Source organism: Polyodon spathula, chromosome 10 (assembly GCF_017654505.1).
Source record: "Polyodon spathula isolate WHYD16114869_AA chromosome 10, ASM1765450v1, whole genome shotgun sequence".
Taxonomy (NCBI): Eukaryota; Metazoa; Chordata; class Actinopteri; order Acipenseriformes; family Polyodontidae; genus Polyodon; species Polyodon spathula.
Window position 1 is genome coordinate 4,589,960 of NC_054543.1, and position 72,089 is coordinate 4,662,048.

At 35.1% G+C, this 72,089-nt stretch overlaps 1 protein-coding gene across 1 annotated transcript; it reads left to right on the forward strand.

The window, feature by feature from the left end:
• The first annotated feature begins 7,173 nt into the window (after positions 1–7,173).
• LOC121321577 (transcription elongation regulator 1-like protein) lies at positions 7,174–55,818 on the forward strand. Its single transcript, XM_041260583.1, has 14 exons — positions 7,174–7,636; positions 9,009–9,313; positions 10,093–10,239; positions 10,436–10,616; positions 17,084–17,278; positions 42,069–42,182; positions 44,580–44,671; positions 46,496–46,584; positions 49,755–49,909; positions 51,607–51,676; positions 52,140–52,257; positions 53,612–53,701; positions 54,409–54,527; positions 54,839–55,818. Exons 2-14 carry the CDS (start codon positions 9,044–9,046, stop codon positions 54,993–54,995), a joined length of 1,797 nt encoding a protein of 598 aa, XP_041116517.1. The 5' UTR covers positions 7,174–7,636; positions 9,009–9,043; the 3' UTR covers positions 54,996–55,818.
• The last annotated feature ends 16,271 nt before the right edge of the window (positions 55,819–72,089 follow it).

Below are 72,089 nucleotides of genomic sequence, written 5' to 3' on the forward strand. Positions count from 1 at the left end.
TGTTTAAAAAAATGAACAACACCTCTAGTGTTCTGTGCAAGTTACTAAGGGGTGTTCAGACTGAACATTGCCTGTTTTAATCTAATGAGTTTAAGTTGTCTGTTAAACTACAGGGGTGGTGGTCAAAGGTTAATGAGAATCTAATGCACAATACAAGCTATTATATATCCCAGTTAAATCATGGAGGAGTTTGAATATATGCCACCCAAATCAAATATTGATTAAAGTGGCCTTTTAATATTCAGTCTAATGGAATGTAAACACAAAGATTTATGAATAAATAAACAACACATGGTAACCAAATACAAGAGAAAACGATTCTCCGCTTCATTGATATTTTACTCACAAAATATAATCAATTGCCTATACAATTTAGAATCATAAGGTCACTGGTTGACAAAGTCCTAATTATTTCACAAAACACCCCTAGGAAATTAGATGTCCAATTACAGAAACAAATCAAGAAAGACTAAGGAAAAATTACACATAAGGACACGTTAATTGTCTTCTAAATAGTGATTGTAAGGAATACAAATAACCAGGGCATATTCTTCTATTAATCTATGCCTGTGTTTATAAGTAATTTAATTTCCTCGACTCTTCCCTACACGTTTTCTTACAAGTGTATTTGATTCATGACTTAATGATTGTACATGCCTTTGTATTGCATTGTGTTACTGTGGTATGTAAGATGGAACACAATTGTTGGACACCATCACCAAGTTAACATCATTTTATTTTATGTCAAAAGCTTAAAAAAGGGTCCCTACTGACTAGGTGCCTCATGAACAGAAGCTGACACCTGCAGGGCTGGTCTTTGTCCTGCAGAGCCTCTTGTGTGGTGGTGGTGGTGGGGGGATGGGGGTGTCGGTGGATGCCCTCTGACCTTCCATTCTCCTGAGCTGTTGTGGTGAATTATTGAGGTTAAGGAGCATGGTTAGACAGTCTGACTTGGGAACAAAGTTGGGAATAAAATAATTGGGAACTAAAATGTAAAATTAAATTAAATTAAAAAAAAAAAAAAAAAATCCTTAAAAATAAGTGTTTTGTCCTTGTTTTGTTACATTTTATTTTGAATTTTACCGGTTCATAAAACATGGTGCAAACAGCATGGTGAATATGGCCCTGTGTCTTTAGGTTTAACCAAGGGTATGTTTTTTGCTGTGCTTTGCCCACAACTCCAAAAATGTGTTCTTCAATTAATTAAGTTTCATTTACTATTTCTAAATCCAAATGCATTGGATTTGAAATCCTGGTACGTATCTAATTACTAAGAATATGGTTTAAAGAAATCATACCCTGTTTAATAGCTGTTTTATCGTACTAAATGTCAAATGCCTGAACTCCTTGGAATTGAGAATCAGAAACCGATACTGTAAAATCACAAGGGAAGCAATGACTGAAGAGCTGTGTGGATAACTGGTAATTTAATGGGTTCAGGTTATTCATGCTTGACTACCCAGATAAAAATACAAACCTAGTGGACAAAGGATAGGCAATGGCAACCAGGGAATATTTGAATCATCTTTTTTAATTTTGAAACCAAATTCTGGATCATCATTGATCAGTTAGTAAAATGTCAATGGACTTACACTTGAACTGTCACTTACTGTAGCTGACAATTAGTATTTGAATTACAGAGGCATATGTTCTTATTGTATTCCATTTTCAGCCTTACCTTTCATTACAATTGATTATTGGACTGTACTGGTTGCATGCACATACTCATTAAAACCCATTAGTTGCTTAATAACTCATAAAAGACACATTATCACTGATTGATAGACAAAAATAACATTTCTTTCCCCACTACTGCCACATTAGCACTGACCGGACTATTATGCAAATTGAGAAGCAACCTACACACTATTTATGAATCATGTTCCAATTACCAGAGAACATGCAGGGTAGATCAGGTGCCCTCTCACTTTTAGCCTCTGCTTTGTCTTTGTAACTCATTATTTGTTATTTTGGAGAAATAATCTAGAACTTGGACCAGCCATATCTTGTTAACACCATACTACACCATGCTTTTTAATGGTTAAGACTTCATTTTAAACATCATCAACACTCATTTACACGGCTAAATCATTTCCATACCATGCCTAGAATATGGCAAGACAGCCAAACCATGATAATATTTCCCCTTAACACTGCACACATAAGGGCCTCACTAATACAATAGAACATGTATGCACACTTACATTTATAGACATACTGCATGTACCAATTGTTTGTCATGACTGTTATTTTTTATTGTTAACAAGCCGCAGGAACTTGATTAACTATCCTATCTTAGATTTCATATGATTGTGTCTTGCATTGTTGACAGAAATACCTTAAACAAATTGCAAATCCTTACAATTGGTACCAGTGGCAATAAAATGTCACAGAGTTTCACTATATAGGCAGGTATTTTAACTAAGCTGGTGATTTATTATTTACATATCAACAACCTATTATAAACAAAAAAACAAACAAACATTTAGAGCTGACAATTTCAACATGCATTGTAACCTCGTAACCTCCATTTTAACATGTTTATGTATCGTCCAGACGTTTAGCATTCTGTTTCAGAATATTTGAAGGCAGTCTTGCCCTTAATGTTTCTATGATCAAATACGTGCTCTAAATAGTAAGAGGTTTTTTAATTCAAACAGGCTGCTTCAGTGAAAAACAGATGTTTAAAAAGAAAGATTGTTTGCTTGTGAGCAGAGTTGGGTGTAAGCATTGAAGAAGTTAAAATAACCCAGTTTCATTCCATCATACCCTATTACTTAGCTTGTGAATTAGCTTTAAAACAGTTTTGACTCTTTGTGTTCTGTGTGGATTGACCTCCTCTCTCAGTACAGCTGCCGTACGCCTGGTGCTGTTTCCCAGCTGACTGGCACATATGTAGCTTTGGCTGAGGCGTTTATTTATCTAAAGATTCCTGTGATGCCATCATTGATTTATTCATCCAAAAAAAAAATCTGTTAAAAATTTCTAAATTCCTGCAGCTTTCACTCTGGTAAGTGATATTTACACTGTTTTTGTTTTTGAAAGCCACATATCTCCTGTAATTTATATTATGCACATTATTTAAAAGCTCTAGCATCATCCACAAAACACCTGGCAAACTCAATGACTTTCTTTTTCCCCTTTCAGTATAATCACATTCCTCATTTCTCGAGGATTTTGTTGTTTCCTTAGTGTCTCATGCACTGTAAATAATAAGATTTTGGAGGCTTAGAAAAAGTCAGCCTACAGTTTTTATCTAAGTGCTAAATTGAAGTGAAAGGGTCTGACTGGAATCATTGTAGACAAAGTGAGAGGACTTGTTAGCTGTAGCCAATTGTGTCATACACAATATTCTACCAAGCACTACAAAGCACATAACTCATCACAAAATATTAAAAAAAAAAAAAAAAAAAAAAAAAAAAAACCTGGCTTACTTTCTATCTAATACAATATTTTAAATTGAATTTACAGTTTAAGCTCTGCTGGTATGCAAAGGGTCAGTTACTGTTTTTATTACTTTGTCTAAGCATTGCAAGAATACACAAAGTAGCTGACATGTCTGGCATGAAGTCACTTGGGGTATGTACAATCCACCTGTTGCTTATGTATCCAAAGTAGAGGATTAGCAAAAACAAGCCATGGGGAACACAATGATGCAAAACAAACAAAATCCTCACAGAGGGCATTGTTGAAGCCCATATCACATGGTTAATTTACAATGTGTGTAAGCATCACAGGGAATGAATGAATGAGTTGAGGCCTCACACAGATTTATAGCTTCTCAGATTTAATTAACCTCAAGATATGCACATATGCACAGCCCTTATGTGCAATTGTTCCATCATTTTGTTTTAGTAGCAAAGATCAACACTTTGGTGTTGTCTAAAAAAGCCACTGGATGATGTGTGGATGTACTGTACTTCTTGTTCAGCAATGTATGCCAGGTCTTTGAACTTTATAATACCCCATATGTCCATTAATAATGCACAGTAATGTGTGTAAACAGTAAGCATCATCTGCCTGTTTGACAGTTCTAGGTGGCTACCTCCAATCATGTTGAGAGTGCAGCTTCTTCTCACACACTGTTTGTTGTTTTAAGCTTGCAAGCTAAACAAATAATTGTGCAATTAATGAGCACGTTATTCAGGAAGGGCATATCACTTTTGCTGAAGTGCTTTCAGGACTTTATAAAATACAGTTCACAAAAACTGCACACTAGATTATTAGAAAGGAAACCACAATTGGCATTGTTTATGTAAAGAAATGAACCATGTTTGCTTGTGGTGCAGATCTTGTTTGGGGTTAAGAGATTACTGTTATACTCATGTTTTTCATTGGCAACGCTAGCTTTAACAAAAGCTCCTAACAGAACTCCTAACAAAATTAGAGGAAGCTTTTATGTTCAATTAGAGGCTATTTTCCATCTAATGGATCAATAAAGTACAACTTGTATTTTTTTCATCATCAGTTATGTGTTCCCGCTTGAAAGTTATGTGTACGTTTTTCTTTAATAAGTATTCAGCAATTATTAAGTGGTACATTGTTAAAATATACCCAGCTGCTATGTAAGAGCAATCAGAAGGCTGTTATACTGTAGGTATGAAAGGCTTCTTAAAGGTGAAGTACCTTTAAATGTTGAAAAGGCATCTCTTCTGCCTAGATATAGGGTTGTCCATAATAATAACACTTGGGCAGAGTATAAGTTTATAGTTGTTGTAACAATAGATTTTTCTCACATTTTTTAATGTTAAGAGTTTTTAAACAGGTAGATAGATACAAAAAAAAAAACCATGATGCAAAATGACTGTTGTTCTAATAAACTTCAATGAAATCACTGAAAGACAGGATGAACACAAGGCAGGTGTTGCTGATCTGTTATAAAGGGAATACCAAAACTGAGACTGACAGAATGTATCATACAAAGCTTGTCCAGCGTGTTTAGATGAGACGCTGGGCCCTAGTCACAAAACTGGAAGACTGTCCCTTTTTGATACACTTAATAAAGTCTGCTGATTCATCAAACCTTTTAAATTCTATTAGTTTATAAAAATAAAAAAAGAACAGTACATCAAAATAACATTCCTTAAAACACTCCTTATTAAAATCATTAAAGCCTATTGAGGTAAAGCAATTCACAAAGCTAACTCACAAGTTATTTAAAGCTCCCTTAGCAACAATCTAGAACAGTTTTCTATATCAAACTGTATTTTATTAAAAAATAACAAAAAAACAAAAAACAAACCAAAAAAAAACCAACAACATTTAAATAACTAATTATTTAAAGCTATTTAAACAGTATCTTTTTTTTTTTTTTTAGCTTTCAAAGACAAGTGTTATGTGATCTCAGCTTAACACATTTTGAGCTGTGGAGAAAACCAGGATATAGTCACAAAGTTGTTGTTTTAAATGCAAAACGCAGTTTCTAAAATGTATTTCCAATAAATCTGATAGAGGGGCTCATTCACTAAGAGGCGGTAGGGTTTTGGCCAAGTGATAAACTGTCCTAACATGTAGTGAAATACTGCATGTTAACTGGTGGTAGGATGTACCAATGAGGTATTTTAGTGCGTGATTTTTCTTCCCAGAAAAATCTTTGATGAATACAGCAATATAATGAATAAAAGAGACCTGCTAACTTTTATGAATATGGGTCATTATCTTCAGCAAAATGTCTTTTGCTCATTAAAAATTTAATTTTCTGAACCGCTCTTCCTTGTATGCTTAGTGGGTGTCTACATACTATTGAAATATGCTAAACAGACAAAAACTATTAACCGCTGAAGTCATTTAGCAGGAATTCAAATATTCATTAAAAGTCTCTTTTGTTACAGTGTTTTGATGACAATTTCTTTCTCTCTCTGTCTTCAATGCTTCAGCCCAAGAGTATGTTGTTCTGATAAATTGTCCCTGGTGGTTGGAGGATGAATAGACATGTATAATAACATTGTGTTCAAAAGTGACAAAGAGTGCTGGGTCAGTAGTCAGTTGTACAATTTGAGAAAACGTCTCAAAGATAGAGCAACAAAAAGGTTGCCTTTTCAGTTTGATTGCTTTTTGTTCATCTTGGACTTCAAATGGTGGTATTGGAATTATGTTTAAAACTGCTATACGGCTTTCATTGTATCTCTTGGTTCTGGTGAACACTGTAAAATAGAGAGGTACTTTTTCTAAAGATGTAAATAGGTAAACATACGTAAATAAATACACTAATAAATATAAATTCCAGAATATTTGATATGTGTGTGCAAATTCTGCTTTTTGCATTGATAGTTTCAGAGTTTACACCCATTGTGTTTAATTTTTGACTCTCTAGTGGGGAAATGTTTCACTTTTTGTCACTAGGAATGCTGCATATTCAATACAAATCCTGGAGGTAAGTCTTTAGGCCCATTTCTGAAAAAAAGTCGGTTCCATTGCTCATGTCGTGAATGGGATTTCCAGATTTAGCCCTAACGTTCCCCCTGGTGGTCAACTGCAGTGCCAGATAATGGCATATCTAGAAACGAGGCTTCTTGAAAAGCTTCTATCTCGATTTTGTTATCACAAAATACGTGACTAGTGACTTTGAACTTGAGTACTGCACACCGCTGTAGTCCATTGTAATGTACTTTTCAATGCGCAAAGTGACACCGACATAATAAACACACACACACACACACACACACACACACACACACACACACACACAAACAGAATAGCTGCTTAATTTCCGGGTATTTGCAGATTGTATTCTGCCTTCATTTGGACAGTTTTCGTTTGATCAATATTTTGCTATTCAACTTCAATAACTTCAATGTAAAATACTGTTATATCTGTCCTTTTTATTTTTTTTTTAAGTCTATCAATGGATTGACTAATGTGTGCAGTTACTGCAAATCGTTCACTTATTGCACAGCAAGAATATAACCTTTCCTGCACAGTCTGAGGCTCCTGCGCATTCAGATGCAGGACACTGTCGAGTAAAGACGCAATACTTACTGTAGCTTACTTCAAACAGACTATATCTCATGTACCTGTATAATTAGAGTCTGGATCGTACCTAAAACATTATTATTATTATTATTATTATTATTATTATTATTATTATTATTATAATAATAATAATAATAATAATAATAATAATAATAATAATAATAATAATAATAATTAGACTTTCAACTAATACAAATACGTCCTCGATGAAATAGCGGTACACAAATTGCAAAATCTGCATCAGCTTCTTGTTCTTTCCTTGCTGACGCTGGATGTGAAGAGCGGTACAGTTTCAGAGGTGGCACACTTTTAAGGCAGAAGTGGGAAGTGAGAGTCGCCTGTTTATCATCACTGAATCAGGGACGGAGAGTGAACAGCTACTTTGGCTGATAACTGTAGCCACATTTCCCAAAATAACAGCAGATTCTACCACGGACCTGATAAGGATGTTTATGGGAGGCGTGTATTTTTTTGGTTTTCTACATCAGTAGCATCTGATTGTTCTATCATTGCTGAGTGAGTGGGGAATCGAAATCACATTAAGAAGCAGCAGACGGGTTTTGGATGTTCAGGTTTAAAATGTACCAATTTCACGGCAGAAGTTGAGCGAAAATGGAGCATATGCGAGGATAGTTGCCTGGGCAGTTGATGACGCACATTTAAGGTAAGTTATAGTTTCTTTCTTTCTTTTATTTTTTTTAAATACAAAGTTGCATTTTGCATTATTGTATTTTATTTTATACATGTTTTATGTTTTTATGATATTTAGTTATTTTCAGATCTAATATATACCAGCCCAATGTGCATACGTACACATAATATATATATATATATATATATATATATATATATATATATATATATATATATATATATATATATATATATATATATATTCAAACGTTAAACGTTGCTGAGATGTATGTATGTATGTATGTATGTATGTATGTATGTATGTATTTATTTTGGCAGAACGGTGGTGGAAATGACCGCATGTTTTATTTTAAAACATTTTATTGCATGTTTTATTAAACTGGTAGCTAGACGTTTAACACTTCAAATAAAATATATAATTAAGCCTGTGGAATGCATTACTCAGAAATTATTTGCAAGGTTATTATCAATTTGACACAAACACATATGTGGACTACTGCACTGACAAAATCGCGTTTGAACTTCCAAACAGTCACACTACGTTACCTGTAAATCCAGACTTGGAAAACATTGACTCTACTACTTTGAGTTCACGCATACAATACTGTAGCCTATGTTGCACTTTTGTGGACAGACTTGATCTGTGTTTCCATGCTATTAAAGTAGGGTGGCAAAGTGGCAGTGGTGGGGGACCAGCCCGTGTTGTATTGGTAGTTTACTAGGGTCTCCAGAATGTGTACAGAATAAGGGGTAAACAACTAGAATGTATGTATAGCAAATGCTGCGGGCTTACTGAGTAGGAGATGTGTTTTGCTGCATACTGTATTTTGAGAAGAAATCGCATTGTATGAACTAAATACAACAGTTATCCTTACATGCTCAAACATGTTGCAGTTTGAATTCCTATTACTTATTATTATTAGTGGTTATTGATTATTATTTCTTCTTCCTCTTCTTCTTCCCAAATGTTATGAACAAAATTTGATCATTTTCTAGGTATGTATACTGAACATTGGACTTATATATATATATATATATATATATATATATATATATATATATATATATATATATATATATATATATACACACACACACACACACATATATATATATATATATATATATATATATATATATATATACACACACACACACATATATATATATATATATATATATATATATATATATATATATATATATGATATATATATATATTAAGCAATTGCAAGGCACCATTATGTTTTACATTTTGTGGGTTCTGTAGTAATAAATATAAAATGAACTGTTACAATATGTGATCTGGTCTGGTCCCTTCTGTGTGCACATTTACAACTTTTTTTTTTTTTTTTTTTTTTTTTTGGTAATGTTCCTCAAAGGCAACCCACTGAGTCCATTGGGTGTAGGATGTAGAATGATTCCTATTCTGAGATTAAAAGGACAGCCGCAGCTCTGGCAGATGAACGGAGAACCCCCTCCCTGGATTTGGAGGATCCCAGCTGCATCTGGGCTGTACAGGATCGGTGGGGTGCCCCCTCCTTTGTTAGTCTCTTCTCATCACCCCACTCCTCTACTGCAAGCTGTTGGTGGTTGGCAATTTCCTTGTGATCCCTTTCTGCCTTTGATGCCAATGCCCTCTGCCCCAGAAGCTGCTGTTCATCAGTTCCCTTTGCGTAATGTTCAGGTACGCTAATGCATGGCAATGCTCGTCTACTGAAATTCTCCCTTTCTTTTGCATTCAATTAAGAAACACAGCTTTTTAATCAGTGAGTCATACTCTACCTTACATTTCCACTTACAATAATTTACAAAACTCATGTGCAGTTTTGTTTTAGAAACTTTGCATGCTTCCTTGCTCATCCAGATGCAAAGCAAATAACGATACGTACATAAGTAATTCTACACTGTTTTTTTGACTCGCTCAATCACTATAGAGTGATAATCGAGTAATGCAGCTTGTTGCTTATTGCTTGTTATAAAACAGTGCTATGTGCTGCAAATTACTTGTCATGTCACCGATTAACCACTAGAGGTGATCAAATTCTCCCTGTGGTCTGTCACCAAATGCAGCAATATTTCAAGGGGAGGTTGTAAAATAGTAGCTGAGCTGCAGTCTGAGATGATCTAATTGCATCATAAATACTACCTGTTGTGTACTTCCAATAACCTACAAAGTTTACATATCACCACTGAACAACATTTAAGTCTGGCATGTCAGCTGAGAACCTAGAAAGGCATCCAATATCGTTTAAAACATGGTTGTTTTTAAAACTAACTGTATGTGCAGTATTATGTCATGTGGTTAAAATTCAATATCAGCAATTACCACTGGCATAAAGACAACCATGAAAATATATATATATATATATATATATATATATATATATATATATATATATATATATATATATATATATATTAGCATTTCAGTTTAATAGATGCTGTGTTAACATACATTTTTAGTGGGAACTGACTTCTCGACCACCTGTTGTGGGATTCCAACGTTCTGCAAACATGGATTTACATCCCATATTCCCCCAAGTTTACACTTCAGTCCTACCACCCCATTTTGGGAAGGGATGGATAGAGAAAAGGATACCAGAATACAAGGTAAACTAGAGAAAGAATTGCTTATGTTTGAAATCATATTGTATGACATGAACATACAGTAGATATTACATTAATGTTAGGGCTAATTTTGTTTATTGCTGTTAACAGATGTTATGGTTTAGGTATACATAACTCAACTTATAATATTGAAGCTTAATGGACATTTACCACTGCTAATTCTTTAAATGTGTTTCAGATGTACCTAAATAATTCACTTGCAATGGACACAACATGGATACATCCTGAAGAAGTAAGACTTTTCCAGAGGCATGAAAAACCACTTCTGATAACAAATCAAGTAGCAATGAGTAGATCTCGACCAGCCACTGCCTCACCGAATCTCCACACACTTTTGGTAACACCTCAGTCTCTATCAGGTTAGTATTCAATCAAAGTGCATTTAACATGTCTACCAGCTTAGACCTGGTAAAGTTCTCTCTTTATTGTGGAATTTAGTGATATTTAACATTACACATGTTAATGTTAAAATCCCTTCTTTAAAGTAACATGCATACAATATATGTTGGCTGACATACGTAATTTATTTTGAAACGCAAATACATTGGGCCGTTCATCTATATTAACAAATGGAAATGGAATGTTGAACCTTCCGTCCGTGCTACTGTAAACATTCTATGCTTCATGATTTTGCTGCAATTGATAAATCAGTTACCAATAATAATATGGTGTATGAAATAGCAGCTTTTATATCCTGCACCTGTTTTAAAAAAATAGCAGGCTGAAATGAAATGGCAGGTTATTTATTTATTTATTTTATTTTTTACTATTGGTTTGAATTGGATTTGTTTTGGATCGTGTGCCTAATGTTTGGAGAATATACTGTGCAGTTTTATTCTGCTAGCCTCCTTGTACAGTACTGTGCTGTCATCCATGACCCTTACTGTTTTACAAGAACAAAGATGCATAAGATCCTTACAGAGTAATCAGATCCATTGATGTTTGTACTGTCGTTTAGACCCTTGTTGATTTGATATTAGGCGGTGTAAAGCAGAGCAATCCTGCAGAAAACTAACATAAACAAATAACCCAGGCTTGTAGGTTTCCTGTCAAACACTGTTGTCTGTGTTGTCTTTTTTAGCAGAAAGTCTGTATAGTCTCCCAGTAGCAAGTATTGTGTTTGCCAGAAGGGGTGCTAATGTCATAGTTAACAAATAATTTGCTCAGATGAGGAACAGCCTTTTCTTTACCTATTTGTATAGCGGTGTACTCTTAAAAAAGCCTATCCATGTGCTCCCCAGTTATCCTTTTGCTCCCCAGCACTCAGCATTGTGCATTGCCAGCTGCTTCATGAAAATGACAAATCCTTTCAGATGAAGGCACTGAGTCACATGTAAGGCAGAACTGACTTTGAATCAGTAACCTTCAAATTGCTCTGTGGTCGGACTGTACTGATCTGTCTCACATCAATACCGTGGTCTGCTTTTAAGAAGAAGACAGCTTAAGCCCATAAAATCATATTGCCAGAAATGGATTGAAGCTCTCATACCAGTACATGTATGTTTTATAAAATAAGCAATATAATTAAGTTTATTGTTTTAAGGATTAAATTAATGGAAGATAGTAATGTTTTTTTTTTATAAAGATTTTTTTTTACAAATATAAAGAATATATAATCCATTTAAAAAAAAGGTTCTTAGAAGCACATAAAAAGGTCTCCCCACAGTGGCAAAGCAACGTTCTAATGAGAGCCTTTACTTCCTACAGTGTAGACATTAGTAAAGGAACAGTATTCCGAGGCGCATGGAAGAAAAAGTCTCATATACAATAAGGGCTCATCCTCCTTATTTCAGTAATGCCTTCAGAATGTATTTTTTGTAATATGGCATTCTGGTATTTAACAATACTGGTTCAGCCAGTATTGTTAAATTCGAGTTGGAAAGAAAATGGTAAAAAAACAAGTACAGAGAGACAGATGACACAGTTAGTTTGTACCTAGAGCAAGTATAGTTTTTTGACCATATATACCATACAGATATGCTTTAAAATCATACATAGAGTAAGAAATATGAACAAACATAAGAAATAGAAGAGTTGTAACTGCATAAGACTGTAAGAAGTTATAAGTAGTAGTTAAACTGAAGACTGTTCGTATGCAGCTGTATTGTTGCTGTACATATTGCAGTACAACAATGGAAGGATTATCCACCCGTTTGACTGCCATGGATGTAAGTAAATAAAACGTATTGTTTCTGAAGTTTGAAAAGTTTATACGCCTGGAATTATTCTGTACAAAATAAGAAGTTGAACTGATATGCAAAGCACAGTAACTGCGTCGTAATGTATAAGCAACCTACGACAAACTCTGAAGTGGTATATTTGTTTATTAAGAAGCCACTGCACATACCATATTTTATTCCTTTGTCCTGGTGAGGAATTTTGAGCTTGTAACACATCTTCATGTGTTACAAGTACTGCTTGTACCAAAATCTCCAATTCCATATTGGTAAATTTCAGTTTTCACTTCCGAGCATCCTCATCACCATGGCTAGCACCAGGCTGAGGTCTTTGTGTGCCATTCATTTTCTTTTGGAATGTGTAGCCTACCCACACACAGGGTTGACCCAAACCCGCTATTTATTGTGAGAGGTGTGCAATTTTCCACAGCTAATTGCGGTGAGGGGTATTTCAATTGGTTGATTGCATAATCGCCTGATTTACCTAATTAGTCTTATAAAATAACTTGTTATTTTGACGATGAGTGCGGCTGTACTGAGCACGCACATCACGTGGCTTTTTGCTGTCTATTTTCCACATTTTAAATTGTAGTGGGGGGGGGGGGGGGGGGGTAGTGCTGTCCATGGTCCTGAAAGTCTTGCCTCTACAGACAGCACATTGTTTGGATAAAAACCTATGGAAGATTGGAATAGTGGTTATATCGGCACAGAGTAAAGAGTAAAGAGCTGGATCACAAGCTGATTTACAGCAGTGGCCATGAATATTACATGTCAGTGCAGGTCAGGTCAGCCCATTGATATTTGTGTGCTGCAACAAGGCTAGTTTTCTAACTCTGTTGGAACCAGGGCATTTAGTTATAATGCCTCTCGTCTATGGAATTGCAGGAATGCTAGAACAATTGAATATTTTAAATCCTGCTTGAAAATGTCTTTGTTGCTGGATTATGTACTTGACACAGGCTTTTTTGTTTTCTTTTGTAAAACACCCTGGAAATCTTGCATGGAGTGCTATACAAGTGAAATTATTATTATTATTATTATTATTATTATATTATTATTATTATTATTATTATTATTATTATTCAAAAAACAACCCAGCGTATTTATGGATTAACACTGTTGCCCCTTTATAGTTTTATATTTATTTACACATAATTATACAGAAAAACTCCAGCATTTTCTGTTAAATTGTCTGAACCAACTGCTAAATCACAATGGAGTCAGTTTATTACCTTAATAAATTTCAAATTCTACTGTATATGTTCTTATGAGTTTTCTTTAAAAGAGTATAATTTACAGATGTTTTTCATTATCATTTAAAAAATAGTAGTCTCTTTTATTCATAACTTAAAATTGTCTAAATAAAACAAAACCTTCTTTGAGTAACGGTTATAGTCTCCTGAATTGTATATACTGGTTATATTATCATACCTAGCTTGATTCATGGTCTCGAGTGATCCTGAATTTCAAAAATTGTACTCTGGTAGATTTAATTTGTGTTGTTGCTAGAAAGTGTATTTTGAGAAGTGAAATGTGTGTTTAGCACACAGGTGGCGCTTCAAATTAGATATAGCCTACATCTGTGATACTGAAAGTTTCAATTTCAAAGTAGATACGTCAGAAAGTTTTCCCATTCAGAACAAGTCCTTCACTTTCAGTACTTTGCTGCATAATGCAGTAATATGCCTAACTTTCTATGCAAATGCAGACTGCACTCACTGCGTTGCATGCACTCGAGTATAGTAAAATACTGACACAGGGAATGAGACGAGTATGCTAAGAGGGTCAAGATAGTGGAGTGAACTGTGATTAATTGACAGCCCTATATATATATATATATATATATATATATATATATATATATATATATATATATATATATATATATATATATATATATATATTATTTGTTGTCAGGCAGCAATTGCATGAATCTGAGCCAAGTCACAAGAGATACAAAACCATGTTTTTAGTAGGAACTTAATAAATGAATATACATTTATCACATACATTTGTGCAAGAGTGATAGTAATGACAACATATTTAATCCTAAATGCAATAGAAGTACAATGGAAAGAAGTCTAGGATGGTGGTATTATGAGCAGTCATTGTTTGTTGTTTGTGTAAAGTACACTTGGTTGTAAAGCAAAGCATGGCCAATTATGATACTTGTCATACTCTGTATTGATTCTCACTGTCTCTAATGTAAACTTGCCCTGTCAGTCTGTTATCAAGAGCTCCACTTTGCAGTAAGCTGCCAAAACAGGCTATGTGTTATACAGTCCCATAGACCAGGAACCTGTTTTCTCATTGGGTCATAAAACTAACGAATGTTGCGTAACTAAATATGCTGGGGTTTTTTTGCCTTTTCTCTTTTAGTATATGTTATAGCCATGTCTATAAAAAGGAAAATTAAAAAGTGAAAGCAGAATTACTGCCAGTATGCATACATGTTTAGAGTACACTAATAGTATTTACATTTGCCATTTCTATGAATCTATTTTAATGATCTAACTAGTGGCAGTGAAACCATTGAAAAGTTGAGTTATTCAATGGACTGTTTAAATTTATTATTTTATAATAATAAATATAAGTTTGACTGTGGTAAGGAAATCATTCACTGTTTTCTTCCATCAGTGAATTTTCCAAGAAATTGTATTTTTAATATATAGTACTCTATTACTGCAGCAGATATAACACCAAATCAGACACATTAAGATACCATCTTTCATATATTTCAACATATTTAGGGTTGTGTTTAAAGGTAAAGCAGAGTTTTCTTAACACAGTGTGGAAGATTCTTGCTCCTATTTGTTTATCAGTCAACATAAGTATATTTGACAGGTACTCATATTATGCCCACTATGTACACATTTAAATTAAAAAGGGGTACGTTATAGTTGACAGTCACAAACTTAGCCAACTCACATGGAAGCTCACACTGCTACTCCCATCAACACTTTTCTGTGGAATAATAGAGGAATTCAGTCTCCAGGGTTGCCAGTCTTTAGACAGTAATATATGTTTCCTTGGTTCAGCTATCTGGCATTTTGAAATTTGATGTTACATTATCAGTCTCACAGATTGTTTCCCTGTGTGCCTTTATATTCCTGTGCAGTAATGTGTGTGCTCATTTTTGTCCCTGCTGGAGAGTTTGTAATGGGAGACATTTAAAATGTCATTGGCCTGGGACTCTTTGCCCAAAAAACTCAGCAGGAATCAATGAACGAATAGTATTATGTTTAGTCTTACATTGGATGTAATCCTGTCCCATGCGTTATGCACACCAGGCAAGATCGGGGCAACGTTTCCTGGCAACTAATGAAGCAACATGTAGGTGACATTTTAAATCAGTTTCCAAAATTTGAATAGTTCAGTATCTACACAATCTTGATTTGAGCAAATTTGTTTGCTAAGTTGCTTGAAAACATTAGAGAGGAGCCAAGTAAATAGAATGTTTTATTACTTTCTCAGTACGCTGTTTCTTGCATTATCGATGGTGAGCATGTATTTGAATACATTCACTTATCTTGTGTATTATAATAGCCTGCTAATAAGAAAGTGTCAGTTTGTAATTACTTTATTGCTCCTACTCCTTAATCATTTAATTTTACATGTACCTTGCTATCAAGTTTTTAGTTGCTTGAAAGGTAGGCATGTTCTTAGAGTATTATGAATACATTCCCGTAAGGTAGGCAGGTTGTTCTAGAATGGCATATATAACCATATATACTATATATATATATATATATATATATATATATATATATATATATATATATATATATATATATATATAGAGAGAGAGAGAGAGAGAGAGAGAGAGAGAGAGAGAGAGAGAGAGAGAGAGAGGAGAGAGAGAGGACACAACTATTATACATATATAATATACATAAGAAGAAATGAGCACACTCATTTATAATGCTGCAGAACTGCTGCTTTGCAAGAATGTGCTAAGACAAGCAACTCTCCTGACAAGGAGTTTTATCTGTAGGCTTTGTATTACTCCAGGGGCTCCAGCCTGTGATATAATTTAAATGGGTGTGATCTATTGACGCTTGTATGTGCAAGTTTATAAATTCTAAGAACAAACCAAAGTCTGCTTTTTAATGAGGTGGAGCAAAGATTTGTATCTCTTGGCCCTGTGCAAAATATTGTAGCAATGAAATCACAAAACGTAAAGATAAAAAAGGTAATTACTGAAAATGTCTGCTTTATTAATGCTAGTCTTCAATAGTACTGACATTCTAGTCTTTACAATCAGATGACCTTGTTTATTACAAAGTCTGCTTTGCTTGATATAGTGTGTAAGTGTAATAGCGTGAGTCTTTTTTTATATATAATTCGCGAATTATATATAATAGTATTATTAATATATTATAATAATATATATATAATTATATAATAAATTATATATATTATATATATATATATATATATATATATATATATATATATATATATATATATATATATATATATATATATATATATATATATTGAAAGGTAATAAATGACATGTTGTGCCATTGGTGCAAAACTTTCTGTATTATACTGGCATTGAATATTTTAATGAAATTTGCTACATGTGTGTGCAGTACAGTGTATGAGGAATATGTTTAGATGTTTGACTGAAAACTCTTTTGCAGGGGGCTGTCCAGTTGCTATCAGACAGGTTGGAACTAACAAGAGGTTTGATTTAGCTGCAGCAGCAGCCACAGCGGCCATGGTGGCAGTCGAATCAGAAGCATCTCAGGGCCCATCTTCTGCCAGTACCCAGCCTTATCATGTACTAACACTGGCTCCAATCAAGATACCACTTCTGTCTACCCCTGTAACGTCAGGTAATGTCTTGCACCTTCAAGTGCTAAATAGGCTAATAGTGCTTCTTGTGCGTCTACAAACTTGATATAGGTTGCTGTATTTTAACAAGAACTTTATTAATTACTGTTAATTTCTGTAAGGCTATTCAATGAATTAATACTAATTGAGTCATTTGAAATGTTACATCCTGTTTTATGTGTACCACAGCCAGCTAATGAGATTTCCCAAGTCACTATGTATTTTCAATTAAGAATGACAGGTATGTTAAAATGTAGCTCATTAATGCCAGTGTCCTCAGCCTGCTGCAAAACTAGAACACCTCTAATAAATGACAGCAACATGTCATACCACAGCGTGCCTTGCTGAATCTCTAATGATATAGGATGTGCGTTTTTTCACTCGCTTATGACCACAGGAAAATTTTCCCTTAAAATATAACAGATGGAATTGTCACGTGACAGCAGAAAATTAAATTCTCTTTCCAGCCTCAGTGTTTTGCTTAATCATGAGGTGATGAGATCATTAAGTGCTAACTTATTTTAGAATATCTCAATAATTCACATATACATTAAGAAACTACAACAGGAGGGGGGGGGGGGGGGGGGGGGGCTTTTTCTAATATAATTTTTTGTACTTTGGTACACAGTCAAGGCTGTGCTGCAGACATATTCTGCAGTAATTTATTGAGTAGACAGGTCAGAAAACAAGTCATTTGCATTTTCATAAGCATATTAATTTTAAATTATAAATTTCAGAGATAAACAATCCTGCTCATATTCGCTGCTATCTTTCACTTTCAATATTATGCCCACTTTGTTTGGTTGGTTCTTTCTAAATAAATTAATTGCACCTTCATCCTTGATGTTCTTCTCATTCAAATTACAAAGTACCTCAACTTTTAGCTTTATCCTTGCTTAGACAAAAAAAAAAAAAAAAACACATTTGCAAATATAATCAAAAGCCTGCAGCTTTCTCATGCAGCTAAGGAATAGGATCAGTTAATCTTATCTTGTCAATTAGTGGGTTGGAGAATCCAATATCCTTTGATGTTAAGGTATCATTTAGTTTGCTGAAACACCTAGAGATTCTGCCATGAGGCTGTGCTATTAAGAGTGAAAACAGGGTTTTAATCTACAGATTTTTTGTCGCTGTAGTATGCAGGCTGTTTAACAACATGTTTCTCTGTTTTACTTTAAAGTTTTTTGTAATGTGTGAACTTTACTCAGCATGGCTTCTTCGTCCTGCTATTGTGTGTGTGTGTGTGTGTGTGTGTGTGTGTGTGTATGTGTGTGCTTGCTTGCGTGCATGTGTGTGTATTTGTATACAGTGCCGAGAAAAAGTTTGTGAACCCCTTATGATTTTCACATATTTCACATATTTCAAACCTAAAATGTTATTAGATCTTAATCTAAGTCCTAATAATAGATAAAGATAACCTGATTAAACAAGTGACACAAAAACATGATACTTTTTCAACATTTATTTATCCACAAATGATTCAACATTCAATATCCATGTGTGAAAAAGTATGTGAACCTTTAGATTCAGTAACTGGTGGCACCCCCTTGAGCAGCAATGACTTCAACTAAGTGTTTCCTGTAACTGTTGGTCAGTCTCTCACATCGGTTTTGAGGAATTTTGGCCCATTCCTCCTTACAGAACTGCTTCAACTCTGTTTGACATTTGAGGGCTTCCTTGCATGGACAGCTTGCTTCAGGTCCTGCCACAACATTTCTATGGGATTTAGGTGCGGACTTTGACTAGGCCATTTGAAAACCCGGAATTTCTTCTTCTGCAGCCATTCTTTTGTAGATCTGCTTGTATGTTTAGGATCATTGTCTTGCTGCAGGACCCACTTTCGGTTCAGCTTCAGCTCATGGACAGATGGCCTGACAATCTCTTCTAGAATCTTCTGATACAATGCAGAATTCATGGTTGTGTCAATGATGGCAAGCCGTCCACGTCCTGAGGCAGCAAAGCAGCCCCAAACCATCACACTCCCACCACCATGCTTGACAGTTGGGATGAGGTTCTTCTGTTCGAATGCAGTGTTTAGTTTTCGCCAAACATAAAGTTTCTTATTGATCCTGATTTTGTGTTGTCTCTGATTCTCTGTTATAAGCACATTGTTTTGAATATCCAGCATGATATGTGAGGTGCATGAACACTGAAGCCTAATGGTACAGCAGCTGCAAATGCAAATGCATAGCGTGCAATGGAGATGCATTAGTGATTAGTGAACAGGGCAAATGTCAAACATAAACCTGGATTCCCTGTTCATTAAACAGGAGCAGCACTGTTGTTTCAAAATGGTCTGCTGACATCATGGAAAGGGCATATGTTTATTTTTGGAAAGCAGGATGACAGTGAAGCTGATGATTCCTTCAATTACTGTTCATAATATGGCTTTCAATTAGTTGTAAAGAATGCAGCACATCTGTTTTTATGAGGCCCATTTACCCTAATTAGTTAGGGGACTTTTCACAGTCTGGTACTGGTAGTGTGGCATGCCAACCTTGTCACATATTTTAGGCTGATTGAGCTCAGTGCACTGAGGCAATTAGTTTTAAAGGTTAAGCTGAATATTGACTCAGATCAATTCTTTTGGGTAAGGTCATCTGTTATTCTACTTATACCATCACTAAACAAAGAGGCAGATACAAATGTATTTATAATATTAGTAAAATGCAGTATATGTACCCCAACGTGGGTGGTATTGGGACACCTAGAAATGAGCCTGGATGATCATGGGTCCATCATTTAGTATTTCCATATATTATTAAAGTAATACAATATTTGATTTACCTTACTTTAAATTATTGGTTTGTTTCATTGCATTAATATAGGCCGGTGATTCTGACTTGGGAAGAAAACAGCTGGTTTTTATTGGACTGAAATTTGAGAAATGTAGTTATGCTACAGCATTTCATTAACATGTTAAGGTAAAAAATATCCTGTGAAACTGATAAAAAAAAACAGCATATTTCTGAGGAGTTTAATGTTAACATTTTCTATTACAGTTATTTTAATAGAACCTACATTTCACATTGTGTGGTTACATTGTTCGGAACCGTTTATCATGCACAACTTTAATAAGGTAACCTAGGGTTCATTCGCACCCCACGGTGCTTTAGTATCAGTTATTATGTACATCTAGTGACTTGATTTTTGTTTCCTTTTAGGTAGTTGTCAGGCACTCATCCTGTTACACTATGCAAAGGATAATTCTAGTCCAAGTAGCCTGGTTGAATTTTCCAAATTGTTTTAGATTTGGGGTCCGTATGGACCCCGGGTGTAGAGTATGGGCAAGCCCGACCTTCCCGCGTGAATATCTCAGATACCATAATAGCTAGCTCAAGGCTTGTTTGAAAGTACAGAATTGGAGCTTTCCAATGATATATCTTATGATTCGAACATGCATTCATAAGCGAAAATACAACAAACCAAAACTAAAGCTTGAGTCACTCCTAAGTTTTTTTCTTTTATTGCCTATTACTCACTCACCTCAACAGATAGTGTTCTGTGCCATTAGCTTGAAAACAGAAAGAGCTAGGAACATGCTAAAGAACTAATGAAATAGGAGGCTTGGGGCTTTCCAGTGACATCTCACGTGCTCGTGACATGTTCCTGGAATAAACTACAGCCTCCGGAATAGAGTGGTGCCTTCACTTGCTAGGAGACAGCTGTGTCTTACCTATTCTGCATAGCATAAACAACACATTACACCAAATGATGGTGAGAAGTAAAGGAAAAGCAAAAGAAAGTGTTCATATACACATTTTAATTGGTTCATTTACTCTAGTTGTTAGTTATATGTTGGTTTATTGCTGGGGTCCGGTTGGACCCCAGGTTACCAGGAAAGTCAGTTTTCTGACATGTCCTTATGAGGGTTAATCACTGAGTCATGAATTCTGCAATAATAAAACTATAAAAACAAAATCAATTCACAAAACTTTCTGCAAATGCCACATGCCTAATCACTTTGTTCTCAATATATTCTCCAGGGACTTTCTTCACAGTAGATTCAATGTATTGTACTTATAATGTGTACCTTACTACTATGACTAAATACACTAGCTTTTATTGTTGATTACATTACTGTGTAATGTACATGTTCTCACTGCAAGTGCCATCGTGAGCAAAGCTGCTACATCATTTGCCTGCAGTTCAACAACAACAGGAAACTAAGGCGAGTGAGCTCAGGCACCTCGCTATGATTAGCTTGATAAAAAAATAACAATAGGCTGAAATGATAAATATATACAAACGACTGCTAAAAATATAAGCATCTTTGGAGGCAATAAGTAATGATACTGTAGTTAAATATGTAAATAAGTTATTTGTTAATGGCCTTAAGCAAAACTCAACTATTCTCACTTGCTGGGGACAAACCCTGTCTACCCTTAACTTATGTATTTATATATACCTTATATTATTATTATTATTATTATTATTATTATTATTATTATTATTTATTTATTTATTTATTTATTTTCTTAGCAGACCCCCTTACCCAGAACGATTTACAGTTGTATACAAAAAAAAAACATGTCAAGAATTAAAGTGCAATTAAGAGCAAGATACAAAATACACTGACTTAAGTCCCAATATATAGACAATATGCAATTAAGCAGGAACACAGTAGTCTATTTTAAATAAAATAAGAAATAAATGTTGACTTTTTACAAGTATTTCAATCTATGATATACTTAAAGATCATCATTCGACTTAATGACATCCAAATGGATACCTTTACATTCAGGAAAACTCAATGCTGACAAAACAGAAATGCTTTTGAGTTGATAACATTGACAATTTGACAAATGCTACATAGTCATGATATTGTAATCGAAACCGCCATGATCTAAATGGAATCAAGTTCTGAAAAGCTCCATGCAATCTAAGGGCTAGATTCTCAAAGCAATTTAATCCAAATCATCAGAAGCTGAGATTCAATATTAAAACTTTTGTTTTATACAGCATAGGGCCATATTTTGTACCAGGTTGTGTAATATCTTTTCATTTATCCTCTGCCTTTCAGAGATCATCCTTTACCTTGTTTCCCCTGTCTGGTGAAATACAGTGTCCTGTCTGTTTAATAAGTGGAAGCACTTGAGTTTCGAAATGTTTGCTAAAGACACACCCGTTCTCTTACTGACAGCTTTCTGCAATGGCAATTGATTGTGGTTGAGCTTTTGTAAGAGCAGTGTTGAATGCACACATGAGTGCACAAGTCTTATTATTTTGCATTCTTCCAGCCTTTTTCCAGCTGATACACACATTAGAAAAAGTGCATCATTGATGCTCACCAGCGTCCAGTGATCCTCGGGTGCAGGCGTGTAATACACATAAAATAAAACATATTTATACAAATAGTTACCATTCTCAATGCTGTTATTAAGGTAAGGGTGTATACAATAAAGCACCTTGGATTTCCATCACAAAGCAGCTGTTTTCATCAGTATGGCAAATTGTCATAATTGGTGAAAATACTGATGGAAATCAATGTTATGTTTTGCATAATGTTCAGTTTATTTCTCACAAATTATCTATAATATGTTAAATGCCACTGGAGTTAAATGCTCATGATATCTATTACACTATAAAGGTTCAAATATGGTCTGAAATCGTAAAGTTATTTCACTGATGACTCTGCAGACTAGTTGCTGCATGTATTATTTAATCTGTGTACTCAGTATCCGTTTGAGTTCAAGGAAGCCTGTCCCCATCAAGAGTCAAAGAGTAGTCTAGTTGAGGAATGTTTCAACGAAAACAAAAAAAAAAAATAATCTGTGTCAATGGAAACATCATTTTACCATTTGCAATTCATTTGGCACTTCTGGGCCCATTTTATTTACCTCTGGGTTTATAAGGCATTCATTTATTTCTGTTTTGAATACAGCATTTACAGGTATAATGGTAATCTCTGATGGATGAATTATATGCCCTGTAATCTGATAGTATTTCAAGTACTGTATTTTTCAGTATGTTCACATTGTTGCCTTATTGTAGTTTTCAGAATACTCACGTATTCTAAATACCCAACACATGAACTTTTGCACTTTGCAGTTTTTTTCCTCATTTTATAATCTTGTCATGTGAGTACCAATTTAGAATTTCTTGAGAAATGGAAATTGATTTGAATGATTCTTGTGGAAGTAATATGAATCTGCAAATACTGCTTTTGATTATGAAAATACTCCAGGAAGGTTTGCAACACATTTGATGTGAAAGCTTTGAGGCAGGCATTCCCTACAGTGTTATAGTGTCTGTGTTATATGTTTCTGAATTTCAGTGTTCTCTTGTAGAATGCATACTATAGTTACGCTTTCTCTATGAAATGAAATGGCAGATACCAATATCCATAATACTACTGATCTGTCCACGCATGCTATAAATTCAGTGTTGTGTATATACAGTTATTTCCAGTCCTGTCTGTTTCATGAACTTGGGTCGAGATTTAGCTGAGGCTTGCAATAGTAGATACAATAATTAACAATCCATTACCGAATGAAAGCTAATTACACCGTCGTTACACAGTGTCAGATACAATACATTATATTTATGAGCACCCAATAACCCTTTACTATTGACACTGTGTGAAACAGGCTTGAGAAGCCATGCCACAATGGATCAAGCCAACACAATTAGCTGTGAACTGCTCGGGTCAATGAAAGGGCATCACCATTCTTAGGAACATGGTGCAGTTTTAACAACATCGGAGGCAAGAATCCTTAATTGAAATTGGTACCCAAATAAAAGGTGGGGACAATAGACTTACACCATGCTGAGAGGTATTATTGCATCACTGGGTCAACGGAAGTTTGGCACGCAGAGAGACTACATGAAGCTCAAATAGTCATCAGGGTTAAATAATGAAACATCTTTGAAAGACTTTTCTCACCTTAGGATTATTTGTGTTATTTTAAACTCTTGAAATAGAGTGGTTAGGTGAATAGGAATACCTGTTCAGCACAGATGGATTCTATAATTTAAAAAAATAAATAAATAAATGTGTTCATAAACACTAAAGGTGCAGTATCACTCCCTTTCTAACTAGGTACCATGCTCATAAAAGTATTGCATGTGTTCCCAATTCCATACATTTTCCTGACTTGCAAGAGTTTTGGTTTTAAAAAGCAAAAAGAAAGATTCTAGAAATGTGTATTATTTTGTTTATAGGTTCAGGGTAAACATTTGAAAAGTGAAAAACGAACAGAAAAGAGATAGAAAAGCGAAAATCTGTATTTCTATCCATTTGGTTTTGTTTGGTGCTGTGGTGAATGAGAATACCTTATTTTAAGGCTTCTTAGGTTTCTGCAGTGTGCACATGCTAATTTAAAGCATCAGCTGCCAATGAGAAACAATAATGTGCAAGTGTCAGTTGGGCCAGTGAATCAGTTCCAGTAGCCTGCGGCAGGGAGCTGAAAGCCTGAATAGCACAGAGAAATAGAAACAGCTTAACCGTGTTAGCAGACATCTTGATTGTTGCCTCCTACTCTAAGTTATGTTAATAACTGGGGATGGTTTTGGATGGTACTCTGCTTCACTTGATTGCTTCCCAACATGTACAGTTGGCTAGAGCAACAATGCAACATTTGAGCCTTTCTGTATTAATTACTATTATAGCCAAGTTCATCTGGCTTCTAACTTGACCCTGGTTGTTTCTTGCTGGTTTTATAATATAAACATATTGAAAAAATGGAGGCACTGGTGCAAACAAAACAACAGAAGAATATATTCATAGCCGCCATCTTTGTGCACCTGTTCCAAATTAAACTGCATGACCGGTCTACAAGACAACATCACCTAACCCTAACCCAGTCTAGAAGTCAAAATCACCTAACCCTAACCCTAACCCAGTCTACAAGTCAAAATCACCTAACCCTAACCCTAACCCAGTCTACAAGTCAAAATCACCTAACCCTAACCCTAACCCAGTCTACAAGTCAAAATCACCTAACCCTAACCCTAACCTTAACCCTGTCTACAAGTCAACATCACTAAACCCTAACCCTAACCCACTCTACAAGTCAGCATCACCACTCAAGCAAAGCACTGCCACAGGATATACTTCAGTTTAAATTATTGTAATAAATCACTTACCTTTTAGTGGAACATATTCTTTTTGTCATTCTTCGTTGGAACTTAAAATTATTATAGTGCCTCTCATTATAAAAGAACTGTAAGTTTGAATGCCAGATCATCTCAACACCAAATGATCTGGAGGTGTGCCAACGAAATAGATGATGCTTCTCATATATGTTGTGATTAGGTGTGACCCACCAGAGGGGTGAACTTACTCTTTCATTCCTAGGTACAGGGTTTAAGTAAAGGTTTGCATATGTCTGAACTTTGCATACCATCGACTGGTAACACGTGTCTCTGGAATCCAGAGCTATTTTATATTAAGAAGATATTGTTTTTGAAGTGTATTATGAACTTCCTTTAGGCAAAGACTTGAGCTTTTAAAATGGACTGCTTACTTATTCATGTATAATATTCTTTAGTTTAATTTGCATTTCAGAAAACCACTTGAAAGGCCTTTGTAGAAATGAAAAAAATCAGTGTGTACAATTTCAATCTCATTTCAAAGAAATAGAGGATCTTAAAAAAAAATGTGTGCTACTATTCTCCATGTTAACTATCATTTTCATTTTTTGGATTGACCCTTCACGCCTTTACAGTCTGTTTTATTAGTCAGTGGAGTTTGGTTTGGCATTGATCTTTGATTGTTGAACCCAATGGCGATATGGCTTGTAATGACGCAGCCAAGGAAACTAAATGTTATGTTATATAAACTGTGGGTGTGGTAGAGATTCCATTCCAATGAGATTTCAAATTCTAGAACCAAAGACACCAATTGGAATTTGTACTGGTAGAGTAAGAAGACAAAGGACTAACACACATAGATAGCACACCATTCCACTCTCAAGCAGAGTGTGAATCACGTCTTATTCCTTAACATGAAATGCATTAGTCAAGCCATGTTCATTTTCACAGTCATTTTGAATGATTATGCCGTGTATGTTTCCACTGTGCTGAACTGCAATCTTTCTATGCTTTTATCACAATACTCTTTTAATGGTGTGAAGGACAAGCAATAACTTTAGAATCGTTCTCAACAACAACAAAACATGTTTTTCAATATAGCGTACATGAACTTACGTTCATAATGTACTTGTTTACCTTTTATCTATTCATATTCAAAAACACATTTACACTTTTTAACTGCAATACGAACCCAACACATCCTGAAAAACAAGTGACTAATTCTAGATAATGGCAAAAGAAAACTTATGTGTTCTTGAAAGTTTTTAGTAGGCTACTAGAGACCTTTGCTGTTAAATTACACTGTATAACAATTTTTTTTTTTTTTTTTTTGTTCCTGGGTAGTAAGTGTTATTTCCTAATTGCTTATGCCTCAAAAGTATAGAACATGGCTATTATTCCCCACAAACTTTGCTTTTGTGACCAGGACAGTGATATTTCAAAATATCACTATTTCCAATGGGAAAAAGGGCAAATGTGTGTCTTTTCGTTCACATAAAGTCAGAAAAAAACAACATATGAATCCAAATTAACATGTATTTATACTAAAGTAATACAAAAATGACTACAAAAGATTTAGAAGTGAGTAGTTTTTCGAGATTTACGATTATACTGTAAATACTATTAAAATACATGTTAATTTGGATTCATATTGTTTTTTTCTGACTTTATGTGAACGAAAAGACACACATTTGCCCATTTTCCCATTGGAAATAGTGATATTTTGAAATATCACTGTCCTGGTCACAAAAGCAAAGTTTGTGGGGAATAATAGCCATTTTCTATACTTTTGAGGCATAAGCAATTAGGAAATAACACTTACTACCCAGGAACAAAAATTGTGCTACATAGTGTTATTAACTTTAATGTACAAATCTTTCCAAAAGCGATTGCGTCCATAGCTGTTATGCCTAATATCTGCATCACTCAAGGTAAAGTAAATAAATGGTAATGGCTTGAAACATTTGCATTGTACACTATAGGTATCTATGCTGCTGTTTGATTTCTGTTATAGTCCACGTAGGTCACAATTTCAGAGACTTTTATTATTTGATTTACATTCGTATATCCTTTTGTATACAGATCCATACAGCCTGAAAATGCACGAAAAACATGTGGGTGGAAACGTCCATTATGAATGTTTGTAGGGAACTGCAGACTAACATTATCTTTATAGTACCTGTTTTCAGTGGTGGATTCTCAGTAAATTATACAAATCGCACTAAGGACTTATCGGGAGGCACATAGAATCAGTCTAGAATTGGTATTTTCCTCAAATATGAAAGAAAGCAAGCAGTGTATATATAGTATCCCCTTTCAATTCTAGTGTTAATGAGTGCTTTTGTAAGTGGGTATTTGGAAGATGACAGAAAAACACAAACATCGATTATACTTTTCTGTTGCTATCAGCTCTTTAAAATTGCCAAAAATAAATGATAAACATCCTTTTTTTTTGTTCAAGTGCTGATTGCTTTCTGTTATTTCTATATTTGTAACCTTTTTCTTTGCTACCAGGGATTCAGTGTCAAGAAAGCAATGGCGTATTTTTCTGATGTGGTCTGGTGTGTTATATAATAATCCAATAGGTATTTTTATGTTCACAATACAAAACTGATGTGAAATATGAGTTATAGATGGCCTAGGGAAATACAAAATGGACAAGAAACCATTCTGTACTTTGGTCACCATAGAGACAGAGCTCAGCGAAGATTATAAACTAGAGTTTGCAGCTTTGTATCAGCAGCATTTGAGGTAAGTACAATTAGGTGGTAGATTTGAAGAGAAGAGGAGACAGACCAGGAAATGTGTTAAGTATAGAAGTCTTGTATTGTGATACAAACATGTGATTATGGATAAATATAAGATTGCTTCACATATGCTAACCTGGGTTGTTTGCACTGGTAAAATCCATTCTTTAAAGAGAATGGTATTTCAATTGCTTTCATGTACAATGTTTACCATATGCTCTCCCTCTTGGGTTAGAATTATTAAAACTGAGCCACATTTGTTTGAAATCAGCTTCACCACTGTTAAACATGCACCTTAAGATTCAAAACTGTGACACATTTATGGTCAACCAGCCAAATTAGATGTCAAAGTGTGGCACTGCTGATTCTCTCTGTAGATGTCTCCATCTTGTCTCTGAATATGCTCATCCAATAGAGGACTCTATGAGGGGCAGGGACTCTCCAGGCAGAAAGGGTTTACTTTTTATTTAGTGGTAGTCATGCCAACGATTGGAAATAAGACAAATGTTGATGTTACAAAGCAAGCTGTTTTCTGAATACAGTCCCCTGTGTTTTAGACATTAGAAATACAATATTCAGCTATTGTGCCAAGAACACTGTGATATATAGATGTAGGCTTTATATTAAGTTCAGTATTAATTTACAATTTCTGCCATTTGTTATTGCCCTGTGACAGAGTTTGTAGGTGCTGTCTAAATTATATTACTGTCTGCAGAGCAAATTAACTACAGTACTAGTTTTGTTTTATTCAACAGATCTGAACAGCATGGTTAATCATATGATCAGCAGCTTTATATGTACAGTTTTATGTTTATCAAAATGTGTTTTAGGAATGTTTTAATACAGTCGGTAGCATCTAAGAGAGTGACACTATAATTATATATATATATATATATATATATATATATATATATATATAAATATATATATATTTGGAAAGAACAGCATAGACATTGTGGACAGTAGAACAACTAGAAAAAAGAGAAAAATAATTTCAAACCCACAGTTTACTTGTGTGCATGCAGATCGAGTGCTTTTGGCAGGAAAGTACTGTAATTTAATTAATGAGGTAAATTAACGCACTTCGTGTAAAAACATTTTCTCTGTTGCAAATGAAACCCACACATAATAAGTAAATAAATACAAAAAAAACTATTTACAATGAAAACACAACAAACATATTTATTATAAATGAAACAAAAAAACGACTCTGAAGCTGTAAAATGAAAGACAATCAGGAAAGATCTACCCATGTCACGCAATCAGTCTTTCCAGTGGACAGTTCAGGGACCGTTTTGCTTTTCATACCATAAGGCTTTCAAAACTTTGAAGTCTAAATCAGCCTGGGACAAATAAAGAAGGTATCTGTATACGTGTTGTTTTTTAAACCAAGATTTTGTAGGGTAAAAGTCAGTAAAACTCAAAGACAGCTTGGGTAGAGAAGAGACAAATGGCTGCAAACAATAAAGAGAAACCAGGCAGGGTGGTAATGCGTTATTCTTTTTGGCTAGGGATTCAATCCATTTGCTATAAACTCTGATTAAAAAAGAAAAATAATTGGTTGCCATGGACATTTTTAACTTCATCTAGATAAAATGTAATCATTTCCATGTTTTTTTTTTAAATAAAGTGTGTGTGTACACACACACACACACACACACACACACACACACACACACACATATGAGTTGTTTATTGCTAGTTTTGAATTGCGAGTATTTTATTTTTCATTGGAGGTGTAAACTTTCCACAGGAGGATAATTTAAGGAAAACTGGCCCTTGGAGATTAATGAGGTCAGCTCCTGGAAAATTATTACAGTAAGCAGTTCCTAATTTGTATATTGCCAATTACAACATGTCAACCATTCCAAGATTAATTCTATACTAAGGAATGCCAGGAGTAATTTAACAATGTGTTGTTAATAGGCAGTGATTGAGGGATTGCAGCTAGCTTTTATTGATATCCAAGCTGGCCAAATAAAATACACAATATATAAAAGGATTATGCTGGATCAGCGTTTCTTACAGTGTAATGAAAAGTGTATGACGTATTGATTTGTTAGTAACGGACATGTTGTATATAAAGAGGTTGTAGTACTATGTAATAAGTTGAAAGAGCAGGGATGAAAGAAAGTCATTGATTTTCTAATCCTGTTGGTGCCTGAACTTACCTGGCGTTAGAACTTATATCTGCTGTTAGGGGGACACAGTTTCAATGTTCATGCTCAGTGTTACCTTCTTATTCTCTGTGCTGTAATGCGTTTTTCTTTTTTCCCTAAGGGGTGACAGCAAAGGAGGATCTGATTAATATTTAATAAAATGCAGTTCTGTCTTCAACTTTAGATCCTTTTTATTCACAGGCCTGTCGTTGACTGGTAGTCCTTCTCAGAGAAAATAAGATCACTCAGAATAACTTTGTCCCTTTACGCAGGAGAGTGAATAATAATATTGGTTTAGAAATACATTACTGGTTTGAAATGAAAGATACTACAACATCTGTGCAGAACTTTTTTTTTTTTTCTAAAACGTTGTAAGGATTATGCAGTAATTTAGAGGTAGGAGATATTTACTACTATGCCTTGAACTGCTACAGTTCTGGCACCACATTACAAAAGCACCCTAGTTACATCTGTACCTTATCTTTAGAGATACAATCAATCATTATTTTATATAGCACCTTTCATAGTGGAACACCATCACAAAGAGCTTTTTACAAGATGCAGTAAATACAAGAAAATCCGTAATACTTTAAATACAGAGAAATGCATCATACATGATATACAGTAAAAAAAAAAAAAAGCACAGTACATTAAATACAGTGGAAAGTACATAATACATGGTAGTAGCATAATACATGAAATAGTGCACTAAATACAGTGGAAAGTACATAATACATGATAGTAGCATAATACATGAAATAGTACACAAAATATAGTGGAAAGTGTAGAATACCTGAAGTTTAGGAGAGTTGATATTACAGAAAATGCTCTCCTAACTTATTTTACTATCATCATTTAAGATAGGAAATAGCATACTGCAGAACAATCCTAACTGGGTCATTTCCTGTTTCTCTCCTAACATTTAGGACTTGTCCTATCTGTCCGTTAGAAAAAAGAAAATTGTTAGTATGTAAGATTAGAACAAACCGTGCAAAAAACAAAAAGAGCAAATAAGGCACATGTATTATTGTTGTTATGCTTTAGGTTTTAAGTTTTGTGTTGAACAAATATTTATGGGCATTAAGATCTTATTATATACAGCGCATTCCATAGCACACCATAATGATCCATTAGTTTATTTTGGGTGGTGTACCTTTAACAGGAAGCTACGTGTGTAACGTCTAGATCTAGCCCCACCTCCCGTGGGAGAAGGTGGCTCATAGTATTATGTACGGAACAGCATGGAGCTGTTGTTAGACACGAACACAAGTCACTGCCCGTGATTATGATAATTATGATTACTGATATAAACTTTACTGAGGCGTAAGATATGAAGTAGTCTGTTAATTCTGAAGTGTTATTGTATTACACAGCGAGACGCTCAATTGTACTAGAACCAGCGGCTCATATATATATGCAGCGTAACTCGTAAAGTGCTTGTTTGGACTCTTAAGGTACACAATTATATTACACACTTTCTTTAATGTATATATTTTTTTTTTGAATACTGGCATTAATTTATTGTTGTTAAGTAGATTTTATTGTAGATTTTTCTGTGATCAAAACTTTATTATCTTTCCGAGTAAAATTCAGAGCCGTGCGTTTCTTTGCCACAACTAAATCGTGTTTAGACGCTGTACCTTAAAGACATGTATGTTCTTGTGACAGTTACCTGAAGCTCGAACTGTAACCTGCTCTATTCAGGCTCAATCAGTCGTTTACGGATAAGATTGGCGTTAGATAGGATTTCCTAACTATTGTTACTATTATTGTTTACTATAAGTTAGGAAAATTCCTATCCTAGGCATGAATGATAAGATAGGAAAGCAAGTTAGGAAATTGTTCTGTAATACGGCCCCTGGTTTGGTTTGGGCAGGGTGTGTTCATCACAGAATTCAGTGTCATCATTTCAGTGTTCTGCTGCAATAATTGGACTGCTGTGCCATTCTCGTACCTCATCGAAGCTCCTGCTGAACACAGCAAGCACACACTCTGCCTGTTAAGCTTCCCATCCACGCAAGGTTAGATAACAAGGTTAATGTTATGGATCTTCATCTTGATTTAATCCAGCAGTATTTGAAATCATTGAGTTAATGTAGTTAGGGAATTCATCCAAGTAGTCAGGGATCTTTAATACCGCATGGTTGACAGAACTGCTTACAACAACTTTGTGAGGATGCCCAGTAACTGCAAACATCTCCAATAGACAGAGAGCATTCAATCTCAACTTGCTTAGCATAAGGAAATCTGGACTGCAAAGCAGAAGTTCTGGAATGTATCACACCATTTTAGTATTCTAAGTATGTGTCAGAGAGTGTCCAACTTGGTTACATGTGTATTGATTGTAGAAATAGACTTACATGTTTACTTCCTGAAATGCCCACTGTTTTCCAAGGGCCATTACAGATCAGCCAGTAACATACATCATCCTATCACAAGGAGTGAAGTTCTTTTTTCTTCCAGGGTACTTAATAATCTAGCGCTTGTTCTTTGAGTGCATAGCGGTATTCATTTTTTATTCGTGCAGTAATTTAATTTATGTTTTTTCCTTTTACATTTAATGTATTGTTATACATTATCTGTGAGATTCAAATTGTGCGCTATGCAAACCAAAAAAAAAAAAAAAAAAAAAGACTTAATTTAATCTATTAACAATAAAGGGTTATCTGTGACTGGCAACTGAATAGCCTTTTATTACTTTTAGCTGGAGGCCTTCGATTAAAATTTAATTATTTTTAAAGAAATTAGATTGTTGGATTATTTTTCATGATATTGTGTCTTGTAACACAGATCAGTAATTTTCTTTTTATGATGCCTGGAGGAATGCACTGATTAAAATAATAATAATAATAATAATAATAATAATAATAATAATAATAATAATAATAATAATAATAATAATAATAGCCATCAGTAGCCTTGTGCCTTGTTTAATGTTATTTTCAACATTATCGGTAATGGAGTTGCTTAGATATTTGAATATTGCTTGAGTTAGTGTACCTGCTGGTTCTACAGCATGACCCTGTGCGCATTGTTTCATAAAAGGCTTAGTCCAAGCTTACACTTTGTTCCCTTTCTAGACAGCAGGATACACAATGTTATATTACATTTTGTGTTATTACATTTCCCACTGTTTGGTATTATATTTGGGTTAGGGAGGTTATTACATTTTGCGTCAAGGTTTATTCAATGTTACATACTTACCTCAATCATGTTGTGCTGATTGTCACTCTTGTGCGCTTCTTTAATTCTCTGTTAGAATAAGGGGAGGCAAGCAAGAGGTCAAGTAAGATTAAATAAACTCCTATACTGCTTTGTTTGTGGCACTTGCTTACAGATTTTCACATACCCAGACAACAGTTAATGAAGAATAATCACACAGACACAGGTATTCAAAGTTTAACGAATCAGAGTATATATTTACTCCTTCGGTTTATTAACGCTAAAATGGATCAAGTGATATACTTCAATTCCTAGCTCAGACAATCCAGGCAGTCTGCAATATGGTTACATCACATGCTTTCAGGCAGTGTAAAGGCATCCATTTACACTAAATGCTTGCACAATATAACCACATCTCTAAAGTTAATAATAATCCTATCCTGTAGCATCGTGCTTCAATATAGGTGAAAAATAAATTCAAGATTATGCTTACCTTCCTGCGGAGAGGTATGTCTTAAAATATAAAACAGAGCAAAGAAAGGACAGTCGGCCAAACTCAAGACTCTGAGCACAACACCAGCAGTCAGCTTTGCAGAGAGGTCTTCAAAAGAAGGCCCAATTAAGTCTGTAATTTTGTTCCCATATTTATATGTCTTTTTCTCTCTTTCTTGCATCAGTAGGCTTAATTAAATCTAAACATCTGGTCTGTTAGACAGTATTGATCTCTAAAATTAATAATATATGTTCTGGTTTCAGGCCTTAAAACTAATAATATGCAACAATAACAGGCTTTTCCCTATTTTTTTCAAGACAAGGATATACAAGGTCATCTCTAAAATTAATAACATATCCACATACCATGGAGTTCTGTCCTTCCCCTAAGATAAGAATAAATAGCCGACCTGTATTTAAGTTAAAACTTAAAGTGAGTTCTGTCTTGGTTGCTAAAATACCCCTTTACTATGTAAATTCCAGTACTCTCACAACAAGAGTAGTGAAGCGAGACTCTCTCCTGTTCTAAGTGGCAGCTGCTGATAAAAAAACTCAGCTATATACACATTCCAAGGGAGGCCCATCAAAGTTATTAGATTATGTCACCGTATTTCATTTAGGCTAGTACAGGTTTGTAATAATATTTCTGCTTATAGCTGTCCCAGCAAACTCTAAATGAGTACATAGTTTTTACAACAATATTCTTGTCCTTAATTGCTTTTCTTCCAATGGTCTCTGGAGGACAGTATCCAGTTTGCACCCAGGATCTTAGAGTGCTCCAGGAAGACCATCTGTGTCTGGTTCTGTTCTTAAAGGGTTCCTTAAAAGCCACCACAGAGTCTGGAATCCATCGCTGAGCATCGCAAGTGTGTGTAACAGGTTCAAGTATTTGAAATGTGCATGAGACCTGAATTCTGGTAAAAGGTCTCCCATCTTTGCATTCCTGCTTTCCCAGATGAGCCCACTTTATTTGGTGAGCTGAATCACACCCCATACATTCCATTCTCTTTACATTGTCTGTTTTAACATTCAAATGAGAAAATGATAATCCTTGTGGATCATTACATTCATAGTGATTCTACAATGCTTTACCATATGAGCACATGCAGGACATGTTTTTGGTTCTGCTTGTGGCAGCCCAGTTCTACATCTCTTATGTCCACATAGTCTAGAGCAGTGGTTTTCAAACTGGGGTACACAAGCTCTCATCTTGGTATGCGCCCTGTAATGGCGGACAATTTTTTTTTTTACCACTTTGTAGTACTTAGCAAAAATGTTAAATCTCCGTTTAAGTAAAACCACAGCCTTTCTGGTGTACGTTTCCTTTCTGTTGGGCGAGGTTAACTCTAAACACCTAGCTGTCTGCTGACAATGCCTTGAGCGTTCAACGCACACATGGCTAGTTTACATATTTAAATAGCAGGGTGTTGGTTACTGCAGTCTGTGGGCTAAAAAAACAATCTTAAAGATTGTAATTGTATGATATTTCTTCTGTAAAAAATGTGTAGTATTTACTAGGTAAGTTAATTTTATGAAGTTTAAATGTTCAATGTTAACCAGTTTAGTGTTTTATCTACGTTTTTAAATAACAGTATTATTGAGTTATTATTTAGTCATTTACCAGACACTTTTAGCCAAAGTGATTTACAGAGACTTGGGTATATACTATGCATCACAACTGCTGCTGCAGTCACGTACAGTAGGACCTCGGTTTTATGTCTCATCCGAAGGACCACAAGGAGGTTAAGTGACTTGCTTAGGGTCACACAGAGTGAGACAGTGGCTGGTATTGAACCTGGAATCTCCTGGTAACAAGACCCTTTCTTATTGAGGAGCAATACTTTAGACAGTGAAATAACTCACTTGTTCTGTGCTGGAGCTGGAATGACAAGACTGTTATCTTTACTTAAATTACTTTATGTGTCTTTTCATTATTAATTAATTTGTGATAGAACTCCATTGTCGTGTGAGTGCATTACCCCACGCTTGCACACAGGTAATTATTAATAAAAGCAAACGCACAATTAAATCGTAAATCCCTAAATTTTAAAATTAAATCCTGGGATTGGGAAAAATGTCTGGAATTGGATTCCCTAGTCCAGACCTTAGTGTGTTCATATCATACAAGCTTTAATTGTCTTTCAACTGATAAACAGGAACAAACTACTGCATTAAGCACTTTAGGATGTAACCATTTCACTAAAAGTCATTTTTGACTGCCTGATATAAATACCCCCTTTCTACTTTCAACAAATTAGCTTTTGGAAATATTAGCTTACAAACAATGTGCTTATTCTGGCTGGATTCGATACTGCACAAACACATAGCATTTTACATTGTCTCAGCTAAAGTGTTCAATGAAAAAATTAGAGTTCAATAAAAAAAAAACTAAAAAAAATAACTGTATTTGTAAATTTAAAAAAAAATCTGTTTTCTCAGTACACTTCTGCGTTTGTTGGAAGAAATTCATGTATTTGCTGAGAATTGCTTTTTGATTTTGTTTTAAATTGGAACCGTAGTTTTGTTTTTCAGAAACATAACCTGTTTTTGGACTCTTAATTTGGACTTATTTCGGCACACTTATTGGGGGTCTGAATTTTAAAATAATTTTACATAGCATTTTAAGTTGGTGCATTTTATTTAGTTCATTTTTAGCAGCAGTTTTCCATTTATAGTACTTCATCTAGTAATTAGAAAATGCCATATTTTTTTCCTGTTTTCATAGTTATATTATGACCCTGTCTCAGATGGGGGTACACGGTAGACTAGGTTATTTGGAAAGTTGTACAGGGCCTAAAAAGTTTGATAACCACTGGACTAGACACATGCCTGTCTGTCCCTCTTTTCAGAGAGTGTTTCCCACAGGGAGTAATGGCTTTGGACTGATAACTGTTTTGTTCTTACAGTTTGATCACAGAGGGCTATTTTATTAGCTACCCCTTCCATCCAAAATATCTGAGTTGGCCAGAATTCACTATGTTTCATATCAGAGGGTTCCCAAGCCTCATTATATTAAGGAATGCAATATCCCACAATGTCATTGTAACTGTCCATAATAGAGATGTTATGTCCTCAAATATATTTTGCTTTTGTTATTATCTCTTTTTGAATGAGTGTAATTCTTGTCAATAGCTATTATCTAATCTAAGTCTTCTATTTCTCTGTCACATACACAGTACACACACTTACACTTAACACAGATGTCAGCCTTTACACATCTAGTCATTGTATACTTTTTTTTTTTTAACATTTTCATTGATGTGTTCTATGTGATATTCTAATCACATTTATAAAAAAAGGGCCAAAAAAAAATATGCACTTGACATTCAAAGTTTGAAAAAAATTGCCTCCAAACATATAGGAGCATTGATTGATCATTCGTAGGATCAACTTGTCACATTTGTTAGTTTTTGTCTCTCAAGCTTCTTATTACTGAAGACATCCACACTCCCACTGCTTCTCAGGTCAACAAAATGAACAAATAAAACAGTTGAAAATATTCCCATTGTAATCCCCTTTGCACATATATCATCAAAGTTCGAAATGAATGGGGTACATTTAAATAGCAGTAGATTTTAAACTGGTACGATCACAAGGCTGTCTTTGACAGAATCAGTCTGTGATGATGTACAGTAATAACCTACAGTAATAATTTATAGAAAATAACACGTAACCTGACAAAAAAATTAATAATCTGAAAGATTTCCACAATGGTGTATATAATGCCTTCACAAGAAGTCATTTTCTGTACTTGATCATCAAAATCTCTCTATAGATACTTTTTAATATTTCTCATAACTGGTAAATTTGAGAAGTGTGAAATCCCTAGCTATATATTACACCCATCTTCATTTATTTGACATGGTGATTTTTTTTTTTTTTTTTTTTTTTTTTTTAGTTCATAACATCATTGGACAGCAATTTGAAATGAAATATTTCACAGTTTTGCAGTCTAAATGTGATTATATGTCTGGAAGACCTAGGTTTTGCAGATATAACTCATATATAAAATTTTATTTCACATCCTAAATTAATATTGTTAAATCTCTTGTTGACTGGAAAGTATGTCTTAGTTCATATTCTTATTACTGGCCCTCTCTATTTTAGATTTGATTGCATTAATAATGTTAATGTAATCTGTTTCCAAATATCCACTGGCACAGACAACCCTCAAATACCCTTATTGTACCATATAATAAGAGAGAAAAATACTTATACTTAAAATACTTAAATACTTTTAAAAACAAATTACTTACTAATTGAGCAGAACTGCAGATTATATCCTCCAGTGCGCATTCAGCCTTTTAAATACTTACATAAAGTAAAACAAGAACAAAAATAAATGAACATTGACATGCATTGTGAATCCTGATAGCCCTGCAGTTCCCAATTCCTTTTTAAAAATTACATCATAAGTACAATTTCAGATTTCTTGGCAGACAGGGGATGCATTGGCTCAGAGCAAAACTGCTGAAGGATGGTGGAATTGTCCATCTAAATGTCTGGACAGTGTGCAACTCTTCAAAAGATCTTAGGGTTAGGAATGCACTGAGAAATGCACTATTATCAGAACATAATCAGAACATTTGTGGTAATCTGCTATTGGATAAACTTTTTTTTCTTCTTGATTTACTGTATATAGCTAAGTCTGTATTGCAGGAAATATCGTGGCATCTACTGTGTCAGGCAGTTTAACAGATCGGTACACAGCAGTCAAACTTGCAGTTTAAACCCAGCTTGCTTTTATTTCATTGCCATTAAATAGTTCAATGTTTGGATTTATTGCTATTGTAATATTGACCAGTTGTCTTTCAGATGTACTTCATGTACATCTCAAAGATTCTGCACGTTTCTATTTCAGATAATAGTTTCAAAAGCACAGTCCAAGGCTAAGGATCAGTGTATTTAAATTTTCAACAGTGGTACTCCAGCGACTCAATATCGGAACAGGTTGGAAATCTGAATAATATTCCCCTGTCTCCTTTTGTCAAGTCTCTTCCATTTATAGTAGGGCTCCGAAGTCCTTTTGCATTCTTAAGTAATATTTACTGTTTATTGACCCTAAGCTCTTGTGTTGGCCCTCCCTTATGATGTTTGGCTCACGACTGTAGAAAGGTTGAAAACTGCTGGCAATGATTATTTAATGGAACCTTTTTAACTTTTTTTTTTTTCGTTGCTGTTATGGATCAATCACTTGGCAAAGATGTTTGCAATCATTGTGTCTTTTGTGAAGCTTCTAAAGTGTCTATCTGTGGCACGAAAGTAGGGGTTACCACTAGGTCTCCATTGGACCTCAGTGAAAAATATCAATTAAGGCTGCTGTAAGGTTGTTGGCCATGTGTATTCTAAACAACTGAGAAACAGATGCAGTGTTAAGACTCACACTGCCAGAGCTGGATGAGATCACTCTGAAAACATTAACAACAATCTTAAATCAGCCAGAAAAAAAGGAGATGTTTCAAAGACTTAATTGAGCCCCTAGTTTTTAATCAGTGCTTTTTTTTTTGTCTCAGTACCCAAGGGTGAACTATCAGATCCAACTGAGATGACAGCTGCTTCCTACAGCTACTAAGTATGTAAAAACCTACTGTACCTGAGTGTCTTTGTTCCAGCTGGTATAACTGAGAATTAATGCGGTTCAACATGCTTGTTGCTGTTTCCAAAATGTGGTCTACAGAGAACTACAATCAACTCCCTCTAATAAAAAGGTGGACCTCACAGAATTATTATTGCAGTTATTAGTAATACCGTAACTATTTTGCTCATGTGATTTAACAATGTGTTTTGCTTCCTTTAAATAAAACATTTCTATCTCACTATATAAATTACTTTGCAATACTATTGCTTATGAGACCTAATTAAGCAAATTCATCAGAAGATGTATGCTGAATTTATAGAGAATAACAAAGCTTGAATAAATGTCAGTTTCATCATCACTCAAAAACATTGCACTTTGTGCTTAAAGACCAGTTATTATATTTATATTAGTCTAATTTGTTTAGCTATGGTAACAGCTGCTTTTAGAGGTTCATTCCTAGCCCTTTTTCCATAAAATTTTGCATTAGTGACATCCCATCATTGTACAGTCATTTAAACAAGACTGTCTGACCTAAAAAGGCTAATTAACACATTGATATTCTAAAATAGTTTAAATTGCATGATATTTACTTTAGTTCTGAAAAACTTTATTAAAACATTGTGAACTTTACTTATTAGTAATGATTCAATGTTAATCAAAAGACAACAGCATGTAAAAAAAGGTGTTAAGTTGTCTCTTAGTGAGAAAACAACAAATAAACTCACAGTGCCTTTGACATTTACCAGACTCCTTCTGGGAGTGCAACTGTAATGTCTGCCCCTTTCTGCAACTGTGGCAACTGTGAGTGAGTAAATGGAATATCTATTTCCAATATCACAACAGCAGAGAATGATTGAGATTCATGTGAAGTATGACATTTAACCAATATACATATGCAAGGCTAAGAAAAATTCATTGTCATGAAAAGTAATAAATGATTATGACAAAACATTTGACTCTTGTTTATGCTATGTGTGTAACATCGTCATTGTAATCAGGTGTATGACTTATTGCCCAGGTGTAGTAAGAAGGGAAAGTAATTGGCATCTCTGGATAGCTCAAGCACCCTTCTTCTTAACACTGTCTCATTTTTTTTCAAAGCACGCAGCACGATGTTCAGGACCTGGTGGGATTTGCAGATTAGCCAGCACTTCATTACATTTTGTTCTGCAGTCTGTTTTTCACTGCAGTTTCAGTTCCTTTAGCCATCACAGGTTATGAAAAACTGAACAACAAAACCATTCTAGCAAATAAAATTTGCTATTTGTATGATGGCTTTAAAGTTTTTAAAAAAATGCTCAAATGATGGATTCTCTGTTTAACTTTGTAGGAAACTTGACAGATCCATGGAAAGTATGCATAGACTGATTGCTAATGCAATGTATGTAAATGCTTTCTATTATGATAAACAAGTTCATTTTGTGAAGGCACAGTCAAGGGCAAGTGTGGGTACAGTCTGTTGCTCACAAGAGGTGTAGAAAAAACACAGTTCATATAATTACACAGCACAATATTTACTTTTTGTTTGAATCTTTTGAAACGTATGATAAAAAAGGCATCAGTTCATACACACTGTACAGTGACCCGTGGTGATGAATCTGTAAAGCTGGTGGCAACGTCACTCAAACTGGGTTTGGTGATTTGGTTAAAGTTGTTAAACCTTCAGTTGACAAATTGCTACAGTTTGACAAGAATAGACAACAAGAGAATATAAAGTCGCAGGTCATTTCCATGATTATAGCTGGTGTATATACAGTATAATGCAAATGGCACTTTATCAAATAAACTGTTAATTCCAAGCAGAAAACATACTGCATCTGGTGCTTTTTTATTCTACTAATGGCTACCAAGGTAAGCAGCAATTTGACATGTAGTTACAGTGGACAATACCAAAAAGATTATGTGAATCGTTCTTCTGTGTGAAAATCTGTTTCTGTTTGTTAGCATTTTCTGTGGTATTTCTCAACTGAAAAAAGATGACATGAAAAAAAATACATTTTTTTCTTTTTACTGTGGTTCTTGGATTGTGATTTTATATTAATAACAAGGGACTTGATGAAAAGTAGGTAAACATGAGGGAAAAAATTTAAATGAGGGAAACAATTTAGAAAGTTGCATATTAGGGAGTGTGAAATATGAACAAACTAAAAAAAGAAAAATGACTATTTCTAGCCCTTGATAGTGACAATAGGCAATTCTGTATGGCACGGCAGTGTAGCTAAAAGGCTGCATTTGAAACTCTGTAAAATGTATTGCGTCCTACTTCACCTATCTATGAATGCTCTGCACAGCTAGCTGCAATCCAGTCATGTCCTGTGATGTGCTACTCCAGGGGAATTCAAACAGAACCATGACAGTGCAATGCTGCTGAACAGCTAGAATGTGGATTGACATGGGGATTGATGCATTTGTACCACCTTCTTTGATCTTAGCTTGGTCTGAATAAAGTTTGTATAGAAAATAAAGTTAAATAAAAGCTGGAAGAAAAAAAAATCCGCTGATGAAGACTTTTCCACAGTATCACTTGCTCAGTGATTTTCGTGCCACATTCTATTTCATCTAAGACATTCTTTTATTAAAAAATGAATGATTGAACTTTTTCTATATTGTCTGTATGCAGCGGCTATTTCTAGGATGGATGAACAGTTGCCAGCACAAGTCGCCAGGGTAACGACAGTCTCAGCTCCAGCTGTGTCTTTCATGGCTAGTGACTGGAAAGATGAAACACCAGCAGGTATGATACTAAAAAAAAAAAAAATACATTATTAGGCATATTGACAAAATGCAGTCTCTTTGATAAAAGAAAATAGAATATGCCTGAATCATAGACCTTTGTCTACTCAGAAAGAATAAAAAGTCATAAATGCATAGTTGAGTTGGGTATTTAAAACAAAATATTTAGTAGCCTGAGGCAAAACTCACAGTGAGTTTAAATTAAAAATAAATACAATTATGCGTTTTCAATAATAAAATAATAAATAAAGAAAGAAATAATCTTGTAATACTCTGGGCATTTAATTCGTTTTCAACTACAACTGCGTTTGTATTGATTGATAGTATAATCTTTGATAATAACGTTGGTGTAGTGTTTGTGCTTGAGGATACCTGCTGAAAGGAATGCCTGTTGTTCGAAACCTTAAAGTCTGAAGTGATTTGGGGAAACGTTAGAGTTACACAAGTGATTTAAAAGTGAGATCAGCATCAACCAGTGAGCACTGCTATTGGGCCTTGTTGTAAACAAGAACGTTAATGGAACGGGTGATGAACGAGTCAATTTATTAGACAGGTGATTCATAAGGTTTTTTTTTTTTTTTTTTTTGCATTCATTTTACCATTATATTTTTCACCCTAAAACAAAATAACGTTTATCTTAAATGAAAAGGAAAAATCAACCTATTAATGACCAATATTAAAACGGTTGACACATTTTGGGACTCAATAACTTTCAACTGTCACCCTCTCCATTAGAACTAGAGTATATTAATTAACTGACACTGCAGTTGAGAGAGAAATGAAGAAGTATCTTGTTTCCATTTACTGAGCTGTTTGATATTCTTTTACCTCACTGAAGATTTTAAATGTATCCAGGTGTCAATATTTGAGCAGTTCACCATCTAATCCCCTTTCCTGTTAGATGGCTTTCTTCTTCCTTTTTTTTTATCTTCATATCCATCCAGTTGAGATCAATTAAATACTCAAGGGTTTCACAAAACCTAAAAATAAGTGCATATTTCGGTATTTCTCTTAAATACTATTTACACACAGGACATGTGCAATGCTTTTTAAAAATGCACAACATTCAGATAGTCACATCTGAACTCCATGCTGAAACAAATTAGCTCTGTATCACTTTCTTATACTCCAATTCACATGGTATGAATTATTCTAGTTATACAAGGACTTAAGAGGTTTTACTTGGATAGCCTGGCACTCACACAAAGCAGTTCCGATAGTTTATTAGGTCTGTTTCAAGCAGTTAACTGAATATGAAATACTGTTGAACTATCAATTTAATTTGTATTGGGTTTGTATAAGTAGTGGTCCTTTTTGTCTACCTTTTGTAATGATTTATGTAGCCATTGCATTATGCTCTTCGTTACAAGTCCCCTGTGGCACATGTGTACACTTAATATAATTTATTTGTGCTGCCTCTGGTTTAAGACAGCGACACATTCAAATGCCGTATTTATTATTTCCTTTTCCTCCAACCTTAAATATTAGTCAATATCTTGTTGATAACTGACATACAAAATATTTTGTTGTCAACTTGTGATTATTTTGTAGAAAAAAATCACCACCCCCCAAAGCAAGTGATTGAAATATTATGCATGACTGTTGTCTTTGCTTTCAGATCTAACATTTACTTAACAAGGCCTTTGAATTAAAAAGCAAATGCCAAACGCATAGTAAGTGAAAAAATAAACAAACAAAAAAAAAACCATACTGGCATTTAATTTAACATTGCATATTCACTTCAGGTTCAAATCCATAAGTATGATTAATCTATCAGAATAATGACTAATTCACAATGCAAATGTTGGCCAACGTTTCTGAGACCTGTATGAAATAATTCAGAAAACATTATTCTACTAGAGTATGCGAGCCTGCTTCATGAATCACCCCAGGTGTCACCAAGGACTTCAACATATATGTCAATAGCTTCATAAAAAGAACATTAAGAGAAAAAAATAAACCTTTCAGCTAAAACCAATAGTCCCATTCAGTTTAACCTTTTACCAGTCCTAAACAAAGCCTGCAGAACACCTGCAGAACTGAAATATGCATCCATCACTTGAAACAAGTTGAAACAAAGGCCTGTTGTGGTTGATTCATTTATTGATTGATAACTCAAATGATTATTTGTAGAATCATCTATCAGGTCAAATAGAATTCTGGTTTGACTCTGTGTTTAATCAAATAAATCAAAGGGTTTTAGAAAAAGTTCAAATTAAATGCAGCAACTTGTCCAGAAGTTAGGCGTTGTTCAACTTTTAATCTATGTTGTATGAACTGCTGTACTGTGACAAGCATTTCTTGATGTACCCAAGTAGTTTTGTATTGTTTTCAGGTTGTTTGTGTTTGTTTTGTCGTCTGTTTTAGTAGTTAACATTTCCTCCATTTACATTTACAGATAAGAACATTGAGGATACTAGAACTTTATGCACAGGGACACTCATTTTCCATACAGATCGGCAGAATAAATCAACTGACAGCAAAAATGAGGTGGGTGAGAGCAGCACGTATTCAAAGTTGGTGGTTGGATGGCTTAGTGGACTGGCAGAGGGATATGAAACAGTTAACCCTTTAAGTCCAGAGCATGTGAAGCTAATTCTGGTGTATTTAGCCCATTTCCAAGTGAACAGGTTTCTATGACACCAGTCTGTACCCAATTCAGACCAGTGCTGTTTCTAAAATGACATGAAAACATGCCGCTCACACCTCTGTCAGGGATGTTGAGAAAACCACCCTGTGCTGCTGCCCTTTCAGCAAACATCTGAATAAGCTAACATTTAATCATATGTGACAGAGACATCTGTGATTCAGTTAGGTTTTTTCAACACTTTATCGGACTAACACTAGAGTGACATGTTATCCCCAGGTGCTCACCATGTGGTCTCTTTGGCAAGCATTAGCAAGATTAAAAGCTCCTGCCTGGACAACGACCACCCTAAGGTATATCCTGCCATGAAACACCACGTATTTCATGCCGTGACCAGCCTGATCTCCTGACCTGTCCCCAACAAAACACATGTGGGATGTTTTGGAGATGCGCTTGAGAGAGCCATCCTGATGAATCCACTCTGTGAACTGCTTGCACTGCAGTTGAAGAGGAAGGCCATTTCTCTTCGTCAGATCCAGGACATCATCTTGGTGATGCAAAAAAACGAAATACAAAAAATGCAACAAATTTGTCAAGTTGGCCCCATATTTCCACCTTGGCCATCCTCGGGGTTTACCTTCATTTAGCAGCCTTGAGAACCTGTAAATTGTAATGTGATTGAAAAAACATTATTCCTCATCTACAGCAATAGGTCATTCAAGGAATGCATACTTTGTTGTAGTTCTGTTTTTAAAGAACCGTTGGTAAAATCAAAACAACCTCATTAGTTTTCTGATGTTTCAATAAATACAGTTAAGCAGTCGCATCTGAAAACTCCAAGGAAGAGATCGATTGTTTACATTCTGTAATTTCCTGCAGTGAAATATGTTTTTCAAAGGCTGAGACTGTTCCATTTGAAACTGGGGTCATTTGTTTAGTGTGGGATAACCTTGCTCCCGCTGCTAGCCTTCTGCCAGTTCTGCTACCTTGAATTCTGGAGAGCAGAGCAGCAGCAGACTTTTACGATTCACTAAAATGCCTAATAAATCCAGTACCTTAAAAAAAAAAAAAAATATATATATATATATATATATATATATATATATATATATATATATATATATATATATATATATATATATATAATATAGCAAGAACTTGGATGACAGAGCATGACATGGCTTGGATTTTCTTTTCACACACTCAAGGAGCCATGTAGGACATCGCCAAATATTTGAACCATGTGGCACTGCAGTCATTCTAGCTGCATTCTGATTGCTTGGTTAAATATACATAAACTGCTGGCCATTAATATTTGTTTGATTGATTTTCTTACACCTTGAGTTTAGCCCTATTGCATAACAGTAGTTTCAATGGGAACACAACAGGCAAACAGATATGGTCAAGGCAAGAAGACAGGAGGGTATACGGCAATATGTATGCATTCATTCAACTGTAAAGGACTGGAATATCAGTGATGTACTCTACTTATGGATATAACATGTCATTGCTAAATACCTGAATATATTAATTGCAGTACTAATTTACAGTGGCATGTGCATCATCACTGCATTACTCCACAGGCTTTAAAAAACTACTAAATTAGGTTTTAAGTACATTTTTGCTACTCTTTTCCCATATGTATGTTATATGCAGATGTTTACACTGCTGGTGACATTGATTCGTTGTTCAGTCCTAATTGACTTTTAAATCCCCTGACATTTTAGGAGGATTCTAGCAAGATGACTATTGAAGAAGAAATCACTCCCAAGGATAACAGACCTGTGGCATCTACTCCTGTTCCTGGATCACAATGGTACATTACTGTATCTTTCACTGACCTTGGTTTCCTTCAAAGTGCCTGTGCCATCAAGGAGAGCATTTACATACTCAGTGTTTAATTAGAATGACATTTTGTTATCAGTGTTTTTGCAAAGGTCATAATTGTCATGCATCACTTTGAAAGAAAGTCGGAGTCCCCCTTTGCGTAGTTAGAAGCTGGATGTCTCCGGACCATCTGGTCAGCTAAACATACACAGAGCCTGGTGAGTGGGTGTACTTTATTGCCGCAGGTGCCATCTCTCTGATGAGATACAACTTAACTCTTGTCTACTGAAAATGGAGACAAGGGTAGGAGATTTAGCAGAACACGGGTATTTTTTTTTTTTTTTTTTTTTTTTAATGACTGAGAACAAATCCACTTTCAAGGTCTACTGCTACAGATTATGAAACTCATGTTCAGTGTCTTCTAATTTTTTGTGATGATGGGTAATATTCACAAAGCTGTAACTTGTGACAGTTTTATCCATTCCAAAACCTTCAAATTACTCATTGGTAAAAAAAAAAAAAAGGCTTTTTTATGTGTTATTTCAGATGTAACAATTCACAAGATGGTTTGTGACAAAAAGGTCTATGGAGCATGCTTTTATGCCAACCATGAAGTTAACTAGTCAACAACTTTTAAACACACCAATGTTTAACATAGGACATTTTTTTATTTATTTTTTACAAATTGTTCTGGTTAGCAGCTTCACATAGGACTTAATGTACATATTTAAATGTTAGAACACAATATCTCACACTAAAACATGATTTTCTTTAATAGTGATAGCCAAAAATATAATTTCCTTTTTGAAAGTCTTAACAGCAGCAATCCTAATGACACTTCTGGTAAAAGGGAGCATGGTTTGATATTTTATTCAGGGCAGGCAGGAGCAACACAATTCAGTTTACACAGTAACTCAATTAAAGGAAGGGAGCAGCAGAAGATGGATCTTTATTATTAAAGTTAAACTGCAGATATTTCCAAGACAAATCAAAAAGTAAATTGCAAAATCAAACCTTGTTTTGTGTTTATATTAGGTTAAAAGCTAGCCCTGGGGTTAGGGAACGCTATAAATTTTCCTTCTGGATTTCCTTCGTGTGTGTGTGTGTGTGTGTGTGTGTGTGTGTGTGTGTGTGTGTGTGTGTGTGTGTGTGTGTGTGTGTTTTTAAAAGCAAAGTTTTTATGCATGTGTTTATAATTTGAATCTGCGTCGGCCACGCAGAACTCACCTTTCTACAGATTAAGATTAAATTAAAAGCACTTTGGAGATTATACACACACAGCACAACCTAATTGTGTGATTTAAAAGTTTAACCAGCTTTCATTTGAAATGTATCGGTTCAGTGAGACCTTAAAGGAAAATTATTCAGAACCGCTGTATTCGTCCCATCCTAATATATATATATATATATATATATATATATATATATATATATATATATATATATATATATATATATATATATACATATACACACACACACACACACACACACACACACACACACACACACACACATATATATATATATATATATATATATATATATATATATATATATATATATATATATATATATATATATTATACACACATATATGTGGTAACGTGACTGGTGGTCAAGGCTGGCCAGCAGAAGAAATAGTAACCCAGACACAATAACTGCAGTTAAGCACCTTTGAGCACTTTTAATGTTTACAAACACAATCAAAATGCACACACAGGAACAAAATAACAGTTTGAACACAACACTCCTAAGCACACACAGCACAAGTACAAGTGCAAGTACAAGTGCAACACCGAAGCACAGCTATACCGGTGTTCTCCACTTACTCACTTTTTACTCACAGCACTTTCCTACATATCCCGCATCAAACATTCATTCCTTTTTTCTTTTATGGAGCATGACCAGAGGTAATTGGCAACCAATCATTCCATTACCAGCTGGCCACAGTCCACAATCACTCAATTAAACACAGTTGCCATCACCACACACTCAAACACACGTGTACACATGTTCAGAGCCATTTTAAAGTAGTTGATTTGATTATAATACAAATTAATGTTTGATTCAGAGTCACGTATTTCATTTTTAAATTACACCTGAGGCTTCAATGATAAGTCTGTTCTGCCACCTGTGTCTGCTTGTCAAAGCTCTCCTGGTATAAAGCAGTTGGCAGTTAAAGCCAACACTAATTTACATCAGGGGACTTATACATTTTTTATTTGATACATACAAAATTTCCTGCAAGTATAAAATAGCTACACAAAAATTGCAATTAACAAACCACTGATACAGTGCATTCTTTATAATTAGATTAATTTGTCATTTTCAATGTTTGCAAAAACAGAAAAGGGGGAAAAAAAAACATATTTTTCCCCAGAGGTATAAGAGGGAGGTTATCAAGTTGTCTGACTTTATCATCTTACAAAGCTATGACAGTAAAATACTGTGATGAACATGTGGGGGATTTTACAAATGGCAAGTAGTGAGGCAGTGAACCCCCTCACTGCCAGTGGGAATGATCGTGTTTAAAGTGGAGGATTAGGGAACCTGTTGGCTGTACTAACGGTGATATTGTGGTGGGAAATGCCCCCACAGTGCCACTGTATTGAACATGTTCTGGATTCCTGGCAACCCCTTGTGTGTTGAGCAGCCTGTGGAAATGCCAGAGGAATCACTTCATAGTATGTTTTTGCAAACCGAACATGTTGCAATACTTAGTGTTGTCGGCACATAATAACTGCAGTAAATCAATGTGCAGTGCTATAAATACATGTTGACTATACAGTATAATCACTTGGCCACTGTGGAAGCCATCTGTCATGAGGTGATGAGATTTGCTGAGGAAATGTCCTTGAGGGTGCCCTATCAAGCGATCCATGGAATGATAATTAGAGGTACTGACTCCTCCCTTTGGTCCTGACTTCATATCCTCCCTATATAGTAATAGTTTTAATGTTTGTTTGTTTTTTCCAGAAGTATTTATTAATTTCTGCATTCATATACAGCATTATTTATTTAGCAAAACTTTATTTACAGCGCTGATACTAATTATTCACTGCAAAAAACCCTTGCAGGTTTAATTAAATTAGAACCCCAGAGTTTTATGCATAGAACTATATGATTTTTTAAATCTTTTCTGTATATTTTGTATAGGTGTGTAGTCTGGACTGGGGATGATCGAGTCTTCTTCTTCAATCCCACAATGCAGCTGTCTGTATGGGACAAGCCAATTGACCTTAAAAGTCGGGGAGACCTCAACAGGATTATTGAAGACCCACCACACAAGCGTAAAAAAGAAGCATCACCAAGTAAATGACATCAGAATTATTTTGTGTTAAAAAAAGCCTCAAACCAAACATAGTCATGTTGTTTATTTAATTATTCAATTGTATATGTATTTACTTTTGTAAAATGCAGTAGGTTTATCTGAATTATTAATAATAATAACAACATATTTGGCCACATTTTCCAGTAAGAAATATTATATATATATATATATATATATATATATATATATATATATATATATATATATATATATATATATATATATATATATATATATATATATATATATATATATATATATATAGGCTCATATATAATTGATAACCAATTAAAAGGATTCCTGAAGATTTTTAGGAAGTTCTCTCTATCTCAGCCAGACATGGCAGGTGATAGATATGCTTGTTTGCTTGCTGTCAGTATTGGGTATCTCTGCCCCAATCAGTCACAATGTTAAATGCAGCTGTTTGGAAAAGAAGAATAGATAGCAAAGCCTCTGCAATCTGGTTGCACAGTTAACATGTTCCATGATGTTTCAATAAAGAGCATGAGTTGTCCAAAAAATGTATTATAATACCACTTTGGGCACAATATATACATGTACTGTATCCCGTTGCTTTTACACATTGCTTTTCATAGTAAATATTGTAGCTCTCAATGCAACTTCAATGTTTGCTTTGCCTTTACTATTGATCTGTATTCCGTTGTTTGAATATTTTGTGTATTTCCATCTAATTACAGTAGCATTCAGCAAACAAGGTATTTGAAGCTATTTGCTTTTTATAATTCTATGTGGCTTAAGGAAACTAAGACAATCTAATTTATCTGAATGTAATGTGTGACTGTTTTCTCATGCTGTGGCCTTGCTGACCCCTATACACAGAATAATTGCTAATGTGACCATGGGTGATGTGTACAGTTTTGAATGTCAATGGATGTAATATCGGAAATTAATTCAGATTTTTCTTTTTTAAAAAAGGTCAAACCATTAATGGTATAAATACTGGAGCATAAGGTCTTGCAAAGCAGGCAACACTGAACATGCCTAATTGGCAATCTGTTTAATTGGTATTCCAGGTATTTTGTAATGTTTAGCTTTAGTATTATTCCAGTTACTGGGTAATTCTTTTTAGATGACCTAAAGTATTTAAACTTGACTGTTCAAACAGTCATTTTCCAAAGTGTATTTGCTGCCTTCGACATAGTATTGCCAACAAATGATCCCACAGCACAATTAATCAAGAATGAACAAGGACAGAAAGTGTGCAATGACAGTATATATTGAAAGAAGCAATAGAAACATTAGCTCCTGGGAGATGAATAGTCAGGTCTTTAGTCAATAGCAGCACTTCACAGCAGGTGCCATTTTTATTGTTTCATTGTTGAGAGTTTGTCATTTTTCCATGAGTCCTATGAGAAGCAATTCATGAATTTTAGATACATGTAATGCTACTTCACGGGATTGCAGTGTATTGTAATCAATTATAAATATGTACACTAACCGTTTAATACTTGCATGCTTTTTATATACACTGTAAACTATAAGCTTTTTGATGCCATTACCAGTTTATAATATGTATATCATGTTTATAGGGATACACATCTTACAACAAATGGATGTTAGGAAGTGTATAAATCATTGCTGTATCAGTTTACTAGATTCTATAAAAAATAAGGATGTTCTTAATAATCTAATGCATTTTATTTGCCATTCCTACAGCAAATAAAAGCTCTAATTATCATACAGAAGACATAAATGAGGAGCACACCACCAAAACAAAAAGAAACAAGTACGTACAATGTATTTGCTTTATCTTATCAGCATATCAGAAAGTGTGTAATATAATATTGCCAACACTACCTGTTACCTGGTTACTTTCACTCACACCATCTCCGTTTTACCTGCCAGATAAGTCGAGAGGTCCATTAAATGTAGGATTTGATTGGCAGCGTATGAACGCTAATTATTAAACTGTTTAACTGACATTCACAGCAATATGATATGTGCGGTTGTCACTCACGTGTTTTAAACATGGCAGATAATTACTACAGTATGAAAGTGGATTGCTTTATCTGCTGTTCATAACACTTACTTACTTGGAGTATTCAAGGAGATGCAGTATTAAACCAATTCACCATATGTGCTGCAAACATGAATATCACAGATATGTTTGTAAAAGGTATGGCTATGGCATACACAAATCCGAAGAATAATGTACCATTATCATGCTGTATTTGCTTTTTCCTTATAAGAACTGAGGAGCCGATAGAAGATACGGAAGAGAAACCCTTCAAAGTGTCCCCTCACCGAACCATCCTTCCTTTGGAAGTGCGCACCGGTCGCTTCAGAGATATGCTTCTTGAGAGAGGGGTAGGTCAAAACTAATCTTGAAAAAATCTGTAATATAATCATGTCAGGTCTGCCATGATGCATTTGCTCAGTATGTACAGCAGACCTTTGTTCAACTTTTCCTTTTAAGAGCAGGATTGACATAATAAAGCAATTGAAAGAATAAAATATCTAATGCAAATCAATACAATATGTGCATATATATATATTTGTAAAAAAGAAAAACTTTAAAAAAGGATATGGACAACAGTATGTACAATGTTGCTGCTGTGTGTTTGCACCCCAAGGTGGTTGTTCAAGAAATGCTAATGTTACCTTTTTTACATGAGCAATGATAATGTGTAATCCCTTTTCAAAATGTGATTTGTCATTGTGAAAGGACCCTGGGTCAAGCCCTCTCAAAACAGAGACTGTCCCATTGGATTGTGGACACAGTTTCAGCTGCATATACTAATGCTGGCCTACCCCCACCTGGGAGGGTGGCCGCTCACTCTATGCTTTCATTAGGCACAAGGGTCCTTGAGGTTGCACACTCACACTACAAATAGTTTGGGGGTAGCGAGACGTCCCTGTACTGCTGTCAGCTCACGCTCCCTCATGATGGCTCTGAGACACTTTGCCAAAAGTATTGTTATTGGTTGTCTCTGGATTAAAAGGGAATGATAGGTTACGGATGTAACTCTGGTTCCCTGAAAGAGTAGATGATCAACAAACCTTGCGAGGACGCATCACATGCATTCACAGGTTAGATAAAAAGAGAACGTAATCTCTGCAGAGTGACTACATAATCCCTCAGTATGCCAGACCAAGGACAGCACTCCTCGGAGAGGCCTATCAGCAACTCTGTCATAAAATACTCAGTAAATACCTGACCTGTGGCAGGCATATCCCAAAAGTATTGTTGTTGGTCGTGTTCTCTTTCAGGGAACCGGGGTTACTGATGCTTCCATTGAAATGGTGATTAAAGCAAATGTTTATTCACCCCTGCTGCAATCTGGCTCATGGTGTGTCTCAAGCAATAAAAATATGGCTGAACAGAATAAACAGAAACGGTCCTTGCAGTTGTGAAAACTTCACACAGGTGTGACTTTGTTATTTCGTCAGCTTCTGAACGGATATCATGCATTTTGTCTCACTCAACCTGGTTCAAAGCATGTCAACCCACATCCTGAGGTGGGTTGCTAGGACCCGGGTCAGCCTGGATATGACCCAGGTACGTGGTTTCACACTGCATGACATTGTGACCCGGGTAGGAGTGCCAGTGTGAAAGAGGCTTAATACATGTGTGTGTGTCAAATAGGAATGTAACACATATTTCTAAAATAAATATTTCTATTTTTGTATTTGTTTATTTATTTAACTGTTTAAATGATAGGTTTCAGCATTTTCCACTTGGGAAAAAGAGTTGCACAAAATTGTTTTTGATCCTCGCTATCTCCTGCTGAATTCAGAAGAAAGGAAGCAGGTAATACCTATTAAAGCAGCGGTCTCCAACCCTGGTCCTGGAGGACCGGTGTCCCTCCTGGTTTTGTTCTAACTGTACACTAAATTAATGAATTAGACCAATTAAGCTTCTAATAAGCACTTAATTGGTCCATTTAAGTCATTTACGGTACAGTTGGAACAAACACCAGCCGTCCAGGATCAGGATTGGATACCCCTGCTTTAAAACATTACTTCTAATTTATATCAGTGGTCTTTTTTTGTTTCAATAATATTTTATTTTAAATATAATGATTAATTTGTCATATGTGTTAAAATGTATGTTTTTTACTAAAAAATAGCTACTGTATATCCTGTAGTAATAATACTATTAGTTATAAGAAGACATGCAGATTGAGCTTGACTCTTCTAGGGCAGTAGAATTCACACTGGGTTTAAATACTCATTCACTGCCTCAATACTTAAAATTTATCAAGGACACTGAGGTAAAACAGAACACATAAACATTTCAGATTGTTTTATGGCATGTGATTACTGGTGTTTCATTTTGTTGTGTAGTGTAGATAACTCTGAATAATTTTACATGGTTGCAACCTGACTTTAGCCGTGCTCACTCATGGTGCATTTTCTGAGAAGTCTGTCACAATACCCATTCTGTGCAGGTACAGTTTGCATTTATTTATAACATACAAGCAAAAAAAGTGTTTTTTTTTTTCATTCATGCTCAAGGTATTTGAACAGTTTGTCAAGACCAGAATAAAAGAAGAATATAAGGAGAAAAAAAGCAAATTACAGCAGGCCAAAGAAGAATTCCGAAAACTTCTTGAGGAATCTAAGATAACATCCAGGTAGTATTGAATGCAGTCACATGTCTGTCCAACTATATATAAATTAACTGTTAAACATTTATAGCTCTGCTTCCTGTTGATTTTGATAAATATTTGTTTCACTGATACAGCAAGAAACTAAATAATAATACTAAGATATGTGTGAACAACCTGCCTAATCTTTAACTATGCTTTGGCAAGATTGGCTAAGTGTTTGTGATGGATTTTACTAATACAGCATATACTGTACTGCTACAGTATCTTTTTCCACTATATCCAAAGCTGATAATCAGACAACGTGTTCAAACCTTTCACTTTTTTGTTTTCCTTAGGTCAACATTCAAGGAATTTGCAGAGAAATACGGCAGAGACCAACGTTTTAAAAAAGTTCAGAAAAAGAAAGATCAGGAACATTTATTCAATCAGTTTATAAACAGTTTGAAAAAGAGAGATAAGGAAAACAGACTAAGACTGAGGAAGATGAGATGAAAAGGACATCAACTTTGCAACAGAGGATTCCAAATACTGTGACAGATAAGAATTGCAGAACACTAATTCTGATCGTATGTTCCATAAAATCCAAATCGCAATTCCAGAGACTGGTGCAACTGAGCGTAGTACTTTCAAACTTCTAGAAATTCCACTCTGTCTTCAGTTTTCTAATGGTCATATGTGATTCAGTTGTACACAGTATGAAGTAAACCAGTACTCAGAGATTTAATCTGTTTCATATTGAAGCTCTTTATAAAGTCGGTGTTATGCATTCAAATCACTATAAATTATGTATCAGTTATGCAAATCCCATTGTAATATATGAAAAAGAAATTATAAAACATTTTAGCTCCACTCTAGGTTTATAATTAGGCAGACACTATCAATGTTTTTTTAAAAAAAATAAAAATAACAATTGATCTTTGATTCTTTGCAGCATCCATAAGAATTCCTGAGAAAACAACAGCATTTTGATTTGCTGTCTACCAGTGCACTGTTAAGAGTTATCATTATGTGATCAACTCCTCTCATTGTTTTGCCTATTTTTTTTGGTATGTAGACAAGACTAAACTGTTGGTCATAATATCCACCATAAATGTTCAAACATCAACCAGTGTGTATGTAATAGAAAGGGGTTATTAACATTCTAGTAATTGTAGTGATGTTTTGAACTAGCAGTGATGTTTGTTTGTTTGATGGTTTAACTAACAGGTACGATATAAACTACTTGTGTTACTTAGTAGTGAAATACTTGTTTTTTTATTGAAATGCAAAGTTGTTGTGAATCTCACACGTGACTGATTAAAAGTAACAGATAAACTGCAAAGTGTTTTTAATACCAAAACATATTTATTAGTTTAACTCTTCCGGTATTCAGCAAACACATTGTCACCCAAACAGGTGAAAGCAAAGCAATCATATATACAATTTGTAAGAAATTGAAATTTCACAATTTATGGATTTTGGGGTGAATATTGTTCCCTTCAGAATGGTACTAACAAATAACAGATATAAAGAATACTAGATGAAGGTTCATAAATGAGTGTGACTTGCAAGCACACATTCAAGTTTGGTTGCCTTGTTTTTCTGTAACAAATACAATGCATGGAAAAAAGTGTTTAAAATGAAACGAAAAGGCTGAAATCAGAGAATGTCTTTGCTTCACAATGCAGTGTTATTTTTCCCGAAAAGAGACATCCACAAGGTTTGAAATAAACAATTCTTTATTGCATTTCACAAATGACCTTGCCCATAATGAAAGTTTAATTTGACCCATGGCCTTGTCCATTGGAGCTTGAATGATAACTAATGCCAGCAGGCAGGACAAGTGGAACTCTTGCCCACCTTCCCCCTAGACAAGGTGTGCTGCAAGGTGGAGGCAGGGGAGGTGAAGGACCAAACAAACTTCAAAAACGACAAGGAGGCCTAGGTGAGTGGGCTATTTAAAGGAACAGTTTCATTACGAATGTGATTAGTGGGTGGATTCCAACATATACCTGTGACAAAGTGCCCTCCCCTGTGTATATTATCTGTTATGTGTTGCGTGTGGTGTGTTTAAATGTTGGTGTATAGACATTGGTACACGGGATATAAACGGGTCTGTGTAACACGAGTGTTTAAAAATGTATATGTGTATTTAGGCACGAGGATTGCACAGCACTTCACGTGCAAGTAAAATGTAGTAATATGTGAGCACGGGGAATTGCACTTTATTAATTCACGTGCTGGGATTCAAGTGAATAATTAATTGGTAATTGAATCCCAGCACAACAGTATATATAGATGCACGTTGTCACATACTCGCGGTTGGGTGTTCAGTGAGTGGAGAACGGGATAGGAGACGGAGGAAATAATAAGTATAAATAATAATAATAACAACAATAATAATAACAACATAAAGTATCTGCTCACCGTATTTTTGTTTAGTACTAGTCCGTTTTTGTTTGTCTTTTTATTTTGGCATAGAGTGCCGTTTTCTGTTTGTTTAAACCCTTTTATTTACTATAAACCGGCTCAAGCAAGCGCCATCATTTCATTTCACATCATCTGTCTTTGTATATTTCATTCCTTCCTGGTTCTGACGCCGCCCACTTGGCCGTCTCTGTGACAATACCACATAGATCCCAAGGCAAATGTGATTCACCTAGTCATTCTAAAAAGAAACAGATTAATGTGAGAACCTCTACAAAATGGTGGAAAAACATGTACTACAGTGTGTCAAATGATTGGTAATTTAAAGAATAAGAAGGAGAAAAGCTATTTCCTTGATTTCTATGTGAAGGCATTTATCATCAGTGCTGTTTCAAATCAATAGCTAGAAATGACAAGGATTTTAGGTCCTGCACTTTTATACTCCGGGAGGACACATGAATAAAAGAAGGCTTGGATTCAGGTAGGTGGTGAATATATATATAGTGTATATATAAGTACACTCACAGACAGAAGAGTGGATTCTAACCAATGTAAGGTGTCTGTGCACACACTTTATTAAGCCTCCTTTTAAAATCAGTCATTCTGTATTACCTTTTCAATAAATCAACACACTGATCAGATAATGCATGATATGACTTTGAAACAAAGCGTACAGTCAACAATTTAAAATTAACAAAACCCCCATGCCTCTGTGTCTCCAAATTCATACATCATCAAAACGGGAATTCCTAGATTGATTCAGGGTGTAACAAAATATGCTAAAATAATATTTTATTTTATTATGAATAATATCATTGGCAACATGTCTGAAATGGATGGCCTCAAGTGTCTTCACTTTTAAAACTAATATATCTGAAAACAACATTAAGTTAATGTTGAAGCCTAGAGCCTCTCGTGATGCATAATAAGCTAGAATATGGCTGGAAATTATGACCATAGCTTAATGTTCTTGTTAAACACAATCAGAGCTCAAGGGACAGCTTAAGGCAGAAGGAACCCTATAAATCTGTTGTTCTCCGGTCTGTCTACTGGAGACTGCCTTATGGAAGAAACTGTCCCTTTAAAAAGTATTGGACCATCTCTGATAAATCTTCAAATCAAAGAACATTAAAGACTAGAGTGCTACCCCAGAGTTCCTTCAGCAGTGTCTGTACCTGTACCAGAGAGACTAGACTACATTTCCTGACTGTATACTACCCTGGACGTGTTCATTAGTAATGCAGCATTTCCCAGCTATAGCCCATTAAGCAAATTCAAACAATTAGATTTAGCTAGGGATATGGAGTATGCTAGCACACTTCCATGTATCTTTCTCAGTATGATTGTTTTGGTTTCCAGTAAGAGTTCTGTTTTTACCGATGATTGCAGTTGTGAGTGGGACTAAAAGTGGGCTTGAAAGGATTGTTTTCTATCATATTCATTTTACAGGTCTGTTATTTCTGAACAGGTTTATATTCCTCCTTAAGTGCACAAGCTGTTGTGCAGAGAACAAACTGGTTTTATACGTTTTTCTTGTATGGATTTCTGAATGCTTGCTTGTTTGTTAATATGTGACTGTTCAGAACACTTTGTTGGATTGATCTGAAAATGTGCACACACAATAGTGGGCAACAAAATACAGTTATTAACTGTTATATCTATCCCCCACCCCCCCCCCCCCCCAAAAAAAAAGAAAAATCATAAAAACCTACGCATTGACATTTAACAAATCCATGTACCTTATCATCTGTTATGCACCTTTTTGTTTTTTAAAGAAAATGTCACAGGTGCAGTAAGTTAGCACACGACTTGCTTTAAATTTTCCTTCCTCTCCCTTTGATCAGCCTTTTCTGTGACTAACAATAGAGGAGTGCTTTGAAACCTGAAGGTTTACTACTCCCACCAGTGCCACTGACTACGAATGAATACATTGAAATTCAGGTTGACATTCTTACCCTGAGTAGAGAAGTATGAGAATGGAGATATGAAGGAAGATAGTTGGCATCATGGAAGCTAGTGATTGAACATTATATAGGAGACTTAGGTGCTATTGATTGTATATTACATGAAACTAAGCTTTGGTTTCAATGCAAAAGCTATAAGGTAGTTAAAATGCTGTGCAACACCAAGAATATAACAATGGGGGAGGGATTACATGCATTGGTAGTTCAAAGGTACGAGACATGGCAATCAACAGGACAGATCCTAAAAGGAAAGAGGATTTAGCAGTGCTAGTGAGAAAATAAAACAGAACTAAAATCTCTGACGGTGTAGACAGAATTGCAATGTTGATACTGAATGAAGCCCAGTGTAGTTACAGTAAAGGGATTATTGCAAATGAAGAACAGCTGCTAGGTAGGCAGATGTAAAGTTTCAGCTGTTTTACATATGGTTTGCTATAATAGAAGATGGAGAGGATTGAGACATACTCAACGTATATTTGGAGACGGTGGAGACCCACTTACCATCAGCCCGATGCTACTATACATTTTATTTGAATTGATTCTGCTCCCAGCAGTCCCTCTATACAGGTAATGTTCTTCTAACTCCACCCATCCTCAACCTTATCTTCATTATATGTCTACCAGGCACCAAGTAGAAATCTTTATTGACTATTGAGGACATTCTTCAGTGCCAAGTAATCCACTGCGGAACTGGCTAGGGAATCAAACCACAATTAATTTTATGAGATCCAATACTTGTAGAAGGTTTGTTTTCAATTAAACTCACATCTTACTGGCTCTATTTAAAGATACATGCATGTTCGCAGAAGAGGTGTCATGTGAAAGACTATCACTTGTATCTTTGCTCTTTGGGAATCTTTTTTTTTTTTTTTTATGTGAATAACACGATTATGAAATACAAGTGTATTAAATCAAAATAGTGGAATGATTTATGGCTTTCCAAATGTATAATGATTTCCTGTCACGCAACATCACAATTTATTGCTAAAGGTGGAAAAGAATTATAACACACTCACACACACACACACACACACACACACATATATATAGATTTTTTTTATATATATAAGCTTTTACTTATAAGTGAATTCTGAGCCTCTGTCAAGTAATTTGATATTGTCTACTAAATTGATAGATCATATCTTTAGATCAGAGTACATAACCCATGAAATATATGACCAGATTTATGAGCATTTCTTTTTAGCATTTTATGGAAATATTATATCATTCTAAAAGGAAGAGGTACATATTTATCCAAAAAATGGCAGGAAGATGATGACCAATTTTACTTGAAAGATAAAATAAATCCAATAACAGTTAAATTTAAGTTAACATATGCTGTCAACATCATGGATAAACCCAAACATTTCTAACAGAAGAGGACCAGTGATAATACTGCTAATGTTGAAAGAAAATGAATTATAACGGAGTGCTAACCAAGACTGGCAATATCGTACAAGGAAAGAAGATGGATTTAAAAACCTCAGCACTCCTTTAAACCCCTGGTTAGCACTCCTAAAACATCTCTTTCTGCAATCATACATTTAACATGGACATGCATTTAACATAACAATTTGAACTTGGAATATGTTGAACTTCTGCAATCATCTTACCGCTTTAATGACTTATTTACAAAATAGAAGATGATAATACTATCATAAGGAAACCACTCAGTTAATTGGTGCAATGGCACTGGGACTGTGCATTTGTGTTAAACAGTCTCCTTTACCTGATACTTGACTTTCCCATGCTGTAACTTTTAATCCAGAGAAACTATTAAGATTGAAGTCACCATCCATGCTTCATTAATATTCCAATCAATATGACTGAAGTTTACACAGAAAATAGATTTGTATGCACTGTTAACACATGTTTGCCAAATACTGAGAGTGCCATCCTATATTTTGTGAGGACAGTTCTATAACACCTTAAATATTAAAATACTGATCTGAGGAGGAAAGATCACACAAAAGTCAAAATACAAACTAAATAAGGTGCTCCACATAGGCCCAAATCTCAAAATAAGACAGGGGTTATGTTAAGGTAGCACTTTAAATGAGTAATATTCTGATAATAATAATAATAATAATAATAATAATAATAATAAATAATAATAATAATAATAATAATAATAATAATAATAATGTGATTTGTAGTGTGCCATGAATCAGGCCATTCCAGAGGAAAGCACCAGTTCTGACAAAGTCAAGTTGCAGGGAGTGATTGTGGCTTCACTCCCACGCCACCTTTCATTCCACTGACCTCCTGCTGCTTGTTGTTTTTTTGTCTAAGTGTCGCACTGAAGGTACAGTGGTAGGGCTTTCAGTCATTGTGCTCATATGATCTGGAATTCTCGGATGTCCAGGGGCCTGGGAACTAGGGGTGTTTGGGGGTGTTGCAGCACTCCCTGGCTTGAAGTGTTGTGCACCTGCTGAAGCAGTGATAAATCGTGCCAGTTTCGTAAATCTTATGAGCTGTGTGTACAACGCATTGCTCCATTTTAAATTGCTTTGGAACACAAATGATAATAGACCATTCAGAACTAACTGTCACAACTCACAAGAGGGCCAGGATATTTTATAAATGGCACAGTACAATCTCACGAGAGTCAGTTAGTGCTTAGAACACATTAGAAGCTTGTATACAGTAGACCGGTTATTGAAAATGTTCCAAAAAATGAATGTGGGATGAGTCACTGAATTGTATACAGCTGAAACCAACATGTAGTATGCCAAACGCATTGAGTAAGGGAGGCTTCAGCTCCAAATTTCTTTTCATTAACATAGTTTCTGTATGTATTAAGGAAGATGTGCTTGAATTCATAGCTAAAGTACCCTTTAGTGTGATTAGAATTTAGTCTCACTAGAAGAGTTAAGCAGTTGGCATAGACAGCTGATAACACACAATTCGAAACAGAGCTGAGATGGCAGATATGCACAGGTGTGTTTTGTGACCAGTCACTGTGTACTATTGTGTTGATGGAAAGAAGAGACAATTGTCCGCTTATGTAAAATCTATGGCACCAGAGTAACCAAAATGTCAACATTGTAGGCATTTTGCCTACTGTAAAGGTTTGGGAATTTGCATTGGTTTGCTTTGCTAGCATGTATTTTTCTTAAATGTTTATGTAATCCATATTGTCATGCTGCAGTGTGCAAGCCACTGCCTTTAAAATGATTAAATACTCCTCTGACCTAGCAGGTTTATCCTGAAGACCATTATTTACAACAGTCACAGCGAGTATACTCTGAGTTAGTTTTCTTCTGATGACTAAATTGATTTCTGAGCTATTTGTTTTTAATTTATTCTCCGCCCAAAAAAGGCTTATTTGTATTAATTGAGGTCTATTCTTTTTTTACTCTTTTTTTTTTTAAATGTTTAAAATGTAAAAGATGAATAGTGCAAGGGTGATATCGTATTATTTCACTTGATGGGTAAAAAGACCTGACATCAGAATGTGATTAGATTCGGAGTGAGAATTCCTAATAAGCAAATATTTAGGTCTGCACACCAAGATCACTGATAGAGCAAACAAGGAACTGAGCTGACCATTCAGTTGGTTATTTCACTGAGCTTCTTTGTGTGGCTTAGTTACTTATCACACCCACTGACATTTCTGCTGTTGCTGTGACTCACAATGGGTAATTTACAGCATTCAATTTAAATCCTGGTCTATGATGTACAGAAATGTTATATTTTCTGTGTTGAGACCTTTTAAATACCCTGTTTGTTTAAGTCATTTCAGTCAATTAGATAGGAAATTACAGATTTAATTATTGCTTGAACATTCTAGTTAAATTTGAATAGATTTAAAATGTAATTTACAGCTAATCTGAGAGCCATCTCCCAGTTATATGAATGTTCTACTTTCTCAGTTTCTAAAGCTTGCATTACCAGTAAAGTAATGCTTATAATGACACTTAGATACAGATTAAACTGGACCGACTAATTCATAATTATTAATTTAGCTACATGTTAAATGTAATTAATGGAACCAGAGATTTAGAGTTTAAGATATACATGCAGTTGCATACTACTTTATTATAACACTACTATTGAGCACCTAATTGTTTTAATTATACCCACAAGCAACATCTTCATTTTATCCCTTTAGAAAAACTAAATGGATAGTTCTTGTTTGGGAAAAGAACAAAAACAAAACAAAACAGAGCAGAATCAGAAGTCCCCCTAACATGATTGTTAAGCATTCAATGCCACATTGATAAAACAAGACTGCTATATAATGAGGATCTGAAATGTAAATAACATTCATGCAGGTCACAAATGCATTTCAAGGCTGGTCAAATTGGATACAGAGTAAAACGGGCTTGTATAAAAGTGGATCCCAATTGAGGAACACATTGTTAATTGTCTGCTACATTCCTATATTGAACTAAAGTCCAGATGCTAAATCATCATCTTGCCAATCCAGTTCAGATAACAGTGTCTTCCCTCAGGAGTTGTGAGCGAATGGTATGAATGAGCAATATGTCTCAAGGCATGTGTGAATCCAAAACTAGGCATTGCACCTCCAGGCTTGAGTTAACTGAAGATGGTGCACCTCAGGGATTTGTGATAAAGGGCATCTGGAAGTTGAGTGGCCTCTGTTGCCTCACTTGGGTGTCCAAGGTAAGTCTGTCTGCAGGCTTTACCCTTAACGGGAGTTGCAAAGAAGAGCTTCCTTACTGCTACTGGTGTAGAGGGGATGCCTTCTGTGAACTTATCCTTCCAAAAGGCCTAGTCATCTGAAGCAGCCATTGTGCAGTTCAAGATAGAATGATTGCCAATATTAATGGCCAAAATTGACCTTATAAGTCTGACCTCATCCAGTTTTCTACTGTTCAAACTGGGCATTGCTGGAGAATAGAATATGACAGTAAATTATGCCTCTGTCTGCAGTCAGTCATTAACAGACCTGTAAAAGACTTGTAAGGTCAGGCATTAGTGCCTAATAGGCATGTCCATGTTTGAATAATACATCATACAGAACAATGGTTTGCAGAAGTATTCACCCCCTACCAATAACACTATGTAACACAATTTTTGTTCCTGGGTAGTAAATGTTATTTCCTAATTGCTTATGCCTCAAAAGTATAGAAAATGGCTATTATTCCCCACAAACTTTGCTTTAGTGACCAGGACAGTGATATTTCAAAATATCACTATTTCCAATGGGAAAACAGGCAAATGTGTGTCTCTTCGTTCACATAAAGTCAGAAATAAACAACATATGAATCCAAATTAACATGTATTTATACTGTATTTACAGTATAATCGTAAATCTCGAGAAACTACTCACTTCTAAATCTTTTGTAGTCATTTTTGTATTACTTTAGTATAAATACATGTTAATGTGGATTCATATGTTGTTTTTTTCTGACTTTATGTGAACAAAAAGACACACATTTGCCTGTTTTCCCATTGGAAATAATGATATTTTGAAATATCACTGTCCTGGTCACAAAAGCAAAGTTTGTGGGAAATAATAGCCATTTTCTATACTTTTGAGGCATAAGCAATTAGGAAATAACACTTACTACCCAGGAACAAAAAAAAAAAAAAAAAAGTGTTACACGGTATAATGTCATCATTTGTTGAATTGCAAATAATGTGTGCACAGTTTTTCAAACAAACTTGTTTTATTCAAAGCTGTAGTGGTTAAATTGAACACTTTTATATGAGGAGGAGGTTCAATGTCAGCAAAGCTTTCAAAGAAAATATACAAATTCACTGGTTGCATAAATATTCAGCCCATTAAGTCAGTACTTGGTAGAAGCACCTACTGCAGCAATTACTGCTGTGAGTCTTTTTGGATGGGTTTCTACTAGCTTTGCACAGTAGGATGGTGAAATTTTTGCCTATTCTTCATAGGAAAATTGCTCCACTTCTGATAAGTTTGTTGGGGTCATCGATGGACTGCAATCTTCAAGTCTTGGCATACATTTTCAATTGCATTCAAGTCAGGACTTTGGCTACGCCACTCAAGGACATTAATTCTCTTTTTGTTCAACCACTCCAGTGTGGCTTTGGCTTTCAGCTTCGGGTCATTGTCCTGTTGAAATGTGAATTTCCTCCCCTATTTCAGAGTCTTGGCTGACTCAAACAGGTTTTCCTCAAAGAATACGCTGTACTTTACACCATCCATTCTCCCCTCTATCCTGACAAGCTTCCCAGTCCCTGCTGAAGAGAAGCATCCTGATAACATGATGCTGCCACCACTGTGGTTGACAGTTTGGATTGTGTTGACTGGGTTATGTGCAGTGTTGGGCTTGTGCCAGATGTAACGCTTGGAATTTAGCCAGAGAAGTTTAATTTTTGTCTCATCTGACCACGAAACCTTTTTCCACTTGTCTGCAGTATCATCTACATTATCTACAAGTTAAACCACTTTCAGTACACACAGGCTGAAACCATTTCACTAACTTTGTGACATTTCAAACAAATCATTTGCCCCTGAGCTGATTTAGGGCTGCACTAGCAAAGGGGTTGAATACTTATGCAACTGAGACGAATCTGTTTTTCTCTGTAAATCTTACTTCTTTATATTCTATATGTATTTTTTAACTTCATCAATCTGGAGTAGTTTATTTAGATTGTACATGTAAAGTGTACATTTCTAATCTGAAAGCATCATGGAGTACGCTCAGGTGCCAACAAAATGTGAAAACTTTGCAGGGGGTTGAATACTTCTGCAAACCATTGAATATATTCCAATCCAACCATAAGAAAATAATGTTTTTCTACTTATCCATTTTTAAACTCAGCCAGCAGTACTCATTAACTTGTTGCACAGAGGCTCCTACTTCACTGTTTTAGCAGGTTGCCAAATCAAGGCTGTAATCACTTGCTGGAAATCTGAACAGAAAGATTGTTCATCCAATGATCAGAAAGGAGAGTGATATCTGCTGATAAGAAACAGGTTTAAGTATTTTTTATATAAAGATCACATGAAGGTCACCTTTGCTGATACAGGATGGCCTTGATAATTAACACATTAGCAGAACAGAATAGTTGTACCAGTACCTTATTCAATCATACACTGCAAAGGGTTCCAACCCCCCAGGGCTCATCTCTTGCATTACAATGGCTGCATACAAATTCATTCAAAGGTGCAGAGCTGAAATACAGAATGAAATATCAGGAATAAATAGCCAGGTTCATTTATTTTCTCTGTATGATTCAGCAACAGGTCCTCTTATTATTACAACTGGTGTACATGCATTCAAGGTGTCCCATAAATCTTCGGTGCAGCTGACATCTTGTGACTCTGCTGGTGACCCTGATGGCTGAGCATCATGTCATGTCCTGCTTGACACTTTTTGCATGTTTTATGAGTACATACTTCCTCTTTAACATGCCATCATCTTTGGGGTATTAACTGTTGCGGCTACACAAAGATGGGCACAGTCATTCTCGGATAGTGGGAAATATCAAAATGCATTTGCACAGAGATAGTTTTCCATTCCCTGAGAGGGCTTCCTTCTGATTTTGTGTGGCAGGTCCTACTGTTTATCCGGTTACACTGTTCTTTAGGGTAAGAAAATATGTTATCACTAAACAACAAACTGCATTGAGTTCACTGTTTCAAAGATTACCTTGGACTGAGTTTAGACAGTTCATTTGAAGTATGCTGTCAACTAAATAAGTGTTTTTTTTTCTAGTTTTACTTTATATGCTTTGTTACAGTGCCTGCAGTAAACTCCTTGGAAAACCATTGCATAACACTGCATGCAGCTGTGCCATTTCAGGTATCTGATTGAGTTAACTTTACAATTCTAACACAAAACAAGCTCCTGGATTACTACAGCATACTAAAATGTTTGCAGATTTACATTTTACAAAAATGCATTAAAGGTGTTGTTATATACTATGTGGCTTGCTGTACTTGGAAGGCTAGTCAATTATGGGATGGCAAGGGCCATCTGGTATTGTTGCTGTTCTGCTGCAGTAAGTTAATAAAGGAAACTGCTGTGAACTCACGTCTCTGCCTCATGTCTGCTGAATCTGCAATTTAAAATACAGTATAGTATTGTCTCCCTGAACATAACAAATTGGCAATGAGGACAATGAACCTTCGCCTACACTGCCACTCGAAGAAAGAAATAAAGAAAGCTTTTACTGTATGGCTGGATCTGTTTCTGCTGTCAGGTGGGTGTAAAACTGAACAGTGAAAGTCAAACTTGTTGCTTATAGAGTACATTTAGCAGAATTTGGAGCATGCATGGGTCAGAAACTGACAAGGGGGAGTGCACTCAGCAGCTGTGTGTTAGTAAAGCACAATTTTAATGAAGGACTGGATGTGACTGATCAAAGAAGTATACTGTTCATTGAGCATGTTTAATTAGTAGGAGGATTTTTGACTGAAGTTACCAGTGAAACGTATTGAGTAACTAGATCAACTTTGATAACAAGCGGCTGCAGTAATAAGACCAATGTGACATTTTGACAGAAGTGTGGAGCAGTGGACCTCATACTGAATGTTCTGAGTACTTTGTAGTTGCAAATGCTTTTGCAGATGATAAGAAGGTCACAAAGTGTGATGGCAGGTAAAAATTTTGATTTGTTACAGAGTGATTGAGCAATGCCTATTGTTCCAGTACTAAAGAATGACATCTCCATTAAGCTATTAGGAGATTTCTTTGCTGGTCTTGCTGTTGGACAGAAGTTCAGTAATATTGATCTGATGCATGTTGATGAGAAATCACAGGAATTGCACCTTGCCTTCAATCTACCAATGTATTGGCAGAGAGATGTGTTCAGGCCCTGAAACAATCTTTAAGTTCAGCACAGGGAAATTTCTATTGGATAACTTCTTGTTGTCATACATAAATACACCTCATGCTACTACCAAGGTGTCTCCATCATTTCTAATTTTGCGATTCTTTGTGAGTTTTTGGGGATTGCAACATTACTTGAAGACCTGTCATATGTCTTAGTCCTTTCTGAAAAATTGAAGCAATATCTCCAGCTTTTATGTACTTTGTCTCACATACAAATATGATATTCACTACAGAGAATGTACTCAGTGACATGCCATTAATTTGCCTTCTATGATTTACAGCATTTTATATCACTTGGGAAGACTTTCCTGAGAAAAGGGTTATGCCGATAAAACATAGTCAGTGTAGAATGAAAGTATTTATTTATCTACTATGTTGCAATGAACAGTTAATTTTGTATTATTCTGGCCATAAACAACTCTGTGTAATGTAAGTAAGGGAATGACATTAGAATTTAGTCTGAAGGAATGATTCATATAAAATCTGTTGACAATTTAAAACAAAAGTGTACATGCTTTGAATAAATATGGGTGTCTACTTACAATTCTGAGGGTAAGAATGATATACTGTATTACAATTACAGCTTGGATAGTAGATCATGATGCACCATCCAACTACCCAATTAAAGGTGGCCAAAATGTAGTGTCACATACAGGCCCTGTTCCATGGTATATTCACTCAGCTTTGTAAATAGGTGGCACAATGAACAGGATCATTATTAATCAAGTAAAGTTAGCATACCAAGAGACAGCTGTAATGATATTTGATAAGTACTAAAACATGTAATGTAACAGGCTGGACTTTGGCCACTGCTGTCAGTCAGAAAAAAAACGATTCAGGTATTTCAATAACATTAATTAAATATGAGTGTGGACATTACCAGGAACTAAGGGTTATATGAGCCAGCAAATATACTGTTCTAGAGCACTGGGGGGCTTATAAATGAGATACCTGCCTACATTAATAGACTATAATTTTGTTACTGTAACAGGTGCAGTTAGCAGACAATGTACAATTCATTCAGGTGATGAGACAAGGTACATATACTGTATAACACACAGCCTTGGGTTATATCCCTTGTGTAACACACACTCCCTATACGGTATAGTTTAAATGCTCAGAAATTCTTCTACTATTTGAGTGTGCATCTGTATTTATCCACTGGCAGAAAAGTACAATATTAAATCATACCATTAGAACTAAATAGAATTAAAAAGTCTTCTTTTTAAATTGTTAATAAATGTGGAACTCCCTTCTTGTTGTTATCCCACTCAGTGGGGTACATCTTATCAATACTATTGCCATAAGGCTTAAAAACAATTTCAAGGATGATGTACCTTTTCTTAAAGTTTTAGTTCTAGTTGCATCAGGAGGCTATCTAACGCCTCAAAAAATATTCAGGCCATCTATTTCAGAGCAGATGATCACACCTTTCAGCGCCCTAATACATATTTAGCTTCAATTACACTGCTGCACTGCACCATTATAGAATACCATACAGCATGTTGAGCATTTTAGTATCATATCAATCTTTCTTTTGTACTGGTTTTCATCAATTTTGTTTTTTAAAAGGCATAAATACCTAACTCATTATGCTAAAGCTTTAAATTAAATACTTTTTGCTTATTTATTTATTTATTTATTTAACCATTAGGTCAATTGCAGCATACCAGTGATTTAGTCCACATCAAGGGGTCTAATTTAATCCTGATTGCAGTGTACCAAACAGATGATCCCGATAATTGGTTTAACTGATTGGAACAAGTGGAATAAGTTAATTCTATAATGAGGACTAACCTACAGCTATGGCCAAAGGTTTTGTATCACCCTATAGAATTAACACATTTTGCTCCTTAAAATCGAATGAAACCTGCTGAATAGTGTTATGTTAATATATTACATTACATATCGCTTTGTAGTTTTCCATATACTTAACAAAAAAACTAGCAAAAAAAAAAAATAATAATCTGACATTTTGAAATCTAACATAAAATATCGTATCACGGATCTGACCACCCGAATGTGACGGACATAAATGTACAGAATAAAGTTTTCAGATGTACTAGTCATTTCAGGGGAAAAATGCAGCTGTCTCTGCAGAACATTGTATGCAATAAATGCTTAGGATGAGCAGTCAGGATCTTTAATCACGGGCAGATGATCTGCTAAATGAGGCTATCTGCTAAATGTAACTTCTAGTATGCTGCAATTGGAATTAGTAGGTGTAATACCTTTAGTCCAATCAAGTGAACTAAACCTGCTTAATCCACTAGTTAGATGCACCAAGTTGACTAAATCTGGTAGGCTGCAATTGACCGAATGTATTTGTTTCTCATAATAGCAACTAACCATTTTTGTTTAGTGCAGTGCTGTGATATGTTACTAAAAACACACCACTCAAAGATTGATTGTAATGTCTGTAAAATGCTAATTAAGCCAGATTGATCCAGGTGTGCAGAAAGCATGATCAAGATGTGCCCTCAGTTTGCATGTATTGCCCTATCAAGCACATCTAACAGGCTGTTACACAGCAGGGCAGCATACATGGTTCTGTACAATTGATTGCTTCACTCAAGCAGGATTGAGGGGCAATCAAAAGTTAAATATTCTCAGTGTGGTATCTGCAGAGCTTTTGAGTATTACACTATAGACTATAATTTGATCATTATCAGTGAAGCGAATACGGAAAGAAAAAACAACTGCTACTGAGCATGTCAAGAGACGGCCGTGTGATTAATCCTTAACACGTAATGCAACAGGTACAGTCGAGTGGAATGTTGGTTGCAGCTGTCAGTCAGAATTAAACCAATTCAGGCAGTTCAATAACATTACTCAACTATGGGTGACTAACAGGTTATGGTACTGTCCATATACAAAGGGAAGGCGTTCTCTCCTCTGCCTCTACCAACCAGATACTTGCAGATGCTCTGAACTAATCTTTACAAAAATTGAACCATTTAATTTTTGGGGGCTGGCATGGTAGATTACTATCTTGTCATTTCAACTTTTTATTAAAGCTTATTTTCTTCATAATACTAAGTGCTAGGATAGGCTATTGTGCTGTATGTAATGTAAACCGAACTGGTGCTGAACAAGGTGTAAAGCCTTGCATTGAAAGAGTTTTTCCTGGAATGTCTGCAACTAATTCTGAACTACTGAAGACTATTCCCATAAGATTCTTAGTCATCTCTATACTATGTTAGATATGTGTGCCACCCGATATACATTAATAGGGCTTCAGTAGTTTAGATGTAAATGATTTACAGAAATAGAAACCTGATTTGGTCCCAGAATAGAAGGAAGAATTCAGAAAGGAGGTACTTTCAATATCAACAACTTTATATGGGCTGTCAAGGTAGGACACTTATGTGAATAATGAATGCTGACAAGTATAGTAATAAACAAGGCAGACCAGAGAACACTGTAGTATGCATGGGGTAAAAAAAAAACATGGTAAAACTGCAAAAAATGGAATGCAAATAATACCGTAATCAACTTTTATAAGCGGATCTCCATAGGAACCTACTTGTCTCAAATGGCTAAATTGGCCACATAATTGTATTAAAATAATTAGTGAACAAATGGAATTAGAAACCCCTACAAATCCAAACTGTACTTGGAGTGAGCAGATTTCCCAGATTAGCTGTGGGATACAGTAAATTCCCTTCAGCACCTTCCATTTTCAAACATTATCTCCTTCTAGCTGTTAATCCTCAGGAAATAGACAACTCTCTGGATCTCATTTTTATAAGTATTTTGGGAAACGTTTCAACCCCTCTGCTGCTGTTATATTTGGAATTGCTAAAAGGTTGTGTCAGACAGCACTGGTAAGCTAAGGAGCAAAGCCAGCTGCATACTCTTGCATTTGCTAACTTTTGGCTGTAAAAATGACATTTGTATAAATGAATTATTGAACATTGCTAATGAGGATTTTATTTAAATACTAAGAATTTGTTAGTGCTATTATTTTGTTTCATTACACCCCAACAGGTCCTTTCAATGCATTGTTGTCAATTAGCTGGGCTTAAATGGAATGCTGCAGGCTACACTGTTCATAATTTAAGGCTCTCTCTGTTAGCTGATCTGAACTTCAACAATGTTGGAATTATGTAAGCATGCTTCTTAACTTAATGTTGTGAATGTCGGTGCATGAGCTTTGTTTATTAAAACTCCATGATTAATAAGGCATTTGGTCATTATTCATTGTTCTGTCATCTAATGTGCCTTAATTTTAGTACCTCTGAGATATGGTTCAGAAATTATTAATCAGTGCTTTTACCATAGATTTGTATATCTCCTTCTTAGCATTTTATTTTTTATTTTTTACTTGTCTGTTTAGAGTCTGTAAAGGTTTGGCACAAGCTATCAGACATATTTTATAAACAAGTTGTCACTTTTGATTGCTACCCACTAATGCTCCTTCCTACGCTCCAGCC

Bases quoted from the DNA above. Each gene is read 5' to 3' on its own strand.
- LOC121321577 (XM_041260583.1), top strand. From the start codon at position 9,044: ATGATTCCTATTCTGAGATTAAAAGGACAGCCGCAGCTCTGGCAGATG. The intron at 17,279-42,068 runs GTAATGTCTTGC...GTCTGTATGCAG, and splicing joins GTCTACCCCTGTAACGTCAG to CGGCTATTTCTAGGATGGAT. The intron at 46,585-49,754 runs GTACATTACTGT...TATTTTGTATAG, and splicing joins CCTGTTCCTGGATCACAATG to GTGTGTAGTCTGGACTGGGG.